The sequence below is a fragment of the Ranitomeya variabilis genome, chromosome 5, assembly GCF_051348905.1.
Source record: "Ranitomeya variabilis isolate aRanVar5 chromosome 5, aRanVar5.hap1, whole genome shotgun sequence".
Taxonomy (NCBI): domain Eukaryota; kingdom Metazoa; phylum Chordata; class Amphibia; order Anura; family Dendrobatidae; genus Ranitomeya; species Ranitomeya variabilis.
Genome location: NC_135236.1, coordinates 632,446,755 through 632,518,843, shown reverse-complemented (window position 1 = coordinate 632,518,843; position 72,089 = coordinate 632,446,755). Strand labels below are relative to the sequence as shown.

The 72,089-nt window shown below is 42.5% G+C and overlaps 1 protein-coding gene across 1 annotated transcript; it reads right to left on the bottom strand.

The window, feature by feature from the left end:
* Window positions 1–34,329: 34,329 nt before the first annotated feature.
* LOC143776647 (proteinase-activated receptor 4-like) lies at window positions 34,330–54,115 on the bottom strand. The gene is made up of 2 exons (XM_077266272.1): window positions 53,958–54,115; window positions 34,330–36,218 (listed from the first exon to the last, which is right to left on the bottom strand). The coding sequence occupies exons 1-2, from the start codon at window positions 54,031–54,033 to the stop codon at window positions 35,191–35,193; spliced, it is 1,104 nt and encodes a 367-aa protein (XP_077122387.1). The 5' UTR covers window positions 54,034–54,115; the 3' UTR covers window positions 34,330–35,190.
* Between the last annotated feature and the right edge of the window lie 17,974 nt (window positions 54,116–72,089).

Here is a 72,089-nt window from a genome sequence, read left to right as displayed (position 1 = left end):
ATATCTACTTGAAGCATCTCAGGTCTGATGTCATCTGATGTCATCTGGTCTTCATTTTGATGTCTTCTTCTTGGTTCTTTTTAAATAATCTTTATTATAATTCTTATGAAATAGATGATGGCATGTAGATATTGTAGAGACTGTGTGTCATGTGTCAATCAAAGTCCATAAATTCAAATGTTGATAAGAGAACAAAGTTCATAGATGTGATGTAGCTTTAATATCTGTGCAATGTCACCTTTAGAAACCTGGACTTACATTGGCTCGCCTTGGATATTTCTGGAATCTCCATATCATCCGTAGTGGTCTTGGAACAGGTGTTTTTGGTCAGCACGGCAAGGGTTAAATTGACTTTTCCTTGCTAAATATAGCCCCATAACCAGTATTTAGTGCACTGGACACATGTCAGGGTTGTAGCATCCTGACAATCACCTGAATTGTTCACCAGCTTTCATGGAAGTCTTATAGGTGATAGGAAACCACTGGAACATAATAACAGAGTTCATCTTAGCATCATAGGATCATCGTCCTCTCCGTGGTTGACAGGTAGGATATTGTACTCATACTTGTCAGTGATGGATGCTGTAGTTGTGAGTGGTGACATGAATTGTATTTGACACAGTCTATTATTACTCAGAAATCATAGCATTGTTACCTTGTGGAACTCTGGATAACGTCTTTTTCTTCTTGCAACGTTTAATTGAATTTAAAAATATGAAAAGTCTTTATTAACATAACTTTAATATCTTGATTGAAGTCTTCATTCCCTATTCTATACCAAATCTGGTAATTTTCCTAACCTATAATATCATAGCTTACCATAGCAATCAATAATATCCATATAATTATTAAATTATATTAATATGGAATTCATATTTGGAAAAATAAAATAATAATAATGAAAAATGATAATATATTATTAACCATATTCTTCATGTAAAAGGACATTTTTATGTCATGGGTGTAATTTCTTTATAAACCCATAGATGTCAGTGTGTCTTTTATGTAACAAGTGTTTATATTACTAAAACTTTATTAATAACCTATAACCAATAATATGTAAGAATGTGTAGCCATGAACCAAAATAAGAATATATATATGAATGAATGAGTGAAAGAATTGTTGTATTTAACTCAGAATTGAAACATTTCTTATATAATGAAACCATATGATCATTATATTTGATAAAGCAATATACTTGTATTAGACATTACTTTATTAAATATTGATTTTTCTTTTTGAGATAAAAAATGAAAAATTGAGAAGAAAAAATGAAGAAAAAATGAAAAATGAAAAATAAAAATGATAAACAAATAAAAATAAGAAATAGTGAAAAATGAAAAATGAGAATAAAATAAAAATAAAAATAAGGCCTTTATATATTGATGATAAATGCAAAGGTTATGTCTCAATAACACATTCCCTTTAATATTTCCATTATCTAGATGTTGTCATAACCTTGGATTACCAAAATATTGAAATTATGCAGCTTTGCATATAATAACCTTCATTAGAGGAAAAAAAATGACTTTTATAATACTTATTGTATTGTACCCAATAATACCTTATTAATATTTATTTTTTATTAAAATGTGTGAAAAAGAGGTATTGATGAAATGTGATGATGTAATCTGGATCAAAAACACATTTCCCCCTTAATATCCAAAAAATATTATTTTATGAAAAAAATAAATTTGTAAAAACCAAAATTAAAAATAATTATTTAGAACTGTCAGATCAGCTTGTGCCATATATTTGTTTGAAAATGGGTATCCATTTATGTAATTAAAAAAACACTGAATATAAAAAAATTATAATTTAACCATATTGATGTGTAATTGCACTTATTTACTATTACTAAATCAAGAAATAATAATTAAAGAAATATAGAAATATGTTGAATAAATAATATTTCAATATATCTTAACATTTGCAATTTAACTGAATCTTATTTTCATACACACAAGTTTTTTGTTATTTTCTTTCTCTCCACATACCATAAATCATGAGGCCTCTTACATACTGCACGTACCACGCTCCACGCTCCTTACGTTACACTTCATTCTTGCGTTAAATGCACTTAGCAGCTGCTCATCTGTCATATGTCACTCAAACTATGACTCACATATAAGTTGACACTACATATATTTCACATATAAACAACATGTATTTTAACCCAAAATATTGTGTCCTAATTATCAATCAATGCACATTGTAATCTATTAAATTTAGTATTCTAATATTTATTTAAATATTCCCCAAATATTCTCTAACACTATCTAACTTAACACTATGTTCTAACCTATAGATAGGACTCTTCCATATGAAATGTGTGCATTTGTTGTACAGTTATATTTAGTACAGGTCTGCAACTGAATCCGTTTGAATGCAAAAGCTGAGGAGCTTCTAATTCTCCTTACACTAAAACAAGGATATATGATATTTTAACTTACAGCTTTAAGTTGAAACAAGAGAGTGAACTGTCACACCATGCAATGAAGGAAAAAAACTACATTATTTCCATGCAAAGGAAAAAAAACAAGTTTTTAGTTTATTAGTTATGTATTATTTTTTTTAAGTGTTAAATATATACAATCATGCAGTTATTATAGCTTCCTGTGTAAATAAAACATAAATTCATGTAAAAAGGTTTTTTTGTTCAATTCCTGTTTTTGAAATGAAAGCTCTAAGGAAAAATAAAAGATAAAGGTTAATTTCATATTTATTCAGAAACAAAATAATTTAAATATGTTATACATATGCATATATTTAATATATGTAATTAATGTAATTCTAAGTATTACTGGAATAAATTCTAATTATTTCACTATACATACAAAAATACAGTTAATATAGTCTGTACTTATATATATATTAATATAGTATACAGTAAGTACTGTAGCATATTTGTATAACTGCAGAAATATATTGTATAAAATAATTACATATAAAATAAATAATACATTGTATAACTCCCCTACACCTCATATAATTGATTACATTTTTAGCCAATTCCTAACCCAAAATTTACCTCTCTGTTGATAATTTGTTGGACAGCACTATTTAATAAAATCATCTTTAAACTTATGAACTGAGATAATGGAGTGTTCAGTTGAACAGGCCCGGGGATACTCACCACTTGTTTCTGTCTGTCAATTTCCGCCATTTTTACAGACAGATCTGACCCTGCAGCTTTTAACCCTTTCAGTGCAGCTTCAGTGGAAGACTTATAGGGTTTGTAGCAGATATGTAATTTTCTTCGTTCTTCATAGATGTGATTCTGGGTCAGTTTTGGAGATTTTGATTTTAGCTTCTGATGAGATATAATTCTGCTTGGTTTAAAAACCTTAGTATGATTTGTTTTCCTTTCAAGATTCTCATGTTTTCTAAAGAATTCAATGGACTGTGCACATTCATATAATGAACCTTTTTGTGAAGCAATATCACGAGATACAGGATTTAGGAATCGAAATTTGTTCACAAAACAATTTATCATTGATTTTTTACTGGAATTAGTACTGATCATCCTGTAAACCCTTTCAAAAATGGACATGAATGTAAAAGTACATTCTTTCCGGCCAATCCTCAATTTTAGAAGAATATCAAGATCTGGATAATTTTCTTTTAGTCCACAAAATATCAAAATTTTTAATCTTTCTACATCAGTTATTTCTTCATGGAATTCTTCATTCTGCATTTTTAGTGAGAATTTCCTGGAGAAACTTGCTGGTAGCCAAATTTTAAATAATTTATTTTTCTCCTGATTAGTCAGATCATACTTATCGGCAAAACTTTCAAAAATCTCTGAATTTCTGCACACATCGATTTTGTCATCATATGCAGGAATGATTTTACATAATTTTAACAAGGTCTTCCTAGATTTAGTTTGGAGTTGGGCCTCTAAGCCGTCTTCTATTTTTAGTGGCCCTCCCACATCTGTTTCTTGTATATCATCTTTGTCAGTAGTCAGGTCTCCTAAGTGTCCTCCATCTTGTTTTTCATCATGAGGCACAAAGTCAAGAGTGGCTGCCATTACAGACATGTGCGTCACATCTTCCTCTTCCTCACTCTTTACTTTACACTGGACATCATTAATTTCCTTTTCCTTAGAAATTCTTTCTACACAATCTTTTTTGGACTTCTCTGTAACAAACTCATGAAACACATTAACCATATGTAATATATTTTTCAGTTGCTCTTTTTCTTTTTTCCTAGATACTAGCTTAGAATCTAACTTCAAATTCGCTATTCTACATTCCGCATATAAAGAAAACCAAAATATTTCTACACTAGATCTATACAAACTTACAAATTCTATCTGACTTGATTTAGCATATAAATCAATCAAATACATTTGTCTTACCTTGAAATCTCAGCTTGTAGTTCTTTTGCTGGGCTCCAAACTTCACTTGACCACGGCTATTTTTAGCACGTCTATTTTCAACACGTCTGGCACTTGTAGTACTCCTACTACTTGTCAATTCAACTAACACCCGTTAAAGTCTCCGTAATTCGTAGGTTCTTCTTGTGAGATCTTTGTGACTTGAAGTTTTGAAGTGAAATTTCTGAATACTTGCACAAAATCTTGCAAACTCTTCTGTCTTCCCCCCGTGTGCAAAAATGAAGGAAATTCACGAAAAAAATAGCACAAAAATCAAAACTGGCTGGCTTCGGCAATGTTAAATATGCTTATTCTGCACATTCATTTAAATCAGGACTTAACCAGGTGCGTTATTCTTAAAAGAAAAATGTCGTCATATTCACATAAAAAGTATAGTGGTTTATTGAATTGTCCACAGAAAAATCACCTTGCAGCAAAAACATAAAACAGATGAAAATAGTTACGAACGGATTGTCCATGTGTAGAGAACAGCATTAGTTACCCCTCTTTCCCAAGTCCTGAATGGAAACCATCGGTCTGTGTGTCTGAAGTTTGAAGATCATCATGGCTGCAGCTATCAGCTGTTGCTTCCTCGTCAGACATCCATGGAGAGAATGAGGTGGAGATGGGAGGTGACAGTCCCACGTGACAAAAGACCCCCACACCCTCCTAAGAGACACTTATATCTCTTCTCTACAGATCACGTGTTGCCCTGTATATGGAGTGGACTTATGCTCTGAGCTCCTATATACATAAATAGCTTTTGTAACGTCAGCATGAAACAATGTGTTCTATACTGCATCAAGACCAAGAATAAGTCAATTAATTAATATTTAACAACCGGACAACTCCTTTAATATCTATGGGCCAGACATAAATCTTGAGAATCTGCCTCCAGAAATTATTTTAAATGAAAGAGGGCGTTACCAGTGTGAGACATGTAATAACTGAGAGAGTCTGTGCTCCTGACCTCACTGAAGAGGCTCCTTTAGTTTAAAATAAGTTCTGAAGGCAGATTCCTAGGGAGATCTATCTCGGACCCATAGATCTCAACAGCTCCTTTATATATTAAGAAAAATATGAATTTCTTTTGAATAAGACTTTGGATATCAAAGTACCATCTTATTCCACTCTCTATTACTTCCACTTTTATATAGACAGTTTAGGAGTGTTGATGCTACAGACAGATTCCCTTTAAAGAGAGACCCCTGTGATCTCTATTACACAAAGGTTAAATAACAAAGAAGCCATTTTTGTTTATCCACCCTTATGTAGAGATGTGGACTGTCTTCCCCTGTTCCTACCCCTGAAGGCAATAGATGTGCCATGTGAATACTGTTTTGCAGTTTTGTATGTAAAGGCAATGTGTCTAATGAAATGTATAATGGTGATGTACAGTATGTAAAGTGTTAATGCATAATGCGAGTATAGTATAAGATATAGAATAAGGATAATAATAGGTAATATATGTATACTAGATAGGATATGGTTAAGGATAGAACTAGCCCAGTGCGTAAGCACTAATAGTGAAAAAAGTGAAGTACATAGTGACGGTCAAGTTCAGGTGCAGTGGGTTGCTAGAGGCAGCATGCGCCAACCGTTTGAGGCAGTCGGAGGTCTAATAATGGACATTCCTGCAACTTCTGGAGCCTAGGACTTGGGCCAGGTACCAAGGAGTTGATCTGGTTTTCTGATATCACGAGATTGGGGTTGGAGAACTAAACTACTAAACACTTATGGTTGGCTAACTAAACCTCTACACATGAGAAGGTGGATAACTAAACTACTAGACAACAAGGATTGAATAACTAAACTACTAAACATCTTGGGTTGGATAACCATACCACTACACCCCAGAAGATGGAGAACTAAACTACTAGACAACAGGGTTTGGAGAAGTAAACTACCAAACACCTAAGGTTGGAGAACTAAACCACTACACTCCAGGGGATGGAGAACTAAACAACTACACATCAAGGAAAGGTAAACTAAACCACTAAACACCAAGCTGTCACTAGACACCAAGTCTTGGAGTCCCCAAAGGTTACAGAACAAACCTCTGCATCTCACACTTCCTCCACTGCTTCTGCCTCCTCCACCTCCTCTAGGGGCTCCACCTGCACCCTCAACTTCTCCCATAACCAGACAGTATTTACATGAATATGCCTTGGAGATCGCTGTCACACAGCTTAAGAGTTGTGGATAGCTATCCAGGCCAAGTTTGAGCAAAGGCTGTCTCCACAGAACCTGGACGCAGGGAAGGGCGTGTACGATAACATTGAAAATATATTGCCTGCCCTACACTGGGGCAAACACACACGTGCCTTGCATGGCTCACATTCTCAACCTGGTGGTACAGCAATTTCTCCACCACTATCCTGCCCTGAATGTACTGCTGCGGAAAGCATGGTCACTGTGTGTTCACTTCTGATGTTTGCACCCCGCAGATCATTGACTTGCATCGCTGCAGAGGTCTTTCAGCCTATCGGTTAACCGTTGGATATGCGATGTGCCGACATGGTGGAATTCCACTCTTCACATGTTGCAGTGACTGTGGCAGCAGTGATGAGCCCTAGTACAATATGTTCTTCTGCATAGCCTGGGCCAACGTAGTATGGAAATGGTGCAAATCACCCTTGGAGTGAACCTCTGCACCCTTCTGCACAGTTTCAAAATGGCTAGTAAGATGGATAGCATTGACGAAGCCATCATCAGCATCACTATTCCAGTAATCTACATGCTAGAGTACACTTTGAGTAGTCTGCAGGAGGAGGTGGTTACTACTAGGCACTGCTCCTAATAGCCAGTTTCCTACTCCACACTGATGAGGGGCAAATACCCCGAAACAGCTGTCTGTGGATAGATACCATGTTTTGGCATAGGTGGTTTTCCTTTATTGGATGCTGCCCTTCCCGTGGTTGTTCCTTCCCGGTGAAAGACCTGGCTATTCATTGCTTGTGTTGAGAAACACGTGATGGTGTCTCCGCAGCTTTTCTACATGCATTTGCCTATGGCAACATGTCTTGGATACGGAATTTCTTGATTTCCCGCTGTGATCCGGAGGATATCATTTGTTTTCCATTTGTCAGTACATTGAACATTAAAGAGACTTTGTTTTTCATCTTTCCTGTGGTCACTGTCTGTCTGTCTGTCACACTGCACCAACCCCTCTGCACTGCAGTTTTTGAAGAGTTGTGACACGGTAGAAACAAGGGTAATTCTGGTACCAACTCTGAGGACTGTAGTTTGTGTGATATTAACATTGGAGGAAGAGGAGGAGAGGCCACTTGATGCAGCGCTTGCCATCCACTGGAGCACATGCTCTTTCTTGCTCTCATCTACAAGGTGTAATGCTGTTCGGCTGCCAAAGAAAGAGAGTTGAATAGCCAGTTCAGTGACTCAAGTTGTCAGTTGTCTTTAGATAGGACAAGCCGGTGTTTGTTCAATAGATCTTTCGGAAACATTACCACCTACCCCACGTACACCTCGAACACCAAACCTATTCTTTTTCACACTCATGCTGGATGTACCCTTCCCCGGGGTTAGCCCAAACAATTTGGATTAGAAAATGGGACCTGGTGCCTGCACCTCAATATTTTCCCCATCGATTTTGATTAGTAAATCTGATCTCTGGAGTCCTGACTGCAATGCAGTGTTAGGCCAAATTATTTTAAGTAAGAAATGTGGACTACGGATTGCACAACACTATTAGCCCTAATGATCTGGATTAGCAAATGGGGCCTCCTGGCTGCACTCCAATATTAGCTCTAACAATTTTGATTAGCAAATAGGGCCTCATAAGTCCAGACTGCAACACAGTATTAGCACTAACGATTTTGCATAGAAAATGTAGACACCTGCCTGCACAACACTATTAGCACAAATTAGTTAGATGATGGAAGGTTGATTTCACACAGGTCAGGATCCTATCTAACTATATGATAAGTTAGCTTACAGCAACAGCAGGAGTAACCTACCTGTGCTGTTACACTGAGAAAATGGTGCCAGCAAAACAACGTGTCCGCTTTGGCGAGGGACATGTGACTTTGGCAGCCAATGACAGAAGCCCTTGCGTCATGAAGTTGTGGATCGTTTCAGTGCTCTGGTTGGCTGCCGGAATGTGCACAAATTAAGTTATTAAAAAAATTACACCCTGATGCTCCTGTGTCTTATAAACACCCCTACCCTCATAAAACAAGTCCCCTAACCTCATCATACAGCACCAGTGTTCTAGCTAAAGTCATAACACAAGCATGGTAACACAAAACCCATTTAATAATAAATAAATACACAAAAACACCATGTATTGTGTAATAACATGGCCGTGGATAATCCATGTAAAGTCCATGAATTAAAGTTAATCTTTACCAACATATCCAAATCCACCCAGAAAAACTGGCGATTTTCCCAACTGCCATGCCTTATAAAGACATGGCACACCCAAAATGCCAAGACCAATTTTCTATAATGGCTTGAAGATCCAAATTAAAGAGATCCAAGCCAATATTGAACAAGTGTACCTAATCCATGGTATACATCCCAGGGATAATATCTTCAAAATCAAAGTGCCTAAAATAAAACCTATGAATTAATGGCATAATTTTTTCCATATTCCTATTAGTCCTCTTCCTAATTTTTTCCAAAAATAACATCTTACGTTTTGACCATAAAAGCCTCGGAACAATTTCAGAAAAGACAAAAATTGAATTGAAATATTCTACCTTCAAAATGGAGATCTTCCTTCTCATAAATGCTAACAGATCAAGAGTGCTAACTTTTCCCAGGTAATTTCCTCCTAAATGTAAAATTACTAAATCTGGATTAGGCCTTTTTTTGCTAAATTCTGCATCTCAGAAATTAAGTTTTTCCATAGCATTCCACGATTCCACGGTTCCAAAAAATGTGAACTGAGGAGGTGTTAAAAGAAAGATTTTCAGTATAAAACCTCACGATAGCCCTCTTCTCAGCCCAAAATATATAGGAATGTCTGATGATCCACACAGTAATCGGACCTATAAAAATAAAGATAAGTTAATATTTATACAACTCTGGGCGTATATACAATTTAAATTTCTTTGAATCACATCTTCCAATTCTTTTAATACTCTCTTCCTTCAATCCAAGCCTAGAGGCCTATGTTGCGGTTCCAATACGGAAGGAGTGTGATGAAATTTTAAAACCATCTAAGCCTAATTTCTTCAAACATTTTTTAAGAAAGGCATTAAATTTAAAAACTGTAGCTGGTTCATCGTTATTATGAATGAAAAATGGACCATCTTTTTTTGGTCTAATTCAATACCATCTTTTTGCGTTTGCTACTGGACAGATGATAGGATCAGAAATGGAGTTCAGCCTCAAAGCTGAGCCTCTGCCTAACTGGTTTGTTTTAGATTTCCTAATAAATAATAGAATATGAGAATCAAATAAATTAATATCCTCTAAAAACAATTTCACCAACCCATAACGCCGCAAAAAATGCTAAAGAAGAAGCAGACGAAAAAAGCCAAGATTCCTTATAGTCATTACAAACTGAAAAAAGAGTCAAACAAATGTCCTTAAGCATCTCAAAAGATATCAGACGACGGCCATCAGGCTTAAAATTCTGCTTCTTGAAACCTTTCAAATATTGTTTAACAGGAAATAAATTAGTCAACGGGTCTACCTTGAAACTTAAGAAAAAATGAAATCCCAGCAAAATTTTTAGGTAATGCTGAATAAGATAGGCCCTTTAAGACCAAATGCTCAGCAAACTTTAAAGCAGGCTCAGGATGCGATTCATTATGAGGGTAATTATATTTTAAACAAAAATTTACCCACTGGCTCCAAGCAACCGAATAATCGGTCCAAGTTTTATCAGCCAGAGATTTTTCTATAAAGTTTGGGATTAAACCTGTACTACTTCTGTTTCTGGTACTTGCTTCCGGAACTGTGACCACTGACGGTGACAAATAAATTTTGCATTACAATTATTCAGATTGGGAAAAAATTAAGCTTTCAACCAAATATTAAATTCCAGACAAAGAAGGATCATAGACCTAATAATCTGAGCAGCCCATCTGTTTTAGAAGATAACGTATTGATAATGAAAACTAATCCTTGGTTGTTGGAACGAAATATGATTCACTTATTCCTGATAAGTGGGCCCCAAAGATGAATAGCCAAGAAAATCGAAAATGGATCCAATACTGCTGCATTTTTTGTAATTTGCTATGAACCTATGCTGCTGGCCACTTTTCTGATATCCATTGAGAAGAAAATGATAGCCCAAGGCCCTCATGTCCGTCTGTAAAATATGACAAATATAAAGTGTCCGCTAGAACAAAGGGGCTCTGCTAGACAGACTTCCCATTGAAGTTAGGCAAAAAAATTCAACCATGTTTTTAAATCTTCTTTTGTTTCCTTATTTAACCTTTTATGAGAATTAGGGGAAGAATGACCCGAAGTAGCTTCGTAAAGGTGCCTCGAAAAAACGCGACAGATTGGAATAATTCTCAAAGCAAAATTTAATAGCACTAGCAGTGATTGCAATTCTTTCAACGTGCCTTTTTCTTTTTTTAAGAAAAGATTGGTAATGTAGCAAAGTTTAGAATGTTTTTCAAGGGGAAGAGAACAAGTCATGTTTTCTGAATCAATTAAAATCCCTAAAAACTCAAGAGAAGTACAAGGGGAGACGGTTTTTTCATCTGCGATAGGGACACCGAATTGATTACAAACCTTAAGAAATTTGTTTAATAATAAAAAAAACAAAAATCTTGAATCCCGAGGGCCAATAAACAAAAAATCATCAAGGTAATGCAAAACTCCCCTGCCCAATGAATCAAATTCAACAACCCAATGTAAAAGAGAAGAGAACGTCTCAAAATAAAAACAAGACAACGAAAAACCCATTGGAAGGCATTTATCAAAAAAAGAACTTATCATTAAACATAAAATCCAATGAACTGAAGCCTTCCGGGTTGACAGGTAAAAGCCTAAATGCTGACTTGATGTCAGATTTAGCCATAAGGGAATTGCGGCCAAATTTTTGCAGCAACTCTATAGCCAAATCAAAGGATGCATGTTTAACAGAGCATGTGTTCCTATTAACCTCATCGTTGCGTGAAAAAGCCCGGGGGGTAGGACAAGTGATGGATTAGCCTAAATGATCCTTGTTCTTTTTTAGGTACCAACCCAAGGGGTGAAATCCTAAAATTATCAAAAGGAGGAAAATCAAAAGGTCCGGCGACCCTATCCAACCCTAATTCTTTTTTAATCTTCTCCTCAGCAAAATGCAGAAATTCAAGCACTGAAGGAAGATTATTAACTAATGTGCATCCAACACCTTTAAAGGGGGGCACATAAAATCCAATGTCAAACCTTAATAGAGAAGGGAGCTGCTCTCCCGATCTGGATACATTTCTAGCCATGGGGCCATTTTTTCCAGTCTCAATGGAGTCAAGGCTTTTTGAAAATGACATCTTAGTATGACCTTGCTGCCCATTTTGAATTTGCTTTTTAAAACATTTAGACATGGGGTGAGCGCCCCCACAAAAAGAGCATTCATGTAGAAAGCGGCAATTATGAGACCATTTGCAAACCGTCTCATTAAATGTAAAACAGACTCCTCTTTTCTTAGGGGCGCTCAAACCTTGCCTGGTTATAGGAAATTTCTGGGGCAACATTAAATTAATCCATAGAGCCACATCTTTAGTTCCCCAAGTCAAATTAGGGTACAAGGCCAATTTTTGCCTAAATGACTGGTCATAATTCAACCAAGCCATGCCCCCAAAGTTATGGTATGCTTCTAAAATTGTGTCCAAATGTTGAAAAAGGCCAGAGCAAAGGTTAGGATACTTTTCACCTAAAACAGCAGAATAGATGGAGAAAGCCTGAAGCCAGCTATTAAAAGATTTAACAACGCTGCTTCTTTTTTTATCATCCGCTTCATCCTTTCTGTCGTATCTGTTATGCTGATCCTTGGCAGACGGTAAAAGGGAAAATAAATCTACATAATCCCTATTCCAAATCTGTTCTTTAATAGAAGAGCTCAAATGAAATCCTAAAGGGGATAACTCACAAGTAAGTGACTCCTTTAAGTGAATTTCTGGCAGCCCGGGTTTCAAAACAAAATTACAGCTGTCAGAGTTGAAATTAGCACTAGAGGATTTGGGCAGTGCAGAAGAATCAACACTGCCCACATACTCATTAAAAATTTCCCTAATTAAAGATTTTAAATTTAAAGAGGGGACAGACAGGGGCACATTTAGAATCTCACCCCTTTGCTGTGGTGGATGGTCCTGTTCCATGGCACTGTCAGCACTCAAGCCTATCATGAGAGGCGAGCGCGGTTGTAGTGGAGTCAGCTGTTCTTCTTCTTGGTCCGAAGGAGGAGATGCTGTCCTTCAAGAGAATGTAGCAGCGAGATCAGAGCGGGTTTCAGCTACTGCATCGATGCGGGGTTGATGAGCAGCTGCTGTAGCTGGTCCCTGGGTCACCGCAACGCTTTTAAGGCTGCGGCGGATAGAAGTATAATAAGAATCCCCTCTGGGCGCCAGCACCTAGGGAGCTTCTCCTCTGTGCAGCAATGCCGCGCCGCCGCCGGCATCTGATGATGTCAGCTGGACAAACTCCTGACCCAATGGAGATCTTGTGGTGGACTGCAGGACTTCCGCTGCGACAACCTCTGGCTTCTGCCATGCACATCCTGTGTGCGATCCACAATCCTGACCTATGATGGCGGCGGGGAATACGTGGTCTTGGCACGGCAATTCCTTTTGGAGCTGCGGCTTGACCTCGTTGGGAAGCACAATGTTGGGAGAGGACAAGGAGAAAGCAGCAATCATGGAGCAGAAGCTGTTAAAACCTCTGTGGCAGAGGTAGGTTTTATAGCAGGTTTCATAGGTAAACAGCTCCACAGCCATTCAGCACCGCCTTGTCCTCGGCTCTCACGACCAGCTGCTGTAGAAGCGGCTCCATCAGCTCTTCCCAGGGTCTTCAATCTACTTGTGACAACTGATGCTAACTGCTCAAAACAGCTGGTATTTATATTTAACTAGATGGTGGCCCGATTCTAAAGCATCGGTTATTCTAGAATATGCATGTCCACGTAGTATATAGCACAGCCACGTAGTATATTGCCCAGCCGCACAGTATATTGCCCAGCCACGTAGTATATTGCCCAGCCACGTAGTATATTTCCCAGCCACGTAGTATATTGCCTAGCCACGTAGTATATTGCCAGCCACGTAGTATATTGCCCAGCCACATAGTATATTGCCCAGTCACGTAGTATATTGCCCAGTCACGTAGTATATTGCCTAGACACGTAGTATATTGCCCAGCCACGTAGTATATTGCCCAGCCACGTAGTATATTACCCAGCCACGTAGTATACTGCCCAGCCACGTAGTATATTGCCCAGTCACGTAGTATATTGCCCAGCCCATGTAGTATATTGCCCAGCCCACATAGTATATAGCAATGTGGGCATCATATCCCTGTTAAAAAAAGAATTAAAATAAAAAATAGTTATATACTCACCGTCCGTTGGCCCCTCGGATCCACGACAGGCTTTTCTCGCTTGCGACGCTCTGGTAACCGGTCCATGCTGCGGTCTCGCGAGATGATGACGCTGCGGTCTCGCGAGATGATGACGTAGTGTTCTCGCGAGACCGCCACGTCATCATCTTGCGAGATCGCAGCATGGACCGGTTACCGGAGCGTCGCGAGTGGGAAAGGCCTGTTGTGGATCCGAGGGGCCGGCAGATGGTGAGTATGTAACTATTTTTTATTTTTATTATTTTTTTTAACATTAGATCTTTTTACTATTCATGCTGCATAGGCAGCATGAATAGTAAACAAATGGTCACACAGGGTTAATAGCAGCATTAACCGAGTGCGTTACACCGCGGTCAACGCTGCCATTAACCCTGTGTGAGCGCTGACCGGAGGGGAGTATGCGTGCGCCGGGCACTGACTGCGGGGAGTAAGGAGCGGCCATTTTCTTCCGGACTGTGCGCGTCGCTGATTGGTCGTGGCTGTTTTGCCACAACCAATCAGCGACTTGGATTTCCATGACAGACAGAGGCGGCGACCAATGAATATCCGTGACAGACAGAAAGACAGACAGACAGACAGAAGGACAGACAGAAAGACGTAAGTGACCCTTAGACAATTATATAGTAGATTTCTATCCGCACTTTCATTCAACAGCCAATCAAATTCAAATAAAAGAGGCGCCAAACCAGCCAGTTTGAACCAGATAAAACCTGCTTGTGCATAGCACAGCTTACCTTAGGTTTAATTAACCCTTTCAGAACCCGCTTTAACAATGAGAAACATCACATACATAACCTTTCATTATGGGGTCTGTGTTCTCATGAGACCCACCTTGTATTTTCAAGGGGAGGGCTTCCATTAGTGGAAACGCGATCATTTACCAATCAGTGACTGAATTTAGCCGACTTTCAGAAAAAATGCTTCGGAAACCGAACACAAATCCGAGTATGCAACATTCATGCCGAATTTGAGATTGGCGAATGTTTTCCGAACAAGTTCGCTAATCTCTATTTGTGATAAGGGGCGTCATTCAGCCAGTATATCCTGCAACCGGATCATAAACAGATAGCCCCGGAACTCAACGGTATGCAATACTGATTGGTGGAGCACAATTAGAGATTAATTCCAAATTGCTTGTTTATTGTAATGGCTGCACAGGTTTGCATTAACAGTAAGTAACTTATTTATAATTAATTTCTATTGATTCAGCAGAAAGATGCTTGGGTTTTATGAAATGGCTCCTTGGCAGCCGCACATTGGATGTGCATTACACCTGCATAATGGTCCATAAGACCCCAGACTAAGGATGGGCCACTACTCCTTGACCAGTGCTTTGTGATTGCCTCCCCCACAGGCTAAAATCTGCTAGCCAGCCCCAGTTGCTGGATGCTGGGCCTCCACATATTTGATATTGATGATCTATTCTGACGATAGGTCATCAATATCAAAGTAGTGGACAAACCTTTAAAGATTTGTGTACAGAAAAATAGCAGATGTAGGTTACCTCTATTATGTTGTTCTTGCCTGCATGCAGCAAAACTAAAATCTAAACATAAGTAGGAGATATTCAGATATTGTTATTTTTCCAGACCACAAGCTATTATAAAAAATCAATACAAAGGAAGTCACAAGGCCAGAAATCATAACACGTTGTCCTGCACGTCAAAGAGATGGAGACGACATGTAAAGGAAGTACGATGAGGCTTCTGCAAAGTGTGGACTATGTTATTTATAATAAAAAGGAAAACTGTTTTGAAGATTATAGAAAATGTCATTTTTGGTGATATCGTATGGTGGGCAAAAATGGGAACTGCAATGGTCCAAATATTTAAATTCCCCTTTCAGTTTTATGAATACTACCTTATACAGTCTTTTGTATGAAATCCGGTGAGCTAAGTGATAAAAAAGCAATATGGCCACAATTACATCTTCTTCATGCGATCACATGTAATACACGATGGGAGACACGATGGATGGCACGTGGAAAAAAATGTTCTTCTAAGATTTGGTGGTCATGTTGTATTTGCCTCTGCTAGGCCCATGCATTAATGGAAACATTAGAACCTCATGGATTAGGGCAGGAAATATAATGCAGCATAATAGAGCCATAGAGTATCATATTCAGTAGCCAGATACATGCATATTGCCACACAGCCCAGAGAGTCAAGAGCAGTGATCTAATAAGGATACTGACTGGTTCTCAGTGAGTCATTATTGATCTTTGGCTCTCGAACTTAAAGGGAATCTGTCACCCCCTTAGCCGTACCTAAGTTATTAATATGGCCATACAGGTGCTAGAATACTTAAAATAGTCATACCTGTATGCCTCATATCTGCTGTCTTGGTCTTCAGAAATTGTCTTTTAATCCTTTAATCCACTGTTATGTGCGGTTCCTTGGAAGGAACCTCAGCCCCCGATCTTAATTTGCATGCCCGTTGCCTTCCATCAGTGTCACAGGACTCTGACATCTAGTGGTTGCCCGCGCCTGCGCCCTGCAATTGCGATATTTCGCCCTTTTATGGCTGCTTGTTTCTTCTGCGCAGGTGCCTGCCAACACCTGTGACGCTGATGGGAGGCGACGGGCATGCAAATGAAGACCGGAGGCCGACTTTCCTTCCAGGGACTGCACGCCCCAGAGCCTGGAAGACCGGATTAACATGAAGGATTAAAAGAGGATTTCTGAAGAACAGGACCGCAGATATGAGGAATACAGGTTTGACCATTTTAAGTATTCCAGTACCTGTATGCCCATTATAATAACTTAGGTACATCCAAGGAGGTGACAGATTCCTTTTAAGTGGAAATCATCATCTAAGTGTCTATTTCCACATGCCGGTTTTATAATATATTTTGCCATAAATTGGACAAAGTCTTGACAATGAAATAAAACAAAACTGGCACATTTTTAGCCCATCCCCATTTTAGCAGGTCATGACTTGTTCCATGACCCTGAATGTGACTCTGGGTGTGGATGCTTTGTGTCATGGCAAAGAAAACATTAGACAAGTACTGCTTTCCAAGAAGTCCTGGGGACATCTATACAGTAGGTCCTTGAACTTTTACAAACCCTTCCGGGAATCCCGAAAGTTCCTGGATTGAAAAGTTGGCCAATATAATTTAAGGTATATCCATTGAATATGGGATAGATGTTTGATTTGTGTAGGTTCAACAACTGCGACCTCCATCCAATCTCTCACATCAGCATGTGTCCAGTCAAGCATGGGCTAGGTATTAAAAGTACTTCAATGCCATTTTAAGTAAGCTATGGAAAAAGACCATATTTCCATCCTAAGTAGCATAGGAAATATCGCTTTATGTTGTCCTCTAACATGTAATGAGAATCCTGTACATCAAAAGAAGTGACAATATAATTTGTTAATTTGTCAGTACCTAAAATTTTATGTAACAAAAGCTCTCAACTTTGGCCTAGTCTTCTTCCCACTAGGCTAGAAGGGAGAGCTCCACCTTATGAACCTACAGTATATAAATAAGACATACCAAAGAGAAGCTTAAAGTGGAAACACCATTAACAAGATATCTACATGAAGAACATAACCAACTTATGTCTGCTTGTCGCCCACAGTCATGAGACATGCACAAGATACTGTTTATTACACGCAGGAAATGATTAAGCATTTTCTCAAAACAAAAATAAAATAAAATTAAGCTTAGTTCACAAAATGTTTATTGTATGTATGTATATTCAAAAGAGGAAGTAACGACTAGACTTTCTTATCTGCAACTTATGGATCTCCAGCTGTTGTAAAGCTAGACATAAAAGCATGCCCTGAAATACACTGCTCAAACAAATAAAGGGAACACTTAAACAACAGAATATAACTCCAAGTAAATCAAACTTCTGTGAAATCAAACTGTCCACTTAGGAAGCAACACTGATTGACAATCAATTTCACATGCTGTTGTGCAAATGGAAATGGGCTCATGCAGTATATGGGGAGGCTGTGTGGGGCTCATGCAGTATATAGGGAGGCTGTGCGGGGCTCATGTAGTATATGGGGAGGCTGTGTGGGGCTCATGCTGTATATGGGGAGGCTGTGTGGGGCTCATGCTGTATATGGGGAGGCTGTGTGGGGCTCATGCTGTATATGGGGAGGCTGTGTGGGGCTCACGCAGTATATGGGGAGGCTGTGCGGGGCTCATGTAGTATATGGGGAGGCTGTGTGGGGCTCATGCTGTATATGGTGAGGCTGTGTGGGGCTCATGTAGTATATGGGGAGGCTGTGTGGGGCTCATGCAGTATATAGGGAAGCTGTGTGGGGCTCATGCAGTATATGGGGAGGCTGTGTGGGGCTCATGCAGTATATGGGGAGGCTGTGTGGGGCTTATGCAGTATATGGGGAGGCTGTGTGGGGCTCATGCTGTATATGAGGAGGCTGTGTGGGGCTCATGCAGTATATAGGGAGGATGTGTGGGGCTCATGCTGTATAAGGGGAGGCTGTGTGGGGCTCATGCAGTATATGGGGAGGCTGTGTGGGGTTCATGCAGTATATATAGGGAGGCTGTGTGGGGCTCATGGAGTATATAGGGAGGCTGTGTGGGGCTCATGCAGTATATGGGGAGGCTGTGTGGGGCTCATGCAGTATATGGGGAGGCTGTGTGGGGCTCATGCAGTATATGGGGAGGCTGTGTGGGGCTCATGCAGTATATGGGGAGGCTGTGTGGGGTTCATGCAGTATATATAGGGAGGCTGTGTGGGGCTCATGGAGTATATAGGGAGGCTGTGTGGGGCTCATGCAGTATATGGGGAGGCTGTGTGGGGCTCATGCAGTATATGGGGAGGCTGTGTGGGGCTCATGCAGTATATAGGGAGGCTGTGTGGGGCTCATGTAGTATATAGGGAGGCTGTGCGGGGCTCATGTAGTATATGGGGAGGCTGTGTGGGGCTCATGCTGTATATGGGGAGGCTGTGTGGGGCTCATGCTGTATATGGGGAGGCTGTGTGGGGCTCATGCTGTATATAGGGAGGCTGTGTGGGGCTCACGCAGTATATGGGGAGGCTGTGCGGGGCTCATGTAGTATATGGGGAGGCTGTGTGGGGCTCATGCTGTATATGGTGAGGCTGTGTGGGGCTCATGTAGTATATGGGGAGGCTGTGTGGGGCTCATGCAGTATATAGGGAAGCTGTGTGGGGCTCATGCAGTATATGGGGAGGCTGTGTGGGGCTCATGCAGTATATGGGGAGGCTGTGTGGGGCTTATGCAGTATATGGGGAGGCTGTGTGGGGCTCATGCTGTATATGAGGAGGCTGTGTGGGGCTCATGCAGTATATAGGGAGGATGTGTGGGGCTCATGCTGTATAAGGGGAGGCTGTGTGGGGCTCATGCAGTATATGGGGAGGCTGTGTGGGGTTCATGCAGTATATATAGGGAGGCTGTGTGGGGCTCATGGAGTATATAGGGAGGCTGTGTGGGGCTCATGCAGTATATGGGGAGGCTGTGTGGGGCTCATGCAGTATATGGGGAGGCTGTGTGGGGCTCATGCAGTATATGGGGAGGCTGTGTGGGGCTCATGCAGTATATGGGGAGGCTGTGTGGGGTTCATGCAGTATATATAGGGAGGCTGTGTTGGGCTCATGGAGTATATAGGGAGGCTGTGTGGGGCTCATGCAGTATATGGGGAGGCTGTGTGGGGCTCATGCAGTATATGGGGAGGCTGTGTGGGGCTCATGCAATATATATAAGGAGGTTGTGTGGGGCTCATGCAGTATATATAGGGAGGCTGTGTGGGGCTCATGCAGTATATATGGGGAGGCTGTGTGGGGCTCATGCAGTATATATAGGGAGGCTGTGTGGGGCTCATGCAGTATATAGGGAGGCTGTGTGGGGCTCATACAGTGTATATGGGAAGGCTGTGTGGGGCTCATGCAGTGTATATGGGGAAGCTGTGTGGGGCTCATGCAGTATATAGGGAAACTGTGTGGGGCTCATGCAGTATATATAGGGAGGCTGTGTGGGGCTCATGCAGTGCATAAAGGGAGGCTGTGTGGGGCTCATGCAGTATATATAGGGAGGCTGTGTGGGGCTCATGCTGTATATCGGGAGGCAGTATGAGGCTCATGCAGTATATGGGGAGGCTGTGGGGCTCATGCTGTATATAGGGAGGTTGTGTGGGGCTCATGCTGTTTATAGGGAGGTTGTGTGGGGCTCATGCTGTATATAGGGAGGCTGTGTGGGACTCATGCAGTATATGGGGAGGCTGTATGGGGCTCATGCAGTATATAGGGAGGCTGTGTGAGGCTCATGCAATATATAGGGAGGCTGTGGGGCTCATGCTGTATATAGGGAGGTTGTGTGGGACTCATGCAGTGTATATAGGGAGGCTGTGTGGGGCTCATGCAGTGTATATGAGGAGGCTGTGTGGCGCTCATGCCACATATGGGGGAGGCTGTGTGGCGCTCATGCCGCATATGGGGGAGGCTGTGTGGGGCTCATGCTGTATATGGGGGAGGCTGTGCTGGGCTCATACCGCATATAAGGGGCTATTGAGGGCTCATACGATAAACAGAAGGGGCTGTGCTCGGGTTCAAATCATATATAGTGGGATGTCAGCATACTTAATTCTACTCAATATAAAATTCTGATACAATTAATACTAATAAAATTATCAATAATATAATAATTATAAAATATCAATATTAATATTTAGCAGAATTAATTTCGGCATATTGGTTCGGCCCTCCACAACAGTCACTGTCTCTCATGTGGCCCCTCGGGAAAATTAATTGCCCACCCCTTCCATAGAGTAATTAATAAAAAGAGAAAGGTCATGCTTTCAAAGATGATTCGGTAACTTGGCCAGGATGTTTTACTGCCCCAGGGACTTATAACAGTTTTTCACACAGCCATAGGCACATTTTTTATTTTATAACTATGCCACAGCAACCAATTGTATAGCTTAGTTAGAAACAACATTACAAGTGCTTCTCATTAAATTAGAATATCATCAAAAGGTTAATTTATTTCAGTTCTTCAATACAAAAAGTGAATCTCATATATTTTATAGAGTCATTACAAATGGAGTGATCTATTCCAAGTGTTTGTTTCTGTTAATGTTGATGACTATGGCTTACAGCCAATGAAAAAAGTCATCATCTCGGTCTTAGTTTGTGTCAGTTGGCTCCACAATCATGGGCAAGACTGCTGACTTGACAGATGTCCAGAAGGCAGTCATTGACACACTCAACAAGGAGGGTAAGCCACAACAAGGCATTGCTAAAGAAGCCGGCTATTCACATAGCGTTATATCCAAGCATAGTAATGGAAAGTTGAGTGGAAGGAAAAAGTGTGGTAAAAAAAGGTGCAAAAGCCACCAGAATAACCGCAGTCTTGAAAGGATTGTTAAGAAAAGGCCATTCAAAAATTTTGTGGAGATTCACAAGGAGTGGACTGCATCATCTGATGGAAAAAATTAATTTCAAATCAGAGAATATATCAGTTGCAGTACAACGTTCAACGTGGTGTATTATGCAGTTTGTCCATGCAATTTGATATACGTTGGTCTAACATCCCGTGAATTGCGTGTTCGTACACTGGAACACGTTAGGGACATAATTGCATCACGTGACATGGAAGATGTGGCGAGTCTTAAACCCATTCCCAAACATTTCAGGGCATATCATAACTGCAACCCAACAGGTTTAACGATCTGGGGTATTGATAGAATTCGTGCAGGGATTAGAGGGGGGATTTAAAACAGAAATTGGCACAGAGAGAATGCCGCTGGATCACTATATTGAATACTATTACTCCAGCAGGTCTAAATGAACAAGTCAGTTTCAGTTCCTTTTTGTAAAGAAATGTCTTCAATTTGTCGTGTGTGTGTTTTTAATTATATGTTTTCTTGTTTTTAATTTAGTAATGTTTATATAGTACATTTGATGACGCCAGACAAGCTGGTTTGAAACAACACAGTGGTGGGATATTTGGGGAAGGCTCTCCGCTATATGGCCCAGAATGATGAATCCAAGATGTACTTTCGTAATGAACGTGTGTTGAAGCCCATAAGCAGCGGCACTTTAATGAATGCATTTTATTTTTATTAGTTATATGTTATTTGTATGGTATTTACCTGTCTTCGGTGTGTAATTAATATTATTATGTGGTATGTCACTATTTGTTTAACTGTTATTGAATTATGTAATAATTTCTCTAAGTATTGAGCTCAAAATTAGTATTTTATGTATACACATGTGTATATATATGTCTTATTATCATCTGCACTTTTTCACGGCACCTGGCACTTTTTTCTATTTAGCACTCTTATTTAGTGCCTGTAAGTAGTTAGATAGCAATCACTTACGCTCCAATACAGTGCTTCTCCACAACATAGGAAAGAATTACTCCATGGAACCGCAGTGCGCATGTCTGCTGTGGCTTGCGTTCCGGGGCATTGTGGACGGCGCCCAGAAATGACGTATGCGCTCCAGTGACATCACCACGACGTCCCTGTGAGCACTTCGTCATTGTGGACGCCTGATGCAATGCAGCTCCCGGCGCGGTCAGCGGCGCACATGCGCTACAACCTGTGGCTCCTTAATGGGTAATTAGGGACCCTATAAGATCTCCCTGCACACACATCACAGTACCGCCCCCTGACGAAGCCGATGCGAAACGCACGTTGGGGCTGTACTTTGTGATCTCTCCACATCTGCTACATGGGCAAGAAGAAACAAAACCTTGGGCTTATTATTTGAAGGATATTTTTGTTAATGAGATACCCTTGATTAAGGACAAATGATATGAGATACTTCTAGGGGGTTCTGTTTCCTAAGCTATCTGTATTTAAGAACACAGCACTTTATTATATACGTTTAGCAGTAGGTGGTAGGTCACACAGGTCTGGTACCGATTGTGTTCCCTTGCTGAGCATGTTATGAACTTCAGAATATTTGATAGATCAAGTTATGGATTGATATATTGTACAAATAAAATTGATTATATATTTATACTATTTCGGACTTGAACTTCTTTTTTTCTGAGTAAAATGCATTGTCTATGGAGTGTCCTAAATTGCTGGTGTGATTCCTCTATTAACAGCTCCTCCACATGGAGATGAGCTGATGTATGAGGATTATTGGTTTCATTATGGGATATAATTATCTCATTACAAACAGAGTGATCTATTTCAAGTGTTTGTTTCTGTTAATTTTGATGTCTATGGCTTACAGCCAATGAAAAAAGTCATTGTCTCAGTCTTAGTCTGTGTCAATAGGCTCCACAATCATGGGCAAGACTGCTGACTTGATAGATGTCCAGAAGCCAAAAAGAAAAAAAGTTGGCTGACAGCACTCACTTACTGGGGCGCCCGTTCACAGTCCAGGGAACCTTCCAAGACAATCAGGTAACTCACTGATGGCAGAATAAAATTACCTCTTTTTAACCATTATACCTGGATGGAGCGCTGTGACCGTTTGTTTGAAAGATGTCCAGAAGCCAGTCATTGACACACTCCACAAGGAGGGTAAGCCACAACAGGTCATTGCTAAAGAAGCCGGCTGTTCACAGAGTGCTGTATCCAAGCATATTAATGGAAAGTTGAGTGGAAAGAAAAAGTGTGGTAAAAAAAGGTGCACAAGCAACCAGAATAACCACAGTCTTGAAAGGATTATTAAGAAAAGGCCATTCAAAAATTTGGGGGAGATTCACAAGGAGTGGATTGTTGCTGGAATCATTGTTTCAAGAGCCACCACACACAGACATATCCAGGACATAGGCTACAAGTGTCAAGTTCATTGTGTCAAGCCACCCATGACCAATAGACAACGCCAGAAGCGTCTTACCTGGGCCAAGGAGAAAAAGAACTAGACTGTGTTGCACAGTGGTCCAAGATGTTGTTTTCCGATGAAAGAAAAATGTGCATTTAATTTGGAAATCAAGGTCCCAGAGTCTGGAGGAAGAGTCGAGAGGCCACAATCCAAGCTGCTTGAGGTCTAGTGTGAAGTTTCCACAATGAGTGATGGTTTGGGGAGCCATGTCATCTGCTGGTGTAGGTCCACTGTTTATCAAAGTCAGTGCAGCCGTCCACCAGGAAATTTTAGAGCAATTCATGCTTCCCTCTGCCGACATGCTTTTTGGAAATGGAAATTTCATTCTCCAGCAGGACTTGGCACCTGTCCACACTGCCAAAAGTACCAAAACTTGGTTTAAACACAACAGTATCACTGTGCTTGATTGGCCAGCAAACTCGCCTGACCTTAACCCCATAGAGAATCTATGGGTATTGTTAAGAGGAAGATGATAGACACCAGACCCAACAATGCAGACGAGCTGAAGGCTGCTATCAAAGCAACCTGGGCTTCCATAACACCTTAGCAGTGCCACCGGCTGATCACCTTCATGCCACGCCACATTGATGCGGTAATTGATGCAAAAGGAGCCCCAAGTAATGAGTGCATTTACTGAACATACGTTTCATTAGGCCAACATTTCAGATTTTAAAATCATTTATAAAGTATTCTAATTTACTGAGATAATGACTTTTGGATTTTCATTGGCTGAAAGTCATAATCATCAACAATAACAGAAACAAACACTTGAAATAGATCACTCTGTTTGTAATGACACTATAATATGAGTTTCACTTTTTGTATTGAAGAACTGAAATAAATTAATTTTTGATGATATTCTAATTTAGTGAGAAGCACTTGTATCATCATTACCATCCAATTTCCTGCATGGGCATAAGGCTAGATTAATAGGTAATTAGGAATATCAGGTTACCTTTAAGACTGACATATGGTAATTACAGAAGCATATAGCAGGAAATCCTCCAAGTCCTATGCAAAGGTGGATCTAAATACTTATTTACACAGGACGGTCTTATATGAAAAAACATTGGAACTTAAAATGTCTATTAAGGTCTTTGAAGAATCTGACAAAGGGGGAATTTGGTCATTGGTGTAGCCCCCTGGTGTAGCCCCTTGCTATAGAGAGATTATGTTAAGTATATTACATACTACCCTCCTGTCTATGACAATATCCCGGGGTAATGGAATTCTTTATTCCAAGCAGAAGTGTCTTAAATTTGACAATGTATTGCATGAAAATACTTGCTGGAAAATATTGTACTGTATGGCACTTAACAGGCACAGAGGCAGAAGAGTTACCACTTAGCAAGCAGGGAGTTCTAGAGATGGGGAGAAGTTTAATGATATAGAGGGGCATTTTAGCTCACAGTTCCAGTGAAGAATGTGCAGTTATGTAAGAGACACCAACAGTAAATGCAAGAGGTAAGCAACTGAAAATAGATTGTCAGACTTTACGGAACAAAGATTGGAGCTTCATAGAAACTATTGACAGAATGAGAAGTGGAACTAGACACCAAGTGTTGGCTGAGTATGGAGAGTTGCAGTAAAGATACAGTATTCTGAGCTTATATTAGTATTCTTGAAGTGTTGGCCAAATAAGACACATACTGTTATGGACTGACCTGTGTTGGAGTAGTGGTATTTCAACCACTAGGGGCAGTGTAAGACGAGGGACCGGACCGGAGATGCCTCTCTTGCGCTGGGTCCGGAACTGTCAAGGCTGTCTCCTTTGTTGTCCGAGGGAAAGCTTAAAAACCCGGACCGACCTTTGCACTTGACAGCAGGTGGCGTGACTAAGCTAAGTAGGCCAGAGCGCGCACAGAAGCAGTCAGTCCTGGCGGGAACAAGCAGCGCACAGCAGGGAACAGTTAGTGCTCCGTCCTCTGAGCACCGTGTCAGGCCCGACCGATAGACTCTCTGCGACCAGATACAGAGATTGTGACAAGAAACGTGCCCTCCAGATGAAGGTGCCATAAGTACCGGGCCAGTAAGGTCTGTGCACGTGTCACCTAAGAAGGATTGGGTGACTCACCAGAAACTGTGCCTGAACTCACCAGCTTATATCTGTCGAGCTACGTTAAGCTCCGATGGAGTTGGAGATTGTACTTCTCACCGCACAATGAACTATGGACCCAGGACCCCTTCCAAGACGACAAAGTCTCACTATCACCGCCAGAAACCAGATCATCAACGCCTTCATGACGACACCGGACTCATCACGCGCTAACTGCGTTGGTGTCACCGTTTGAACCAAAGACTCAGCAGTCAGGAAGCCACCAGACCAATAAGTTAACCCTCAAAGAACTGCTGTATTATTCATTGTTGTTGTTTAACCCACCCTGCACATAATTTGTGTTTATGTCACCTGCTATAATCCTATTTACCCTTTCCTCTCTCTGCGTGGAGTAACCCTCTGTTCAAGTAAAATATTGATAACCCTTCCTCCTGTCCGTTACTATGTCCTGCAACCTTTTCACACCAGCACCAGCAGGGAGCATAGTCAGGAATATCCAGAGGTCGGTACACGGTAGCAGCAGTGTTGTTGAAGGATCATCAGGTTGCATAGTCAGTAATAGCCAAGGATCGGTACATGGTAGTAGCAGTGTAGTTGAAAGATCACCAGGTTGCGTAGTCAGTAATAGCCGGGGATCGGTACACGGTAGCAGCAGTGTAGTTGAAAGATCACCAGGTTGCGTAGTCAGTAATAGCCAGGGATCGGTACACGTTAGCAGCAGTGTAGTTGATAGATCACCAGGTTGCGTAGTCAGTAATAGCCGGCGATTGGTACACGGGAGCAGCAGTGCAGTTGAAGGATCATCAGGTTGTGTAGTCAGTAATAGCCGGGGATCGGTACACGGGAGCAGCAGTGTAGTTGAAGGATCATCAGGTTGTGTAGTCAGTGATAGCCGGGGATCGGTACACGGGAGCAGCAGTGTAGTTGAAGGATCATCAGGTTGCGTAGTCAGAAATAGCCGGGGATCGGTACACGGGAGCAGCAGTGTAGTTGAAGGATCATCAGGTTGCGTAGTCAGTAATAGCCGGTGATCGGTACACAGGAGCAGCAGTGTAGTTGAAGGATCATCAAGTTGTGTTGTCAGTAATAGCTGGGGATCGGTACACGGGAGCAGCAGCGTAGTTGAAGGATCATCAGGTTGCGTAGTCAGTAGTGTTGAGCATTCCGATACCGCAAGTATCGGGTATCGGCCGATATTTGCTGTATCGGAATTCCGATACCGAGATCCGATACTTTTGTGGTATCGAAACAACATTAATGTGTAAAATAAAGAATTAAAATAAAAAATATTGCTATACTCACCTCTCCGACGCAGCCTGGACTTCAGCGAGGGAACCGGCAGCGTTGTTTGCTTAAAATTCGCGCTTTAACTTCCTTACTTGAAGTCCTGGCTTGTGATTGGTCGCGTCGCCATGTTGGCCGCGATGCAACCAATCACAGAAAGCCGTGATGTAATTTCAGGTCCTTCAGGATTTTAAAATTACGTTCCGGCGTTGTGATTGGTCGCGTCGCGGTCACATGGGCGACGCGACCAATCACAAGCCGTGACGTCACGGGAGGCAGGACACGCGCGCATTTTAAATGCGCGCGTGTCCTGCCTCCCGTGACGTCACGGCTTGTGATTGGTCGCGTCGCCCATGTGACCGCGACGCGACCAATCACAACGCCGGAACGTAATTTTAAAATCCTGAAGGACCTGAAATTACATCACGGCTTTCTGTGATTGGTTGCATCGCGGCCAACATGGCGACGCGACCAATCACAAGCCGTGACGTCACGGGAGGCTGGACACGCGCACATTTTAAAATGCGCGCGTCTCCTGCCTCCCGTGACGTCACGGCTTGTGATTGGTCGCGTCGCCCATGTGACCGCGACTCGACCAATCACAACGCCGGAACGTAATTTTAAAATCCTGAAGGACCTAAAATTACGTCACGGCTTGCTGTGATTGGTCGCGTCGCGGTCACATGGGCGGCGCGCGACCAATCACAAGCCGGGACTTCAAGTAAGGAAGTTAAAGCGCGAATTTTAAGCAAACAACGCTGCCGGTTCCCTCGCTGAAGTCCAGGCTGCGTCGGAGAGGTGAGTATAGCAATATTTTTTATTTTAATTCTTTCTTTTACACATTAATATGGTTCCCAGGGCCTGAAGGAGAGTTTCCTCTCCTTCAGACCCTGGGAACCATCAGGAATACTGTCCGATACATGAGTCCCATTGACTTGTATTGGTATCGGGTATCGGTATCGGATTAGATCCGATACTTTGCCGGTATCGGCCGATACTTTCCGATACCGATACTTTCAAGTATCGGACGGTATCGCTCAACACTAGTAGTCAGTAATAGCCGGGGATCAGTACATGGTAGCCGCAGTATAGTTGAAGGATAAGCAGGTTGCGTAGTCAGGAATTGCCAAAGGTTGTTACATGGTAGCAGCAGGAAAGTCTTGGATGAAGCAGCAGGTGAAAGGAGAGCTTGACTAAAGTATTGGAGCTCAATAATCTCACAATGAAGGAAGTGGAATGCCAGGTTTAAATAGGGTGTTCAATCACAAGATTTACAAAGTAGAGCCAATCTGGAATTACACAGGTTCTAGTATCTGGGTAATCAAGGAACAGTCTAGCGAGCAGAAATAATTCAAAGGGAAGAGCTTGCACCTGGTGCACCAGAGCTGCTGGGTTCGAGTCCTGATAAATAAATGATATCTGCCAACAGTGCATGTTTCTTGACAGGTACCTGCTAATAGGATGTCATATGTCGTGTCCCTGTTTTTGATGCGGGCTCACATGCTGAGCCCACATCTTTCGCCCCACATGACAGCTGATTTAATCAGCCATCATGTGTATCAAACAGCCGGGATCGGAGCGGTGCTTCTTCTGCGGCTGTTAACCTGTTAAATCTCGCTGTCAATCTCCTGCCAAGAGGGGCACAAATTATTTCACGCTCCCGATGGCGCGCTCGTGACATGATTGCTTGGCACCGATGGTTTGTCATGACAGCCAGGAGTCTGCTGTTGACGCATATGTTATTACTATCCTCCTGTCCTCCTGTGAATGCCTGCCCATGGCTGGCGTTTATAGGAAATCATAGTTTCTGCTATGCATAATTGTGCAGATTTACTGCCATGTATTGCACAAGCGATCAGACAATCGCAGCTTCAAGTCTGCAAAGGGGACTAACAAATGCAGTAAAACAGTAAACAAATTAGAAGGTTTTTAAAAATATGAAAAAAAACAACAAAAGTTCAAATCACCCCTCTTTTACCCCATCGAAAATAACAAAAAAACAACTCATATTTGGTATTGCTGAGTTCAGAAATGTCCGATTTATCAAAATATAAAATAATTTGATCCAATTGGCAAATGGTGTAACAGAAAAAAAACAAAAACAAAACAGAATTACGTTTTTTTTTGGCTGCCACAGGAAAGCCCTGCTATGTGTAGCAGAAATGCTCATCTGCTATGAACGGGGCGGCTCTCATAGCAAATCAGCAATGACAACCATGGGGGTCTCCTGCAGACCCTGGGTTGTCAACCTATCGGTGCTCTGTGATCATGTGACAGGGGTGCTGATGGACGAAGCTAGTGATGCGCTTTCGGCGCAATCATGTTTAATACCACTGTCAGATATTGACAGCAATATTTAGCATGTTAACAACCACGGGTAGATTGTGATTCTACCACAGCTGATCAATTTAAGTGTACTAAACTGTACCTAACAGCACTTTTGTGCACAGCCTAAAAACATGGACACCACTGTATCAGAGGCCAAACGACATCCAAAGTGCCTCCATCTGCCTCATTATAGGGAATCTTCCAACGTGGGGTTTCCGCCTGGATCACGTATTTCAGAGATTTACATGGAAACCCCGGTATAAGTGCTCAGCATAGAGTGCAGGATAAATGTGAGCCGAGCCTTAGGGCTTGCTCCCACTTGTGATTAAATTGGATGAATGCAATCCGATTAAAAATTCGGATTGCATTCGTACCAATTTAATCCTATGAAAAAGGAGGTCCTCCAGCGGCAAATATTTACTATATAAATTGATAATCCGGTTGGAATAAAAAATAGCCTTTTATTATCTAAACATAACAAATATAAAAACTGGCCACCTAGGAGGATGGCATGTTTAGACACCGACGCGTTTCAGTGAAGTGCCTTAATCATGGTGTTATTAAAGAGTAAGACACTTAAAGGGGTATTCCCATCTCCAAGATCCTATACCAATATGTAGTAGGTCTAATAATAATAATATTAGCAAATGCATCCAATTAGAAATTTAGTATAGTTCTCCTGATTGGCTAATTCACTTACTTCATGTGCAGGGTATTGCAGTAGCTTAGGAATCACTATCTGAGTAGTCATAACCTTGGATACCTAAGCTACTAAAAATGTCCTATACATGGGATAAGTGACACAGTGAATCAGGAGAACTATACTACATTTCTAATTGGAGACATTTGCTAATATTATTATTGTTACACCTACTATATGTTTGGATAGTATATTGGATATGGGAATACCCCTTTAAGGAAATTGTCAGTTTTGCAATTTTTGGCTCTTTCCACAGCTAGTTAGCAACTACCTCGCTTGTGTGAGAAATTTTCCAGATGCCTCTGGGGCTTTTTTTGCTGGAATTTTCTGAATGTTTTTTACTGCAAGTGCAGTGCCCCAGAGTCCTGGTCGTTGCAGTAATGTCGCTCTTCCACCAGGGGGAGTGATGTTACGTCTGATGGTACTAAAGGAGTTCACCTGACCAGGTATCACAGTCACACACTACACTTCACACTCCAGTCCACCAGGGGGAGCAAAGGTTCTATCTACTAGGCCACTCCTCACACACGGGTAAATCTGGTGGGTTGGATAGGAAGTTAGTCAGAAGCTGCCTGGGTTAGACCCAGAGAAGACCTGTCAGGCAGACAGGGGGAGAATGAGGAACATCTGAGCTGCAGACAGAGGGTCCCTGTCAGGGGTGGGATCCTGACAGAGGCCAAGCACGAGATAGAACGTTACGGAGCTGCGCCTGCACCCATTGCGGCAGCATCCTAAGAAAGGACACAAAACGAAGTATATTGTGGAGAGTGAGAAACGAAGTCAAAGCACAAGGAGATAATACGGGAAGAAGTCCTGCCCCAAGATCGGCAGCCTCCTTCTGAGGCGCGTAGCCGGTGGCCGGAACACCGAGGGAGTAATAGGCTCTACGCATTACTTCAGAGACCGGCAGGACAGTTGATTCCAAGTTGGCAGCCCGACCTTAATACCTAAGAAGACACGGAGGCAAATTGTGGGAGAGGGGCGTCACTAGGGTCCCTATAAATAAGCTCCAGGCCTACCCCGTCATACGGGTTGTCCTATCCATACCATCTGGGGGACGGAGAGAGAGAACATCAGAAACATCCACGAAAGTTGTGAGGACTATCCCGTGGTGCTCAGCAGGGGGGTACTACTGATTTCCACCTGGATAAGGGAACTCTGGATTTGCCTTCGGACCGGCCGGACTCTGCTTGCCCTGTGAACGGTACTTTGGACTGTGGACCCTGAAGTCTTCAGAAAAAGGTAAAGAGACTGCAACCTTTGTGACCTCGTTATTCATTGCGCCTTACGACATCCATCATCACCACCTACACATCTGGGAAGCCCTGGGGATACACTTCACCTGTGGGAAGGTATACCATCTAGCTGCCATTCCATCACCCCAGCGGACCCCTAGCAGCGTCGGTCACCCTGACTGTATACCACAGGTGGCGTCATGAACAGCAGACAAATTTCACCTTTAATTGGACGCCCCTCAGAAGGGCCACAGACCGGGTCGGGCCACCGTGACATCTCCAGAACCGAGAGAGATAGACCCGGTACCGGGTACCCCATTGCGGTACACGTGGGGGCGCTCCACAAGCAGGTGAACAATTGATTTCACTGGACAACCCCTTTACTGTATTGATAGCTGTAATCAGGATAAGGTTTATAATAATGTGTTGGGTTTTACAAATTTGCAGAAGATAATATAAATTATTAGTATAGGGGTTTCAAAAAACCTACGCATATATCTGTATGACTGAGATTCTTGGCAGCATGTCAGTATTAGGGCTCACTCACATTTCACCTCTGACCAGGGACAGACTGGGACTAAAATTCAGCCCTGGCATTTGAAAGCACACAGGCCTTTGCTGTACTCACCTCCTGCATCAGACTGGGATCTCTAAAACTTATAGTACCCTGCCCGCAAGAAATTAAGATTCACTACTACCTATAAATAAGATTTAATAATATTGCAATATAACAGAAAAATAGCACCAGATATACAGTGGCGATAATAATGCCATACTGATCATTAATCAAAAACCCGGTACTAGGATTGATATTACAATTCATGAATCATTCATGATACAATGACTATATATTGGAAATATTAGTTTGCCCCCAGTGCTCTACAGAGTAGAGTGTGTGCACTATATATATCACTAGTGATTTTCTCGCTTATTGTTGTCACTCATTTTCTTTTTTCATTTTATTCTGCCAAGACCTCCATTACCTCTTCTTTCATCCATAATTTGTTAATGCAAAATGTAACACAAAAACATCCTTGACTTACTGCTTTTCTGGTCTCCTTTGCACATTCCCCCCACCTCTACACAAACCATCTTATGCTATAACCATGGCCCTAAACAGTAATATTGCCCCTCTGTGTCCTGTACAGTAATAGTGCCCTCCTTTAATGTTCCCTCTGTGCTCCCCTATGCCTACTTACAGTTATGCAGCACCCTATAGTAATAATCTCCCCCCCGTGCCCCCCTATAATAGTTGCCCTTTGTCCCTTGCAAAAATCACCCCACAACTACTTATGGTACAAACAGCCCCTTACATTTATATAATAATGCCTCTTGTGCTCTCCCCATAATGATAATGATTCTCCAGTGTGCCTCCATATAATAATGCCCCCCCCCCCGTGTACATAAAAATACAAGAACCCTTTGCAAAAGTCCTATTATGGCACATAGGCTCAGTCACAGAAGTTTAAACTTCCCAACTTTAAGACATGGAGTGCAATGCCCCCCAAAATACCCCAACAGAGAATTACGCATCCACATTCTTCTGCCTATACACTATGATGACCCTACACAATAAAATGGTCACCCTAGCCTACCCAGTCAGTTTGATGGACATCCCCCTACACACACAGTATGATGATCACCACAGCCTCCCTATACCGTATGATGGCCACCACAGCCTCTCCACACAGTATAATGTCCACTACTCCTCACACAGTATGATGGTCCCCACACACATTTTAATGGTTAACACAGCCTCAATCACAGTATGATGGTCACAACACACAGTATTTTCGTACCTCCCACAGCACTCCATAGAGTAGGATGGTCCCTCCACAGCCCCCTACAAAGTGTGATTGCCCCCACACAATATAAGGGTTCCCACATAGCCCTCCATATGGTATGATGGTCCCCCTCATTCCTAATATAGTTTGATGGTCCCCCACACAGTAATGGTCCCCCTCACAGTATGATGGTCCCCCACAGCCACAATATAGTATGATGGCTCCCCACAGCCCCCTATGTAGTATTATGGTACCCACTCAGGCCTGCTCCTGTATAGTATTATGGTACCCTCATAGGCCCCTATATAGTCATATGGTCTCTTCCACATGCCGCTATATATTATGATGGTCCCCCACAGCTTTCCCTGTAATATGGCGGTCCCTCAACAGGACACTATATAGTATGTTGATTCCCCACAGCTTTCTATATAGTATGATTGTCCCCCCACAAGATCCTATATAGTATGATAGCCTCCCACACAGTATTATTTGCATCACAACCCACAAAATACACTTTGAATACTCACCTAATACAGCCCTTGTGTCTACCGCAGCCGCTGTCTAATCTTCAATCCTGTCTTGCAGTGGATGCTGCCACACGATGCATTGATGTCACCGTGCAGCACAACGTCACCTGCATGGTGTCGGCCTCATGCAGGGTGCAGTTCATAAGTATCCTGTGGCCTTTTGGAGTTAGTGACGGAGTATGGAGCCAACAGCTCCGTGTTCCAACACAGCTGATAACAGTAGTGGAGATGAAGATGCCGATACTGTTAACAGAGTCGCAACTGCTTGAATTGACAGATGGCCAGTCTGGCCCTGCCTGTGACCATCTATGGGACTGTTCACGTGTCTGTGAATTTTTGCAGACTGGGTCGTCCATGAAAAATCGCAAAGACATGAATGTCTGATATTGATCCGAGTGTCAGATTAAACTCGCCAATGAAAGTCTACAGTATGGGTAAGTGAAAAAAATTGGACAGAACTCGGATGTCATCCATGTGCCATACGTTTTTCACTAACTGGTAGATCGCAGAAGATAAAGAAACATTTTCTTTTATTCTCTTCAGTAAAAAAATAAATAAATGAAACTCCAGCCAAACTCTAATGAAACTTTACCTCCCTCCGTTTTATTTTTTCATCAAAAAGACTGACGCCTGAATGAGATCTTATGGCTTTCATAGAACAGATCTCTAATCCTCTCTGAAATACATAGTGTAAAGCTGAAAAAAAAAAGATTCACTAAAAATATTTTATTATTGCAACAAGACAATAGGAAATTGGATGACATTAGTTATACCACTGTGTAAAAGAGGATTTGACCAAACATGGCTGATACACACAAGTCAATCTAGGTTATGCATTATACATCATATAAATACATAATATGTACATCAATAGGTTTAATTATAACATATACAAATATCATCACCTTTACATCATTAGTGCAGATTCATTAAGGGACCAGCCAGTCTAGTCGAAATTGAAAATATAACTGCACATTGTAAATGTATAGTCATCATACCTGGGGGGTAAAGTATTTTGAAAAGATTGCAGTTGCAATCTGTGGCTTCTAAATGAGAAGGTTGCACCTTGAGGTGTCATCCGCGCTGGTCCATCAGAAGGTGGTGAAGGGGGCAGGTCTGCGACTGGTAAGAACGTTCTACAAGACTAGACTCTGCTTCAATTGTTCGGAGTGCGGCTTTTATACACAATCCCTAAATTGGAAACAAGGTCGGCTTTAGAGTATGTGACCTTTACAGTCATGACACAGCCACATGGTCCTTTCCGAGTTTATTGACGGGGCAGTGTTACTTGGGCACTGTGTGGCAATTTGGGCCATATATAGTAAACCATAAGAAGAGGAATTGTCAATAGAAGCTACTAATATCTCGGCCAGAAGTGGACCTGCTGAATCTGTCAGTCAAAAATTCATTAGTTGTTTTTTTGTTCCGATTTAGCTACAATGTCGCTACCTTTTGATAGTGCTAAGCATTGTGAACTCAAATACAAAGGTTTCAGCCCAGAGAACGGCCTCCTCCTTTTTTTACGACACACTATTAGTATACTGTCAAACACAAATTCTGGAAGTTACCATGCTATGCCTCCGAGCGTAACATCTCTTTTTCTGAAGATGATGTAAGCTTAGATTTCTTAGTGCTTTCCGATGACATACTATTTCCTTTACGATTACTACAAAGTGTATCTTTTACCAGTATCCAAAAATCATTAGAAACGTAATAATAAATGAAAGGGTCAATACAGCTGTTCAGTGACGTTAGAGACAGCGCCAGCACATACCACAAGTACAGTTGGTTATGAAACTCCCAATTTTTCGCCAAGTAATGAAGCACAAGTAAGATATTGCTGGGTGTAAAGCAGAAAATGAACATGATAAGCACCAGTAATATTAGTCCAATCGCACGTCTGTAGGATTCTTTCTTCTTTACCAATGTTACCAATACCAGCAGATAGCACAATAGAGTGACAACCGATGGAATGGCAAACCCTACAGCGAATAGTCCAAGAAAATAAAGCCCGTACCATTCATAGCCTGAACAGCTTGCCCAGATGTCATTGCAGGTAATTCTGTGTGGATTGTCGAAACATTTTGTCTGAGGTACAATCGCGAATACAGATGCAGCAGCAATTGCCACAACCCAGAGCCCAATAGAAGCGCACGTGGAGCATCTCCAATCACGTAGGCTTTTGGCACGGAATGGATGGACTAGACCAATGTAGCGGTCAATACTGATGGCCATGAGAAATAACACTGAGCAATACATATTTCCATAAAATATGGCAGTGACTATCCGACAGAGAGATTCTCCAAAAATCCAGTTGTTTTCCATGAAATAGTAACTTATCTTGAATGGCAAAGCCATCATGAACAACAAGTCTGCGACAGCCAGGTTGATTAGTAGCATAGTAGAAGGCATCTTCTTAGCCCTGAAAGTGAGCACCCACAGAGCAATACCATTTGCTGGAAGACCAAAGAAGAATACCACAGTATAGATAGTGGGCACAACCCTGGTAGTGATGATGGAGTCCAGATGCTCCTGAATTTCATTGTCTAAAATTGATGACGTGCAATTTCTGTTAATGAAGGATCTGGTTCTTGCAGGAACTGTAGGGAAAAAAAAGAGAATACAATGTCATTAATATTTGTCTTGTAGACTTGTAAAAAAACATTTTCATAAACTCTATTAGAAAATTCTGAGTAAATTAAGGAAGGTTTTTGGTTCCGTACCCTCATCTCTTGGCTAAAGTGGTTTTGAAGAATGACGTGGTGGAAGTGTCTCTCCCTTTGATAAACCTGTTCTGTGCAATTATTGCTTAGGCGAGCCGTAGACTCAAAAAGGGCAGATTGTAATGTTTCATATCCCCTGTGGTGGTTATTCAGGGATTTTGAGCACTGCTAGTTATCCCCTAAGATTATAGCGGATCCATGTGGGTCTAAGCAAGGGGACATTTTGTGATCAACTTGATGTCAACTATCACTTCCAATATACCGTAATCAGAGATTATTCAAAACAGACAGCCCACGCCATCCTTATAACAAAAGGAAACAACTTGGATTATTGTAGATCCATCCTTATTAGAATTATCTGTTCTAGAAGGAAAAGGTCTCATTCACACGTCAGTTTTGCTATCCCTGTTTTTCACAGAGACATGATGATCTACGCATAGGGTCAAAATCGACAATGCAAGTCTATGGGTTTGAGAAAAAATCGGACAACATTTGCTGTCTGATATTCACATACTATTAGATAGGAGAAGACAGAGAACCTTTTTTTACGTATAAGAAATACTGATGAAAAAATGGATCACTAATGAAACACTGATGAACATTACTGATGAAACCTGGCCTGTTTTTCTCATACATGGAAAAATTAAAAGACTATGGAGCTGATTGATCAAAGCTTTTTTACCAGAAAACTGGTGTAAAAGCTTTGAAAAGTCACAACATTTTTGAGCAATGGAGAGTTGTGTAAAAAGTTTGCAACATGTGATGTTTTCCTTCTATTTGGAGTCACGTAAAATTTGGACAACCCGTGTAAAAGACATTGTGTGCACATTGAATTCTGCAGGGTGGGCCATTTATATGGATACACCTAAATAAAATGGGAATGATTGTTTTTATCAACTTCCTGTTTGTGGCACTTTAGTACTTGGGAGGGGGGAAACTTTTCAAGATGGGTGGTGACCATGGCGGTCATTTTGAAGTCGGCCATTTTGGATCCAACTTTATTTTTTTCAATGGGAAGAGGGTCATGTGACACATCAAACTTATTGAGAATTTCACAAGAAAAACAATGGTGTGTTTGGTTTTAACGTGACTTTATTCTTTCATGAGTTATACAAGTTTATTTGACCACTTATAAAATGTGTTCAAAGTGCTGCCCATTGTGTTGGATTGTGAATGCAACCCTCTTCTCCCACTGATAGCAACACCGCAGAAGAAATGCTAGCACAGGCTTCCAGTATCCGTTGTTTCAGATGCTGCACATCTCGTATCTTCACAGCATAGACAAGTACACCACCACATTATGGGTGTCAGGTCCGAGCATTCCTACATGAACAGTTTCCTGGAAAGAGGATTGGTCATCGTGGGCAAGTTGAATGGCCACCAAGGTCTACCGATCTGACCCCCATAGACTTTTATCTTTGGGGTCATCTGAAGGCAATTGTTTATGCTGTGAAGATATGAGATGTGCAGCATCTGAAACAATGGATACTAGAAGCCTGTGCTAGCATTTCTTCTGCGGTGTTGCTATCAGTGTGTCAAGAGTTGGAGAAGAGGGTTGCATTGACAATCCAACACAATGGGCTGCACTTTGAACACATTTCATAAGTGGTCAGAAACTTGTAAATAACTCATGAAAGAATAAAGTTACATTAAAACCAAGCAAGCCATTGTTTTTCTTGTGAAATTCTCAATAAGTTTGAAGTTTCACATGACCCTCTTCCCATTGAAAAAAATAAAGTTGGATCCAAAATGGCCGCCATGGTCACCACTCATCTTGAAAAGTTTATCCCCTTCCCATATACTAATGTGCCACAAACAGGAAGTTCCCATCTTATTTAGGTGTATCCTAAAGTGTAAAAACTTTCACTCTTAATTACTACACAAATTGCTTAACAAATCTTCTTCATACAGTTCTGTGATTTCATTACTTCATATGTGAGGACATTTGTAGGATGACAGAGTACTGACTAATGAAGCAACTTAAGACCATCTGCAGACCATGTGAGCAACAGATTATATCCTCTGACAAGATGTGGGCTGCACTGCACACAATACATGTAAAAACAGCGATGACAGAAGGAAATACACAGATCACGCAATCAGGGATTTATTAGTAGAAGTCTGGAAGACTCTCCTGAGTGCAGGCAGATGTCTCAAAAGTGGTTATGAAGACTGGTTTGATCCCTAACATCAGCCTTGGATAGATCTTGATAGTAACATCGGTGGGGGTCTGACACTTAACACCCCTACAGATCACCTGTTGTCTCCTCCTGTGGTGGCCAATGGAGGTGATTAGGCGCTGTTTTGCAGTACCAGGTAACAGCCGAGAACAGTGTGACAGAGCTGCGGTGTTTGGCACACACTTTTTACATCCGGCCACTGCATTGCGTGAGAACTGGTAATCCATAGAGGTTTTAAATGCTGACCCCCCACAGATCTGATAATGACGACCTATCCTAGGTACAGGTTAGCAATGTAAAAGTACTTGAAAACCCTGTTAATATCAAAGATATTGGCTTCTCACAGCTGAAGGACAGGTGAAAGATCTGTCAATCACTTGGGCAGCATTGGACTAGCCTTGTCTCTGCCTACGTTCCTTGATTTTTAAATTATGTTTTTTTCTGAAAATGCTGAATGATTTCAGAGAAAAACATAACTGGCCACAATTGTTCAGCCAAGCTCGGATTCACGTTGGCTAACATGAATTGTCTGACAGGCTCTCTTTAAGACCTCTTCCACATATAGGTCAACTTCTGAGTCACAGAGCCATATTACGGCCTCCATAGTTTGCTATGGGACACTGCAGTATCTACATAGATCTCAAATGTAGATACAGGGTCAAACAAACAGATGTTTTTCTGTTCTAACGTGGTCTATATTACATGTCACATGTACAGAAGTATTGCTTCATGGGGAAGCTACCGAACACATCACATACACATCAAATAAGACACAAATGGAAAGATGAATTTGGTGCACACAAAAAAGGCGCAAAACGCACACAACTCTGCCATATTCAGAAAGGCTTAGAGGGGTATTCCCATCTCCAAGATCCTATCCCAATATGTAGTAGGTATAATAATATTAGCAAATACCTCCAATTATAAATGTAACATAGTTCTTCTGATTCGCTGTGTTGCTTACCCCATGTGGAGGGCATTGCAGTAGCTTGCAGGTACATATGTTATGACCTGGTGGGTACGGAGCGGTACGGAGATGACCTGGTGGGTAAAACAAAAATAGGACTAGCTCTGAGGAGGTGGTAACTTTACTGACCGCAATCCCTACTCCTAACACCAACACTAGAAATAGCCGTGGAGCGTACCTAACTCTGCCTAGATGCCTCTGCACAGCCTAAGAACTAGCTACCCTTAAAGATGGAAACGGAAAGCTATCTCGCCTCAGAGAAACCCCCAAAGGAAGATAGCCCCCCACAAATATTGACGGTGAGTGGAGAGGAAAATGACAAACTCAGAAATGAAACTAGATTTTTTAGCAAAGGAGGCCACTACTATCTAAATAGACAGAGATAGGATAGGTTGCTGTGCGGTCAGTATAAAAACTAAAAGTCCACACAGAGTTTACAAAAATAACCACCACACCAACTCACGGTGTGGAGGGGCAAATCTGCGACCCCAGAGCTTCCAACTAGCCGGAATATTTCATAATGACAAGCTGGACAAAGAGACATAAATTGAACTAAACAGAAGGTCATAAGCAGGGAAACACCCAAAAAGTAGCAGACTTATCTTAAGCTGAAAATGGACTGGCCAACAGAGAACTTCCAGGAAAGGACTGAATCCACAGGAAATACATTGACAGCTGGCATCCACTAAAGCCAAAAGCACAGTTAAATAACAAGGCCAGGAAACCGATTAGTGAACGCAGCTGCTAAGTTCCACTTGAAACCACCAGAAGGAGCCCAAGAGCAGAACTCCCAAAAATACCATTCGCAACCACAGGATGGAGCCCAAGAACAGAATTCACAACAGTACCCCCCCCCTTGAGGAGGGGTCACCGAACCCTCACCAGAGCCCCCAGGCCGATCGGGACGAGCCAAATGAAAAGCACGTACCAAATCGGCAGCATGGACATCGGAGGCAAAAACCCAAGAGTTATCCTCCTGGCCATAACCCTTCCACTTGACCAAATACTGAAGGGTCCGCCTAGAAAGACGAGAATCCAAAATCTTCTCCACCACATATTCCAGCTCCCCCTCAACCAACACCGGAGCAGGAGGGTCAACGGAGGGAACCATGGGCACCACATATCTCCGCAACAAAGATCTATGGAACACATTATGAATGGAAAACGAAGCTGGAAGGGCCAAACGAAAAGACACCGGATTGATAATTTCCGAAATCCTATAAGAACCAATAAAACGAGGTTTGAACTTAGGGGAAGAGACCTTCATAGGAACATGACGAGAAGACAACCAGACCAAATCCCCAACCCGAAGCCGGGGACCAACGCACCGACGGCGGTTAGCAAAACGTTGAGCCTTTTCCTGAGACAATGTTAAATTGTCCACCACATGAGTCCAAATCCGCTGCAACCTGTCCACCACAGAATCCACCCCAGGACAGTCCGAAGGCTCAACCTGCCCTGAAGAAAAACGAGGATGAAAACCGAAATTGCAATAAAAAGGCGAAACCAAAGTAGCCGAACTAGCCCGATTATTAAGGGCAAACTCGGCCAACGGCAAGAAGGTAACCCAATCATCCTGATCAGCAGACACAAGGCATCTCAAGTAGGTTTCCAAGGTCTGATTGGTTCGCTCCGTCTGTCCATTTGTCTGAGGGTGAAATGCCGAAGAAAAAGACAAATTAATGCCCATTCTAGCACAAAAGGACCGCCAAAACCTAGAAACAAACTGGGTACCTCTGTCAGACACAATATTCTCCGGAATACCATGCAAACGAACCACATGCTGGAAAAACAAAGGAACCAAATCAGAGGAGGAAGGCAACTTAGGAAAAGGTACCAAATGGACCATTTTAGAAAACCGGTCACAAAACACCCAGATGACAGACATCTTCTGAGACACAGGAAGATCGGAAATAAAATCCATGGAAATATGCGTCCAGGGCCTCTCAGGGATAGGCAAGGGCAAAAGCAACCCACTAGCACGAGAACAGCAGGGCTTAGCCCGAGCACAAATCCCACAGGACTGCACGAAGGAACGCACATCCCATGACAAAGAAGGCCACCAAAAGGACCTGGCAACCAAATCTCTGGTTCCAAAGATCCCAGGATGACCAGCCAACACCGAACAATGGATCTCAGAAATCACCTTATTAGTCCATCTATCAGGAACAAACAATTTCCCCACAGGACAGCGGTCGGGTCTATCAGCCTGAAACTCCTGAAGCACCCGCCGCAAATCAGGGGAGATAGCAGAAAGAATCACCCCCTCCTTGAGAATACCAGCCGGCTCACGGACTCCAGGAGAATCAGGCAAAAAACTCCTACACAAGGCATCAGCTTTCACATTCTTAGATCCCGGAAGATACGAGACCACAAAATCAAAACGGGAGAAAAACAAAGACCACCGAGCCTGTCTAGGATTCAAGCGCTTGGCCGACTCAAGGTAAATCAGATTCTTATGGTCGGTCAAGACCACAACACGATGCTTGGCTCCCTCAAGCCAATGTCGCCACTCCTCGAATGCCCACTTCATAGCCAACAACTCCCGATTGCCAACATCATAATTACGCTCAGCAGGCGAAAACTTTCTGGAGAAGAAAGCACATGGCTTCAACACAGAGCGATCAGAGCTTCTCTGAGACAGAACAGCTCCTGCCCCAATCTCAGAAGCGTCAACCTCAACCTGAAAAGGGAGAGAAATATCTGGCTGACGCAACACAGGGGCAGAAGTAAAACGACGCTTAAGCTCCTGAAAGGCCTCCACAGCCGCAGAGGACCAATTCACCACATCTGCACCTTTCTTGGTCAAATCGGTCAGAGGTTTAACCACAGTAGAAAAATTAGCAATGAAGCGGCGATAAAAATTAGCAAAGCCCAAAAATTTCTGAAGGCTCTACAGATGTGGGCTGAGTCCAATCATAAATAGCCTGGACCTTAACAGGGTCCATTTCAATAGCCGAGGGAGAAAAAATGAACCCCAGAAAAGAAACCTTCTGAACTCCAAAAAGGCACTTAGACCCCTTCACAAACAGTGTATTAGCACGAAGAATCTGAAATACCATCCTGACCTGCTTCACATGAGTCTCCCAATCATCGGAAAAAAACAAAATATCGTCCAAATATACAATCATAAATTTATCCAAATACTCCCGGAAAATATCATGCATAAAGGACTGAAACACAGAAGGAGCATTAGAGAGCCCGAAAGGCATCACAAGATATTCAAAATGGCCTTCGAGCGTATTAAATGCTGTTTTCCATTCATCACCCTGTTTGATGCGAACCAGATTATACGCCCCTCGAAGGTCAATCTTGGTAAACCAGCTAGCCCCTTTAATCCGAGCAAACAAATCAGAAAGCAAAGGCAAAGGGTACTGGAATTTGACCGTGATCTTATTGAGAAGGCGATAATCTATACAAGGCCTCAAGGAGCCATCCTTCTTGGCAACAAAAAAGAACCCCGCTCCCAACGGTGACGAAGACGGGTGAATATGCCCCTTCTCCAAGGACTCTGTTACATAAGTCCGCATAGCGGTATGCTCTGGCACAGACAGATTGAAAAGTCGACCCTTAGGGAACTTACAGCCAGGAATCAAATTAATAGCGCAATCACAGTCCCTATGAGGAGGCAGAGGACTGGATTTAGGCTCCTCAAATATATCCTGGAAATCTGACAAAAACTCAGGAATCTCAGAAGAAGGGGACGAGGAAATTGACATCAGAGGAATGTCACTATGTATCCCCTGACAACCCCAACTAGTCACGGACATGGATTTCCAATCCAGCACTGGATTATGTACCTGTAACCATGGAAACCCCAGCACAACCACATCATGCAAATTATGCAACACCAAAAAGCGAATATTTTCCTGATGTGCTGGAGCCATGTTCATGGCTAACTGTGTCCAGTACTGCGGTTTATTCTTGGCCAATGGCGTAGCATCAATCCCCCTCAAGGGAATAGGACTCTGCAACGGCTCCAAGGAAAAACCACAGCGCTTGGCAAATTCCAGGTCCATTAAGTTCAGGGCAGCGCCAGAATCCACAAATGCCATTACAGAAAAGGACGACAATGAGCAAATCAGGGTAACAGACAAGAGAAATTTAGGCTGTAAAGTACTGATGGTAACCGACCTAGCAACCCTCTTAGTTCGCTTCGGGCAGTCAGAGATAGCATGAGTAGCGTCACCACAGTAAAAACACAGCCCATTCTGACGTCTGAACTCCTGCCGTTCTGCTCTCGTCAAAACTCTATCGCATTGCATAGGCTCAGAACTCTGCCCAGAGGACACCACCATATGGTGCACCTCCTTACGTTCACGTAAGCGCCGATCAATCTGAATGGCCAGAGACATTGATTCGTTCAAACCAGCAGGCGTGGGAAACCCTACCATAACATCTTTAAGAGCTTCAGAAAGACCCTTTCTGAAAATGGCCGCCAGGGCATCCTCATTCCATTTTGTAAGCACAGACCACTTTCTAAATTTCTGACAATATATCTCTACTGCTTTCTGACCCTGACACAGAGCCAGCAAAATTTTTTCTGCCTGATCCACAGAATTGGGTTCGTCATAAAGCAGTCCAAGTGCTTGATAAAACGAATCTATATTGAGCAATGCAGGATTCCCTGGCTCAAGGGAGAATGCCCAGTCCTGCGGGTCGCCACGCAACAGAGAAATAACAATCTTCACCTGCTGAATGGGGTCACCAGAGGAACGGGGTCTCAGAGCAAAAAATAATCTGCAATTATTTTTAAAATTCAAAAACCTAGATCTATCCCCAGAAAACAAATCAGGAATAGGAATTCTAGGCTCAGAAACAGGAGTTTGAACAACATAGTCTTGGATACCCTGTACCCTTGCAGCGAGATGATCAACACGCGCAGACAGACCCTGAACCTCCATATCAGCATCAAGCTCCTGCACCATCCAAAAATCAAGGGGAAAAAAGGACAAAACAAGCAACAAAAAAAAAAAAAAAAAAAAGACTCAGAACTTTCTCTTCCCTCTTTTGAGATGCATTTAACACATTGTGGGCCAGCTGTACTGTTATGACCTGGTGGGTACGGAGCGGTACTGAGATGACCTGGTGGGTAAAACAAAAATAGGACTAGCTCTGAGGAGGTGGTAACTTTACTGACCGCAATCCCTACTCCTAACACCAACACTAGAAATAGCTGTGGAGCGTACCTAACTCTGCCTAGACGCCTCTGCACAGCCTTAGAACTAGCTACCCCTAAAGATGGAAACGGAAAGCTATCTCGCCTCAGAGAAACCCCCAAAGGAAGATAGCCCCCACAAATATTGACAGTGAGTGGAGAGGAAAATGACAAACTCAGAAATGAAACTAGATTTTTTAGCAAAGGAGGCCACTACTATCTAAATAGACAGAGATAGGATAGGTTGCTGTGCGGTCAGTATAAAAACTAAAAGTCCACGCAGAGTTTACAAAAATAACCACCACACCGACTCACGGTGTGGAGGGGCAAATCTGCGACCCCAGAGCTTCCAACTAGCCGGAATATTTCATAATGACAAGCTGGACAAAGAGACATAAATTGAACTGAACAGAAGGTCATAAGCAGGGAAACACCCAAAAAGTAGCAGACTTATCTTAAGCTGAAAATGGACTGGCCAACAGAGAACTTCCAGGAAAGGACTGAATCCACAGGAAATACATTGACAGCTGGCATCCACTAAAGCCAAAAGCCCAGTTAAATAACAAGGCCAGGAAACCGATTAGTGAACGCAGCTGCTAAGTTCCACTTGAAACCACCAGAGGGAACCCAAGAGCAGAACTCCCAAAAATACCATTCACAACCACAGGATGGAGCCCAAGAACGGAATTCACAACATACATAGTTACAACCACTAACTGTCACTCAATGAGTGGCTGTAACCATGGATACCTAAGCAACTGCAATGCCCTGAACATGGGGTAAGCAACATAGCAAATCACAAGAACTATTCTGCATTTATAATTGAAAGTATTTGCCAATATTATCATTATGCCTACTACATATTGGGACATGATCTTGGAGATGGGACTACCCCTTTAAGACACAGAAGCAGAACTTAATTGCAGGTCTTATGTATAGCTTTAATATCTTTGTACAGGGGTAAGGGGTAATTTCAGGGATGTCGGCACTGGCTCTCCTGGAGTTCATGTGACATGTCACGTGATCCCTGCAGCCAATCAGCGGTGTCTTCACTTTCTTCTACTTCACACAAATTAAACAACAAGGGGAAGTGAGAGCAGCTATGTAAATTATGTCTGAAGGAGAGGAGAGTGAAATGGTTGCTGATTGGCTGCAGGGATTGCGTGACATAACAACGTTATGCAAACTCTGAGAGAGCTAGTGCCGCAATGCCTCCAGAGTTGAATATAAGCTGTTATTTTACTTAGGGGAAACATAGTGAATGAGAGTGCTGAACAACCCCTTTAATCTGTTTAAATATGATTATATTATAGTGTAAGTGTAGTAATATACTCATATACTAATCCATCATCGTCTTGCCCAAGTTAAGTGCCACTCCAGTTTCTCCTGAGTCAGATGATATCTATTCCTCCTATTCTATTTGGTTATTTTGACTTACTAGACTCGCCATTACTGAGAAATCAGCATTTGAATTGATAGGCAAATAAGACTGAAGAGTTGCAGAATTGAAGCCTCTGTCACTCCAGCTCTATACCCCGCCCAGCCCCACCTGCCACTACTTGACTGAGAGCTCCAATGTCTGAATTCACACAGCACAGAATCTGTCAGTCAAGAAGGAAGAGGCGGTGTTGGAGGAGGAATAGAGTAATAGAGCTGGAGTGACAGAGGCTTCAGATCTAAATTCTCATTTGCATATCAATTCAAAATCTGATTTCTCAGTGACTAGCTAGGTAAAGGTATTGCTTAACCTGTCTTTGAAAGAGTAACATGCACATATAGTTTAAATAGATTCCCTTTAAAGTGGAATTTCACGATTTTTACAAAATGTGATGAGCAGAAATGTGTTTAAATAAATAAAGTATACTATACTCATATTTACTTTATTTATCCATGTATTCAACGGGACACGGTTGAAAAAATGGTTTAACTGAGGCGGAATGTTCTTTGCAAACACTGTCGCCTTATGAATAGTTAATGATTTGATCTCTGTTCACACCACAATTATGGCCAATGTGAGATGTATAATGTAAAGCAGAATTCTGTAGTGAGATGTAGTCAAAATTGTGACTGCACTTATCTCTGTTATGGACAAGACTGAAGAGCACTGTATTTCTATTCCTCTTCTTAGAAACATCCCAAAAAAATAAGTTTGGGACAGTATGGAAAGAATTTAAAAAAAATCCCAGTAGCTCCTAGTTATATCTTCTGCAGGTTATTGAGAGTTCACTTTCCTCTTCGGTAATTTATTGCCACAAGTAGGATATATATTCAATTGTACCTCTAAATATTTCCGATGGCAGAAGAACTATAGTTAGACCCAGAACATCAACAAGACGCTGTGAATATATACAGATGTGCAGGGCCACGACTGGTAACGGCTCATCCATGCTCCACATAGTTCCCTTCCATTAAAGGCCAGACATCTACAGTCTATATGTCCTCATAGGGGAAAGCTTTCTACTCAGGACCCTCTAATACTACAAAGTCAGAAAGAGAGTCTCCAGCCCTGGCGGACTTAGATCATCCATGTGTGACATTGTCAGCGTGTAACACTATATTTTATCCATCAGTCAGCGATTCTTCATGGGCATGATAATTGATTGCTGGAGGGTTCAGGAACTAAACTTGTGAAATCAGTGGTTTCTTTAAAGAAGGGGTTTGTTCTACAATCCCTTTAAGGTAGACCTATAAATATTTTTTTCTTTATCAATTGAAAGATTGGTGTATGTCATCCTATATCATTAGCTATAAGTGTATGTATTTGTATATCACCAGCTATAAGTGTATGTATTCCTATATCACCATATATAAGTGTCTGTATTCCTATATTGTAACACCCCAGGTAACTGGTTGTTACAGTGATGCTGCCTTCCCTTCAGAGAGGGTAATTGTGGCACCCCAGGAGTTCGAGTGCCACAGTATTGCTGCCTTCCTCTCGGGGAGGGTAGTGCCATGCCTGGAGACAAGAGGAATCCCTTTGGCAGGTAAACTGTACATGCAACACATTCTAACTCCAGGCCAGAAGGGGGAGCTCTAAACCCGGTTCAAGGGGAACTTCCCTAATATACATCCTGGTCTGGAGGAGGAATTAGATAGTCTGGAGCAGACAGTGAAGGGAGAGGAATGATTAGGAGCTATGAGGAGGCTGCAATTTGGCCTCCTTACAGTTAAAGCGCAGAAACCGGGCACCGGGAGCCCGAGGCTGTGTGGAACTGTAAGTCCCACAGCAGAACCAGAGGGCATAGGACTATACGTAAATTGCCCACACCACACCTGAGGTACAGCAGCATTCTAGAGCCTGGAGTCACCATGTCAGAGACCGCAAGCGAACAGCTCAAGTTGCCTACCGTGCAGGTAATGTCCCAGGACAGGGGAGAAATGGTACCTTGTCAGCCGACCACAGGTAGCAAGGGACCAGAAGCTAGCGCTAAGTGGAAGGCTCCCAACCTGACCTGCCAAGAGGGTTTCCACTTCTCTTCAGGCTGCCTGGACTCCATCTACACCTGTTGCCGGTATCCTGGACTGTGGCCTGCTACCATTAGTAAACCAGGTAAAGACTGCAACCCTGTGTCCTTCGTTTATTTACCGGCAACCCACCATCTTTGCTCACTCCACTGGGAGCCCTGGGGACCCCGCTTCACCTGTGGGAAGCATCACCGTCTATGCTGCAGTAACATCACTCCAGAGGACCCCTTACTGACCGAGAACCACAGGTGGCATCACGAATACAAACCACGAATACAAACTTTATTACAAAGCCTCTTAAAAGACTTTTCCTTTTCAGTTGAGTCCCAGGGCCAGGTACCGGGTCGCAGCCACCATGACATCCCCTTTAAACCCTTCATGACTGTGGGATTTTCCATTTTTCCATGTTCGTTTTTCGCTCCCCTCCTTCCCAGAGCCATAACTTTTTCATTTTTCCGTCAATATGGCCATACGAGGGCTTATGTTTTCTGCGGAACAAGTTTTACTTTTGAGCGACATCATTGGTTTTACCATGTCATGTACTAGAAAACGGAAAAAAAATTCCAAGTGTTGTGAAATTGCAAAAAAGTGCAATCCCACACTTGTTTTTTGTTTGGCTTTTTTGCTAGGTTCACTAAATGCTAAAACTGACCTGCCAGTTTGATTCTCCATGTCATTACCAGTTTATAGACACCAAACATGTCTAGGTTATTTTTTATCTAAGTGGTGAAAAAAAATTCCAAACTTTGCTTAAAAAAAAAATAAATTGCGCCATTTTCCAATACCCGTAGCGTCTCCATTTTTTGTGTTCTGGGGTCAAGTGAGGGCTTATTTTTTGCGTGCCGAGCTGACATGTTTAATAATATAATTTTGGTGCACATACTTTCTTTTGATCGCCCGTTATTGCATTTTAATGCAATGTCGTGGCGACCAAAAAAACAACGTAATTCGGGCCTTTCTAATTTTTTTCTCACTATGCCATTTAGCGATCAGGTTAATCCTTTTTTTATTGATAGATTGGGCAATTCTGAACGCAGCGATACTAAATATGTGTAGGTTTGATTTTTATTATTGTTTTATTTTGAATGGGGCAAAAGGGGAGTAATTTAAACTTTTATATTTTTTTTATTTTTTTTCATATTTTTTTAAACATTTTTAAATTTTTCAATAGCCTCCATGGGAGGCTAGAAGCTGGCACAACTGGATCGGCTCAGCTGCATAGCAGCGATCATCAGATTGCTCCTATGTAGCTGAATTACAGGCTTGCTATGAGCGCTGACCACAGGGTGGCGCTCACAGCAAGCCGGCATCAGCAACCATAGAGGTCTCAAGAAGATCTCTGGTTACTATGCCGACGCATCGCTGACCCCCGATCATGTGAAGGGGGTCGGCGATGCGCTCATTTCCGGCCCGATGGCCGGAAGCGGTAGTTAAATGCCGCTGTCAACGTTTGACAGAGGCATTTAACTAGTTAATAGCGGTGGGGGGATCACAATTCCACCCATCGCTATTGCGGGCACATGTCAGCTGTTCAAAACAGCTGACATGTCCCAGCTTTGATGCGGGCTCACCGCCGGAGCCCGCATCAAAGCAGGAGATCTGACCTCAGACATACTCTCCCGTCCGAGGTCAGAAAGAGGTTAAGCACAACCAGACCTGGTACCGAGTATCCCCATAGCACTGGTGGGCGACTCATAATGTCATGCTTGGAGGCAAGGAGGATTCCCTTTAAAAGGTAAGCACCTACATCCAACACATTCTGAATCCAGGCCTGAAGGGGGAGCTCTGAACCCAGATTCAGGGGAGCTTGCCCATATCTATATATATAATTGTCTAAGGGTTTTTCCGTCTGTCTGTCTGTCTGTCTGTCTGTCTGTCTGTCTGTCTGTCTTTCTGTCTGTCTGTCTGTCTGTCTGTCTGTCTGTCTGTCCTGGAAATCACTCCATATAAGGTATGGTCTACAAACAGGATACCTTATATGGAGTGGTCGGCGGTTTGTAGACCATACCTTATATGGAGTGGTCGGCGGTTTGTAGACCATACCTTATATGGAGTGGTCGGCGGTTTGTAGACCATACCTTATATGGAGTGGTCGGCGGTTTGTAGACCATACCTTATATGGAGTGGTCGACGGTTTGTCGGGCGGCCTCGACCAATCAGAGATGGGCACAGCATGGCGACGATGATGTCATAATGGTTGCCATGGCGACGATGATGTCATAATGGAAATCCCACGTCTCTGATTGGTCGAGGCCGCCAGGCCTCGACCAATCAGCGACGGGCACAGTATCGACGTAGATGTCATAATGGTTGCCATGGCGACGATGATGTCATAAAGGTTGCCTCGACCAATCAGCGACGGGCACAGTCTGCCGCGAATTCTGGAATCATCATTGTCCATATACTACGGGGACATGCATATTCTAGAATACCCGATGCGTTAGAATCGGGCCACAGTCTAGTATATATATATATATATATATATATATATATATATACTTTTTTTTTTGATGGACAGTTGTTCAGAGACAGTGGAAGAGTGAGGAGTGAGAGCAGAGTGGAGCTGTGCAGCCAGGAGTGTGATGCAGCTCCAGGAAAGGAAGATAAACTGAAGGGTTGGAATGTTAGTGAGCATCCAAGGAGAGGAGCACAGGAGAAGGAAGGAGCTTAGAGGGGCACCCGCTGAGCTGGAGTGCAGGAATTGGGCACCGGGAGCCCGAGGTTGTGTTGAACTCTAGGTCGCACAGCAGAATCGGAGAACAAAAGACTTTAAGTAATTTGTCAGCACCCACACCTGGAGGTGAAGCAGTATACGAAGAGCCCAGGTCATGATAGAGACCCTATAAAAAGGCTTGCACTGCCCACCATACGGGTAACTGTCCCAGGACAGGAGAGAGAGGACTTTGTCAGGGAGCAACAGGCAGCAAGGACCTCGCATACGAGCGCGAGCAGGAATGCTTACTGACCTCACCTGGGAGAGGGATCCACCTTTGCCTCCAGGCTGGCAGGACCATATCACCACCTGTTACTGGTACCCAGGAATGTGACCTGCTACCGCCAGTAAACTGTCACCATCTTTGCTGCGGTAACATCACCCCAGAGGACTCCTTTATGCAGCATTGGTCACCTCTGACCAAGAACTACAGGTGGCGTCACAAACTTTCATTACTTTACCAATCCTTTTAAAGACTTCCCCATTTACTTGGGCGCCCAGGGCCATGGACCGGGTCGCTGCCACCGCGACCTCCCCTTTAATAAAGACCGGACCCGTTACCGAGTACTGCTTGGCCCTGGCGGGCGTCTCAATATCACCAGCTATAAGTGTACGCATTCCTATATCACCAGCTATAAGTGTATATATTCCTACATCACCAGCTATAAGTGTATGTATTCCTATATCACCAGCTATAAGTGTATGTATTCCTATATCACCAGCTATAAGTGTATGTATTCCTACATCACCAGCTATAAGTGTATGTATTCCTATATCACCAGCTATAAGTGTATATATTCCTACATCACCAGCTATAAGTGTATGTATTCCTATATTACCAGATATAAGTGTATGTATTCCTATATCACCGGCTATAAGTGTATGTATTCCTACATCACCAGCTATAAGTGCATGTATTCCTACATCACCAGCTATAAGTGTATGTATTCCTATATCACCGGCTATAAGTGTATGTATTCCTACATCACCAGCTATAAGTGCATGTATTCCTACATCACCAGCTATAAGTGTATGTATTCCTACATCACCGGCTATAAGTGTATGTATTCCTACATCACCAGCTATAAGTGCATGTATTCCTACATCACCAGCTATAAGTGTATGTATTCCTACATCACCAGCTATAAGTGTATGTATTCCTACATCACCAGCTATAAGTGTATGTATTCCTACATCACCGGCTATAAGTGTATGTATTCCTACATCACCAGCTATAAGTGCATGTATTCCTACATCACCAGCTATAAGTGTATGTATTCCTATATCACCGGCTATAAGTGTATGTATTCCTACATCACCAGCTATAAGTGTATGTATTCCTACATCACCAGCTATAAGTGTATGTATTCCTACATCACCAGCTATAAGTGTATGTATTCCTACATCACCAGCTATAAGTGTATGTATTCCTACATCACCAGCTATAAGTGTATGTATTCCTACATCACCAGCTATAAGTGTATGTATTCCTACATCACCAGCTATAAGTGTATGTATTCCTACATCACCGGCTATAAGTGTATGTATTCCTACATCACCAGCTATAAGTGCATGTATTCCTATATCATCATATATAAGTGTATGTATTCCTATATCACCATCTACAAGTGTATGTATTCCTATATCACCAGCTATAAGTGCATGTATTCCTATATCACCATCTATAAGTGTATGTATTCCTATATCAGCAGCTATAAGTGTATGTATTCCTATATCAGCAGATATAAGTGTATGTATTCCTATATCACCATCTACAAGTGTATGTATTCCTACATCACCAGCTATAAGTGCATGTATTCCTATATCACCATCTATAAGTGTATGTATTCCTACATCACCAGCTATAAGTGCATGTATTCCTACATCACCAGCTATAAGTGCATGTATTCCTACATCACCAGCTATAAGTGTATGTATTCCTACATCACCAGCTATAAGTGCATGTATTCCTACATCACCAGCTATAAGTGTATGTATTCCTATATCACCGGCTATAAGTGCATGTATTCCTACATCACCAGCTATAAATGTATGTATTCCTATATCACCATCTATAAGTGTATATATTCCTACATCACCAGCTATAAGTGTATATATTCCTATATCATCATATATAAGTGTATGTATTCCTATATCACCATCTACAAGTGTATGTATTCCTATATCAGCAGCTATAAGTGTATGTATTCCTATATCACCATCTATAAGTGTATGTATTCCTATATCACCATCTATAAGTGTATGTATTCCTATATCACCAGATATAAGTGTATGTATTACTATATCACCATCTATAAGTGTATGTATTCCTATATCACCATCTATAAGTGTATGTATTCCTATATTACCAGATATAAGTGTATGTATTCCTATATCACCAGCTATAAGTGTATGTATTCCAATATCACTTGTTGGAAATTCCATTTTTAAATAAAAGAGCTGTACAAATAGTCAAAATTGGTGATGAAAAAATTAAAAGTGGCTTTTTGCTTCTTTCTTTGGACTTTTTTTCTTTCTTTACAAATAGAAGCAGCACTCGAAACAGTGAATATAATTATTATTGGGCAAATGAGGACATTGATGTAGGACCATATAAACATTTATATTCACCATTTGTTCTATGTGTATTTATTAGGACCCCGTATCAAGAAGAACGTCAAACTGCTGCTTGCCATTTGAAGTAATGTCTATTTATCATCTATCTCACATCTATCAATACCTGTCTATCGATCTATCTATCACCTATTATCTATCTATCTATCTATCTATCTATCTATCTATCTATCTATCTATCTATCTATCTATCTATCTATTTATCACCTATTATCTATCTATCTATCGATCTATCCATCACCTATTATCTATCTATCTATCTATCTATCATCTATCTATCTATCTATCTATCTATCTATCTATCTATCTATCTATCTATCTATTTATCACCTATTATCTATCTATCATCTATTATCTATCTATCTATCTATCTATCTATCTATCATCTATCTATCTAGAAACAAGAAAGCACAGCAGCACAATGTATAAACAAACAAATGATAAGAAACAGCCATAGATAGTTCTGTTTAGCTGTGTACGCTGAAAGTATTTGATTTACCTTTTGGGCAGGATGCATGGACAATGCTCAGGAAGTAAAGAAAAATCAGAGCGATGTACTGAAGCCGCGCAGACATTGTGCAGCGCTGAGCACCAGAGCCGCTGACAGTCACAGGATGGCTTGCAGTGAACAGATAACAGTGAGCACCAACCAGAGTCTGCAGAAAAGCCGTCCATCCTCTGATTGTGTAAACACCACATGCTTCTCCAGAAACTTTTTTTTTAGTGATGACGTCTACAGCTGAATTGTCTTCAGTAGCTTTATTCCTTTTTCTCCTGTTAAAAGGGTTTTTCCTTGAATAAAGTACATTTTAATCAACAGATCTTGGAATAATAATAATTTCCATAATTGGATGTGTTTATATAAAATGTTCCTGTGCTGAGATAATCTTATAAATGTGCCTCTGCTTTGTACTGTTTAATGGCCGTGTCTGACCATGCAGTAACATGGTCTGATAATACCACAGCTCCTGGGCACTGGGGGAAACAAAAGAGTATACAGACAGGACAGTATGGGATCAAAGCTGATTTTTTCTGTGAGGTAAAACATTTCCCTGCCTGTTTTTAAACAATGTTTTACCTCACAGAAATAATCAGCTGTGATCTCATGCTGTCTTGTCTGTATACTCTTTTGCTTCCTCCCCTGCTGTCCTGTGTGTATACTCTTTTGCTTCCTCCCCTGCTGTCCTGTGTGTATACTCTTTTGCTTCCTCCCCTGCTGTCCTGTCTGTATACTCTTTTGCTTCCTCCCATGCTGTCCTGTCTGTATACTCTTTTGCTTCCTCCCCTGCTGTCCTGTCTGTATACTCTTTTGCTTCCTCCCATGCTGTCCTGTCTGTATACTCTTTTGCTTCCTCCCCTGCTGTCCTGTCTGTATACTCTTTTGCTTCCTCCCTTGCCCAGGAGCTGTGGTATGATAGACCATGTCCCCGCACGGTCAGACACAACCATTACACAGTACACAGCAGGGGCACATTTATAGGATTATCTCAGCACAGGGACATTTTTTTAAACACCCAATTGTGGAAATTATTATTTTTCCAAGATGTATTGATAAAAAGGAACTTTGTTTGAAGGACAACCACTTTAAATAACAAATGTATTACCTTAATCATAATAGTGAAATATTGGATCTAGTTGGGTGAAACACGCAAGGTGGACTGAGCTGCTGGAGTAAATCAATTCTTCAACAATGATGAATGGTAGAAAGGTCTTTTTATTCAGAACGTATTTCAAAAGTGTACCGGCATCTTTGTCAAGTGAAAAAAACAAATAATGAAACATCATGTTATGTCTTATGTAAAGAAAGTGGATATACCGTGCACATAGTTTGATGAGGAAAAGTTACAAACCTGCTAAGGCTGGGCTCACATAGCGGTTGTGTGCAGCTAGTATAAACCGGACGCAGGCAATGACAGAGTTGTGGACCAGTGCCCACAGTCAAACAGGAAATTGGAACGTGCAACATTTTCTATTTGACTCCTAGACCAGTCTGATCTAACCAGTGATGAATCAGATGCAAAAATTAATCTCATTGAAAACATTAATATCAATTTCTCCCTGACATTTTGTTTCAGCAAAGTTTAATATGTTTCTCAAATCAGCGGGGCTTTATGACAGTCCCCCCTATCAGAAGTCAAGTAAAATCAACCCCCCCCAAACTGTAATCATGGGCCTGCAGGCCATCAACACCGTTTGATCTTCTATCCTGAGTTATTAAGTGCTCTGGGCATGACAGAGCACTTCCCGAGCAACTGCCTCTTGAGGGTTTTCCATGCCCGCCACCAGCTTCTTTAGCTTGTATGATAACTCCACTGTCTGATTTCCTCTCCTGATACCTGAGGTCACATAGACACTGAGCTATCAATCAAGATAAAGAAGCTGGTGCTAAGGAGGCAGTGACACCTTAAGTGCTCTGTCACGCCCAGAGCACTTAATGCCTCATTTGCTTTTGAGTGAAAAACTTATTTTCTCAGGTATGCAGAAGCAGATAGAAGATGTAAAGGTGTTGACAAATTTACATTTGAAAAACCTCCATACATATGGTTTTTGCAGGGGGTTGAATCTTACTGACAGATACCATTTAAAAGATTTTTCCTATCACCTATCCATAGATGATACAGTGGTATCCCAGTACCTGGTCTACTGCTGCTGAAGAAAACAGTTGTCATGCGGCAGTAGATTTGTTCCAGTGTCCCAGAACTAATGTGAGTTAGGAGGACTCATTGTGCATTGTACTGTGCTGCCATCTACTGGTCAATGTATGCATATGACAGGTGATTACTCAAGCTGCCATATAAATGGCTGGGAGGAGCCTCCCAGCTCAGCGCACACACTTCCTGTGAGCTGGTACAAACTAGTGATGGACAGTCCGGCTCTTTTTGGTGATCTGGCTCTCATGGCTCCTACTAAATATGGGTTTTCAATAGGTGAATACATATTTAAGCTGAGTTTAATGAGGCCGAATCCCCGCCCATCCACTGCAGAAACTCCGCCTACTTGCTGTTAATTTAAATGGATGAGTGGGCGGAGTTTGGTTCTGGGGGTGGGGTTACGTCTGGAATTTTATGCCCACTGAGAGCCATTCAGAGAATGTAGTGGCTCTCATTGCAGTTCCCACTGTTCACAGCAGGGAGCCGGTTCTTTGTACCGGATCCACCGCCAGTGGAACAACAAGTCCCAGCCGGCCCCTTCTGCAACATCTGGCACCTTCCTCTTGGCTCACCACAATACAGTGACTCTCTCCATCCAATCTCACAAATACTTGCTACTATGTGTTGTTATAGCAAATAAAATCACAATAAAATACATTTAAGGCCGTGGGTGTAACATGAAAGAACGTGTAAAAGTTCACAGGGCATCAGTACTTTTTCAAGGCACTGTAACTTGCTGATCATTGTGAATCCAACTGCTGAGACCAGAAGCAATCCTAAAAACAGTATCTGCAGAGCCCGATCTCACTATAGCAGTGGCCAAGTGAATATTGCGCCATTCATTCCCTATGAGACTTCTGGGAAAAGCTCAGCATTTTACTTAGCTATCTCTTGGCAGCTCCATGAAGAATGAATGGAGCAGGAGTGCACATGTCCAGTGTTTGCTACCTTCAGAGGAGGTATCTCATTGCCATGCTACCAAGATCAGAGGTGGTCTCCAGTGGTCAGACCCCTACCGATCAGCAAGTTATCAATTATTCTGTGGATGAGATTGTGTTAGAGCCATTTCTGCGGTTCAAGCCATACTTGAAAAGGCCAAAGAAATAGTTCTTGATGACAAGGTCATACTTTACACTCATGATATTCATGGTATCCTCAGTCAGGTACGGCCTAGACACATTTCAATGGCCCGGCAACTTCACCTTCAGTGTGCTCTTCTCATTCCACTAGATGTAGAAGTCAAACGATGTACAGTTTTTAATCCAGCGACAGTTCTGCCAGTGGGTGGAAAATATGAGTAAAATTACTTATTCTTACATTCTCTGACAGATGATGAAATAGCCGACATCAGGGTCGGACTGGCCTGGCGGGGTATCGGGGAAATCCCCGGTGGGCCCTTGTCTCTGGGGACAGGAGAGGAGAAGAAGGAAAAAAAAAAGTCTGCGGTTTTTAGGGGCACAGGCCCTTTAAAAGCGCAGACAGAGAAAATGAAGAGGCGCGCACTTGCAGCGTTCATTACCTGAACCGCGGCGTCACGCGTCCCGATATTAGCTGTCAAGTGTGCGCCCGTCGTCACCGGCACATATGATGTCAGCAGGGTCTGACTGGGGTGTCTGGGGCCCACCAGGGGAATGGACTCTAGGGGCCCACCCTACAGCTATATGCAAACATCTGTCATTCGTAATCTCCATTACAGTGGAGCATTGGCTGTAAAACACAGGCGGCTCCTGCCCATCTACTGTGCGCCCCCATAACTGGGATGTATAATTACTGTAGTTTACATTAATGGGGTTCTTTGGTTAAACAAGTTATCACCGATCCATGGGTTCCACAGGATAGGTGATCACTCAGGTCCGACCATTAGAAACTGCACTGATTGGAAGAATGAGGACGTTTTATCCCTGATAGGACACTTATCCCCATTTTAAAATAGAGCGGCAGTGGAATATCTGACTGCAGCTCCATTCATTCTCTTTGGGGCTTCTATAAAAAAACAAGTGCAGCCGCTGAGGAAATGAATGGATCAGTGATCAAGTCGGACATGTGACTTCAGTCTAATGGGGATAAAAATTTCCACATTCTGCCAATTGGGTCCAAGTAGTCAGACCCCACCAGTCAATACGTTATCGCTTATTTTGTGAATAGGTGATTACTTTTTTCCACAGGATACCCCTGTAAGTGCATCTCTGCTGCTGTGTACAAAGTATTCAATCTCTAATGGAAATAAAGAATCTTCTCCTAATTAATATCAGAGAGAACAACTGACCACCATACAAAACACAATCCTCTATACCAAGACCAATATTACTCCATACAGAGAAGAAATACCACCACACCAAGACCAGACCACATAGTGACCGAATAATAATACATACAAGGGACAAATAATGCCACACCATGACCAGACCACATATTACCACCACATAGTCACCGAATAATATAACATATTACCAGCATATAGGGGCCAAATAATACCACATACAAGTAGAAATACTGCCACACCATGACCAAACCACAAATTACCACAACATAGTCATTGAATATTACAATTTTTATTATGAATACAAACCACAATACTAACAACACAGTTATTACCACCAGTGACATTATACACAGTACCTCCATATATAGTGTGAGTGTACAGGTAATACAGTGATCACCAGAGACATTATACACAGGAGTTCTGTATATAGTGTCTGTGTACAGGTAATACAGTGATCACAGGTAACATTATACACAGGAGCTCTGTATATAGTGTAAGTGTACAGGTAATACAGTGATGACCAGTGACATTATACACAGGAGCTCTGTATATAGTGTCTGTGTACAGGTAATACAGGGATTACCAGTGACATTATATACAGGAGCTCTGTATATAGTGTCAGGGTACAGGTAATACAGTGATCACCAGTGTCATTATACACAGGAGTTCTGTATATCTGTATATAGTGTCTGTGTACAAGTAATACAGTGATCACCAGCGACATTATATACAGGTGCTCTGTATGTAGTGTCAGTGTACAGGTAATACAGTGATCACAGGCAACATTATACACAGGAGCTCTGTAGTGTCAGTGTACAGGTAATACAGTGATGACCAGTGACATTATACACAGGAGCTCTGTATATAGTGTCCGTGTACAGGTAATACAGGGATTACCAGTGACATTATATATAGGAGCTCTGTATATAGTGTCAGTGTACAGGTAATACAGTGATGACCAGTGACATTATACACAGGAGCTCTGTATATAGTGTCCGTGTACAGGTAATACAAGGATTACCAGTGACATTATACACAGGAGATCTGTATATAGTGTCAGGGTACAGATAATACAGGGATCACCAGTGACATTATGCACAGGAGCTCTGTATATAGTGTACAGATAATAATGTAATCACCAGTGATATACACAGAAGCTCTGTATATAGTGTCAGTGTACAGGTAATACAATGACCACCAGTGACATTATACACAGGAGCTCTGGATATAGTGTATAGTGTACATGTAATACAAGGATCACCAGTGACATTATACACAGGAGCTCTGTGTATAGTGTTAATGTACAGATAATACAGTGATCACTAGTGACATTATGCACAGGAGCTCTGTACACAGTATACAGTATATAGTGTAAGTGTGCAAGTAATACACTGACTCACTGGTGATGTTTGTAGTTGAAATCTTTCATTTTCATCCAGTGCAGATCGTCATCACTTCTTCCAGCAAGAACTTATCTCTGCAGAAAATAACACCGTTATCTATAGCTGATCGCTTACAGAGAACATTCCCCACTATTTTCTTTGACTTCTACACTATGTCAGATGAAGAAAAAAAAAGACATAGTGCCGCCCTGCACAGTAGTAGGACCCCTTTTTGTTCTCCCTCGTGGAAGACAGTAACCTGAAAAAATTGTGAATTGCAGCAGTAATAATGTCCCCTGATTGGCCCCTACATTAATTATGTCCCCACTTGCCACCATAAACCAATAGTGTATGTTCCTTATTCTGACCTCCATACAGTAATTATGTAACCCCTTTATTTAATGTCCCCATCCTGGATCCCAATGTCCACTTTAATACGTAAGGTCTCTATCCTGGGCCCCTTCCAGTAATAATGTCCTCATCCTGGGGCCCTGTGTCCACTTTAATCACGTCCCCTCCCTGGGCCCCTATGTCCACCCCTATGGCTACTACCTTGCCCAATCACAGAGGGGGGGATTCTTCTCACCTTCTTGCGCTCCCCAGCGTCCTCTTGTGGCTTCATATTCAGCATGGGCATTATAATGACTGCTGACTGCCCCTGTGACAGGGCGTTCTGCTCTGACAGGCAGCGTGCTGACGTCACATAGCAGTAATATTGAAAGGTCCCCGGCCTATCAAAGGCTGCAGGAGTCATTTAACAAAACTGCTATGTGACGTCGACACATGGCCTGTCACAGAGCCGAGCGCCCTGTCACAGCAGCAGCTGGTATTCATCTTGATGAGCTTTGTCACCAGGGTCAACTTCAGGTTTTCATGGGCCTCGGGTGACAGCATATCAATGGGCCCCTTTAACACATGCCACGATTCCTGATGCACAGATAAAAAATACAGGTATAGTACAATATATGGGCACCACATAGTCCGTCATACAGTATTATGGGCATCACATAGTCCTCCATAGAGTATTATGGACACCACATAGTCCTCCATACAGTATTATGGGCAACACATAGTCCGCCATACAGTATTATGGGCAACTCATAGTCCGCCATACAGCATTATGGGCACCACATAGTCCACCATACAGTATTATGGGCAACCAAATAGTCCACCATACAGTATTATGGGCACCTCATAATCCGCCATACAATATTATGGGCACCACATAGTCCTTCACACAGTATTATGGGCACCTCATAGGCCACCATGCAATATTATGGGCACCTCATAGTCTGCCATACAGTATTATGGGCACCTCATAGTCCTCCATACAGTATTATGGGCAACCAAATAGTCCGCCATACAGTATTATGGGCACCTCATAGTCCGCCATACAGTATTATGGGCCCCATATAATGCTCCTCCATACAGTATTATGGGCCCCCTGCTCCTCCATGCAGCAAATTATGGGCCCCCCTGCTCCTCCAAACAGCACATTATGGGCCCCCCTGCTCCTCCATGCAGCATATTATGAGCCCCCCTGCTCCTCCATGCAGCACATTATGGGGCTCATGTAATGCTGCATGCATAAAGAAAAAAAATCAAGTACTCACCTTTCCAATTCCACCGCAGGTCCCATAAACTCAGCATCTCTCCCGACTCTGCAACGCTCAGGACAGAGAGGCTGAGCATGCAGTGATGACGTCATCGCACCCTCTGCCCTGAGACGTCGCAGAGTGAGAAGGCGCTGAAGACACTGCAGCTGCCAGAACGAGAAGAGGTGAGTATTAGAAGGGGGGCCCCGATGCCAGCGCTGATACCGGGCTCCCCTGACTCACGGACCCCATGCTGTGCCCCCCCGTTCGAACAGGGCCCCCAGCGCATACCTGGGTTCGCCGGGTGGTGCCGTTGGCCCTTGTCCTGGCGGTGGGTCAGGACTGCTTGCATGCGCCAGCGTGCCCCTCTGTCTCCTTTCGTTTTAAAGGACCCGCGTCCCTAAATTTCCAGGATGGATAAAAGGAGGGTAGCAGGATGGATATATGGGGGGCAGGAAAAAAGGACCAGGAAGTCTATAAGGGGGGCGGCAGAATGGATATACGGGGGCAGGAAAAAAGGACCAGGATGGGTATAAGAGGGGTGGCAGGATGGATATATGGGGGGCAGGAATTTTAAAAGGACTGGGATAGATTCATATGAGGGTCTAGGATGGATACGTATGGGGGGCAGGAAAAAAGGACCAGGATGGATATAAGGAGGGTGGCAGGATGGATATATGGGGGCAGGAAAAATGGACCAGGATGGATATAAGGGGGGGTGGCAGGATGGATATATGGATGCAGGAAAAAAGGACAAGGATGGATATAAGGGGGCTAGCAGGATGGATATATGCAGAGTAGGAAAAAAGGACCAGGATGGACGTAAGGGAGTGGCAGGATGGATATATGGGGGCAGGAAAAAAGGACCAGTATGTATATAAGGGGGCGGCAGGACAAAGGACTAGGAGGGATACATATGAGGGGCCAGGATGGATACATATGGGAAGGCCAGGATATATATGGGAGGCAGGACAAAGGACCAGGATGCATATATATGGGGGGGGGGGCAGGATGCAGATACAGTATATGGGTTACCAGGATGGATATATGGTAGAGGCAGGATGCATATACAGTATATGGGGGCCAGGATCGATATATGGGGGACCAGGATGGATTTATGGGAGGGGGCAGGACAAGGGAACAGTATGCATATATATGGGGGACCAGGATGCAGATATATGGGGAAGCCAGTATGCATATAAATGGGGAGCCAGGATGGATGTATGGTAGAGCCAGGATGCATATACAGTATATGGGGGCCAGGTGTCATGATCTCAATGGCAAGAGATCATAGCATAAGCATATATAGGAACTAGCTCTTGGAAGATGGGAACTGAGCTGACCATGAACTAAACCTAACACACAACTAGCAGTGGCCGGGTAGCATGCCTACGTTGATTCTAGATGCCCAGCACCAGCCGGAGGACTAAATAATGCTAGCAGAGGAAAATATTAGTCCTAGCTCACCTCTAGAGAAATACCCCAAAAGGAGACAGAGGCCCCCCACATGTATTGGCGGTGAATTAAGATGAAATAACAAACGTAGGATGAAAATAGGTTTAGCAAATTTGAGGTCCACTTACTACATAGCAGAAGACAGAAAGGACACTTTCATGGTCAGCTGAAAACCCTAATCAAAAACACCATCCAGAAATTACTTTAAAACTCTGGCATTAACTCATAACACCAGAGTGGCAATTCCTGTTCACAAGAGCTTTCCAGACACAGTAACGAAACTACAGCTGTGAACTGGAACCAAAATGCAAAAACAAACATGGACAAAAGTCCAACTTATCTAGTAGTTGTCTAGGAGCAGGAACAAGCACAGAGAGGCTTCTGATAACATTGATGACCGGCAAGCAACTAACAGAGCAGCAAGGTTATATAGCGACTCCCACATCTTGATGGGAACAGGTGAACAGAGAAGATGAAGACACCAGTTCAATTCCACCAGTAGCCACCGGGGGAGCCCAGAATCCAAATTCACAACAGTACCCCCCCCTCAAGGAGGGGGCACCGAACCCTCACCAGAACCACCAGGGCGATCAGGATGGGCCCTATGAAAGGCACGAACCAGATCAGAGGCATGAACATCAGATGCATTCACCCAAGAATTATCCTCCTGGCCGTATCCCTTCCACTTGACCAGATACTGGAGTCTCCGTCTGGAAACACGAGAGTCTAAGATTTTCTCCACAACGTACTCCAACTCACCCTCAACCAACACCGGAGCAGGAGGCTCAACGGAAGGCACAACCGGTACCTCATACCTGCGCAACAATGACCGATGAAAAACGTTATGAATAGAAAAGGATGCAGGGAGGTCCAAACGGAAGGAAACAGGGTTAAGAATCTCCAATATCTTATACGGGCCAATGAACCGAGGCTTAAACTTAGGAGAAGAGACCCTCATAGGGACAAAACGAGAAGACAACCACACCAAATCCCCAACACAAAGCCGAGGACCAACACGACGGTGGCGGTTGGCAAAAAGCTGAGTCTTCTCCTGGGACAACCTCAAATTGTCCAACACCTGCCCCCAGATCTGATGCAATCTCTCCACCACAGCATCCACTCCAGGACAATCCGAAGATTCCACCTGACCAGAGGAAAATCGAGGATGAAACCCCGAATTACAGAAAAACGGGGACACCAAAGTGGCAGAGCTGGCCCGATTATTGAGAGCGAACTCCGCCAATGGCAAAAAAGCAACCCAATCATCCTGGTCAGCAGACACAAAACACCTCAGATATGTCTCCAGGGTCTGATTAATCCGCTCGGTCTGGCCATTCGTCTGAGGATGGAAAGCGGACGAAAAAGATAAATCTATGCCCATCCTAGCACAGAATGCCCGCCAAAATCTAGACACGAATTGGGTCCCTCTGTCAGAAACGATATTCTCAGGAATACCATGCAAACGAACAACATTTTGAAAAAACAGAGGAACCAACTCGGAAGAAGAAGGCAACTTGGGCAGAGGAACCAAATGGACCATCTTAGAGAAACGGTCACACACCACCCAGATGACAGACATCTTCTGAGAAACAGGCAGATCTGAAATAAAATCCATCGAGATGTGCGTCCAAGGCCTCTTAGGAATAGGCAAGGGCAACAACAATCCACTAGCCCGAGAACAACAAGGCTTGGCCCGAGCACAAACGTCACAAGACTGCACAAAGCCTCGCACATCTCGTGACAGGGAAGGCCACCAGAAGGACCTTGCCACCAAATCCCTGGTACCAAAAATGCCAGGATGACCTGCCAACGCAGAAGAATGAACCTCAGAGATGACTCTACTGGTCCAATCATCAGGAACAAACAGTTTATCAGGTGGGCAACGATCAGGTCTATCCGCCTGAAACTCCTGCAAGGCCCGCCGCAGGTCTGGAGAAACGGCTGACAATACCACTCCATCCTTAAGGATACCTGTGGGCTCAGAGTTACCAGGTGAGTCAGGCTCAAAACTCCTAGAAAGGGCATCCGCCTTAACATTCTTAGAACCCGGTAGGTATGACACCACAAAATTAAACCGAGAGAAAAATAATGACCAGCGCGCCTGTCTAGGATTCAGGCGCCTGGCGGTCTCAAGATAAATCAAATTTTTGTGGTCAGTCAATACCACCACCTGATGTCTGGCCCCCTCAAGCCAATGGCGCCACTCCTCAAAAGCCCACTTCATGGCCAAAAGCTCCCGATTCCCAACATCATAATTCCGCTCAGTGGGCGAAAATTTACGGGAAAAGAAGGCACAAGGCCTCATCACGGAGCAGTCAGAACTTTTCTGCGACAACACTGCCCCAGCTCCGATCTCAGAAGCGTCGACCTCAACCTGAAAAGGTAGAGCAACATCAGGCTGACGCAACACAGGGGCAGAGGAAAAACGGCGCTTAAGCTCCCGAAAGGCCTCCACAGCATCAGGGGACCAATCAGCAACATCAGCACCCTTCTTAGTCAAATCGGTCAATGGTTTAGCAATATCCGAAAAACCAGCAATAAATCGACGATAAAAGTTAGCAAAGCCCAAAAATTTCTGAAGACTCTTAAGAGAAGAGGGCTGCGTCCAATCACAAATAGCTTGAACCTTGACAGGATCCATTTCAATGGAAGAGGGGGAAAAAATATATCCCAAAAAGGAAATCCTCTGTACCCCAAAAACACACTTAGAACCCTTCACACACAAAGAATTAGACCGCAAAACCTGAAAAACCCTCCTGACTTGCTGGACATGAGAGTCCCAGTCATCCGAAAAAATCAGAATATCATCCAGATACACAATCATAAATTTATCCAAATAATCGCGAAAAATATCATGCATAAAGGACTGGAAAACCGACGGAGCATTAGAAAGACCAAAAGGCATCACTAAATACTCAAAGTGGCCCTCGGGCGTATTAAATGCGGTTTTCCACTCATCCCCCTGCCTGATTCGCACCAGATTATACGCCCCACGAAGGTCAATCTTAGAGAACCACTTGGCCCCCTTTATGCGAGCAAACAAATCAGTCAGCAACGGCAATGGGTATTGATATTTAACAGTGATTTTATTCAAAAGCCGATAATCAATACATGGTCTCAAAGAGCCGTCTTTTTTTGACACAAAGAAAAAACCGGCTCCTAAGGGAGATGACGATGGACGAATATGTCCCTTTTCCAAGGACTCCTTTATATATTCTCGCATAGCAGCATGTTCAGGCACAGACAGATTAAATAAACGACCCTTTGGGTATTTACTACCCGGGATTAAATCTATGGCACAATCGCACTCTCGGTGCGGAGGTAACGAACCAAGCTTGGATTCTTCAAAGACGTCACGATAGTCAGACAGGAACTCAGGAATTTCAGAGGGAATAGATGATGAAATGGAAACCACAGGTACATCCCCATGAGCCCCCTTACATCCCCAGCTCAACACAGACATAGCTCTCCAGTCGAGGACTGGGTTGTGAGATTGCAGCCAAGGCAATCCTAGCACCAAATCATCATGTAGATTATACAGCACCAGAAAGCGAATAATCTCCTGGTGATCCGGATTAATACGCATAGTTACTTGTGTCCAGTATTGTGGATTATTATTAGCCAATGGGGTGGAGTCAATCCCCTTCAGAGGAATAGGAGTCTCCAAAGGCTCTAAATCATACCCACAGCGATTGGCAAAGGACCAATCCATAAGACTCAAAGCGGCGCCAGAGTCGACATAGGCGTCCGTGGTAATAGATGACAAAGAGCAAATCAGGGTCACAGATAGAATAAACTTAGACGGTAAGGTGCAAATGGAAACAGATTTACCAAGTTTTTTAGTGCGCTTAGAGCATGCTGATATAACATGAGTAGAATCACCACAATAGAAACACAACCCATTTTTCCGTCTAAAATTCTGCCGCTCGCTTCGGGACAGAATTCTATCACACTGCATACTCTCTGGCGATTTCTCAGTGGACACCGCCAGATGGTGCACTGGTTTGCGCTCCCGCAAACGCCTATCGATCTGAATAGCCATTGTCATGGACTCATTCAGACCCGCAGGCACAGGGAACCCCACCATAACATCCTTAATGGCATCAGAGAGACCCTCTCTGAAAGTCGCCGCCAGGGCGCACTCATTCCACTGAGTAAGCACAGACCATTTACGGAATCTTTGGCAGTAAATTTCCGCTTCATCTTGCCCCTGAGATAGGGACATCAAAGTTTTTTCTGCCTGAAGCTCCAAATGAGGTTCGTCATAAAGCAACCCCAAGGCCAGAAAAAACGCATCCACATTGAGCAACGCAGGATCCCCTGGTGTCAATGAAAAAGCCCAGTCTTGAGGGTCGCCCCGGAGCAAGGAAATCACAATCCTGACCTGCTGTGCAGGGTCTCCGGCAGAGCGAGATTTCAGGGACAAAAATAATTTGCAATTATTTCGAAAATTCTGAAACCCAGATCTATTCCCCGAGAAAAATTCCGGCAAAGGAATTCTCGGCTCAGATACAGGTGCATGACAAACAAAATCTTGCAAATTTTGTACCTTCGTGGCGAGATTATTCAAACCTGCAGTTACACTCTGAAGATCCATTACAAACAGGTGGACACAGAGCCATTCAAAGGAGAGAAAAAAAAAAAAAAAAATTTCAGCAGACTACTTATTTCTCTCCTTTCTCAGCCAAGGATTTTAACCCTTTAAGGGTCCGGTCAAACTGTCATGATCTCAATGGCAAGAGATCATAGCATAAGCATATATAGGAACTAGCTCTTGGAAGATGGGAACTGAGCTGACCATGAACTAAACCTAACACACAACTAGCAGTGGCCGGGTAGCATGCCTACGTTGATTCTAGATGCCCAGCACCAGCCGGAGGACTAAATAATGCTAGCAGAGGAAAATATTAGTCCTAGCTCACCTCTAGAGAAATACCCCAAAAGGAGACAGAGGCCCCCCACATGTATTGGCGGTGAATTAAGATGAAATAACAAACGTAGGATGAAAATAGGTTTAGCAAATTTGAGGTCCACTTACTACATAGCAGAAGACAGAAAGGACACTTTCATGGTCAGCTGAAAACCCTAATCAAAAACACCATCCAGAAATTACTTTAAAACTCTGGCATTAACTCATAACACCAGAGTGGCAATTCCTGTTCACAAGAGCTTTCCAGACACAGTAACGAAACTACAGCTGTGAACTGGAACCAAAATGCAAAAACAAACATGGACAAAAGTCCAACTTATCTAGTAGTTGTCTAGGAGCAGGAACAAGCACAGAGAGGCTTCTGATAACATTGATGACCGGCAAGCAACTAACAGAGCAGCAAGGTTATATAGCGACTCCCACATCTTGATGGGAACAGGTGAACAGAGAAGATGAAGACACCAGTTCAATTCCACCAGTAGCCACCGGGGGAGCCCAGAATCCAAATTCACAACAGCCAGGATCGATATATGGGGGGCCAGGGTGGATTTATGGGGGGGCAGGACAAGAGAACATATATGGGGGGCCGGAATGGATATATATGGGGGGCCAGGAGTATATATATGAGGGGCAGGACAAGAGAACAGTATGCATATATATGGGGGGGGCAGGACAAGGATGGATATACATGGTGGAGCCAGGATGGATATATGGTAGAGCCAAGATGCATATACATGGTAGGCAGGATGGATTTATGGGGGGGCAGGACAAGGGACCATGATGCATATATATGAGGGGCAGGATGCATATACTGTATATGGGGGTCCAGGATGCATATATGGGGGGGCCAGGATGGATACATATGGGGAGCCAGGATGGATATATATTGGAGAGCCAGGATAGATATATATGGGGGGCCAGGATGCATATATACTGTGCTAAGACAAGGAAAATGTGCAATATATGAAATGTGAATAGCATAATGGCTAGGGAAATTTATGAAAAAACACATGAGATTCTTAGCACAAGATTTGGCCAAACGTTGTGAGCCCATCCACCAAACATCAAGGTAATCTCAGATCGGATGGGTAACTGAGCTGACTGCCTAGTGTGAACACTTACCTATGGCTAATAACATGGTAAAGCCTGCTTTTATAGGAAGCTCAGAACCAACTGTGTATGAATGTAATTAAAATCACAGCATGGTGAAGGGCGAGGCGTTCAAGCCAGAAAAATAGTATATACTAAATATAAGAAAACTGACTGAACAACAATATAATATGAACTGGTACATAGCCAAAAAAAAGTCATATAGCAAATAGATCAATGGCTGCACTCAAAATTTACTGTGCTAAGACAAGGAAAATGTGCAATATATGAAATGTGAGTAGCATAATGGCTAGGGAAATTTATGAAAAAACACATGAGATTCTTAGCACAAGATTTGGCCAAACGTTGTGAGCCCATCCACCAAACGTCACAACGTCACGGGAGCTGCACGGAAATTACAACCTTTACTGCAAAAAGATGCCCGATTACAATCCATTTTTCCAGACCCCCCACTACTCTGTTTTAGACAGCCCCCAAATCTAAGAAGCATCATTGTCAAGAGCTCCCTGTCCTCTCCAACAGCTGCAGGTACCTTTCCCTGCAATCAGAAAAAAATGTAAAACCTGTCCATTTATAATGACCACGGACAAGATAAAGATCACAACTCACATCAGGACTACAAGATACCAGGTACATTCAGCTGCGTCACTTCTAATGTGGTGTACCTAATTATTTGTACTAAATGTCCAACTGGGGGTCTGTATGTAGGGGAGACGGGGCAGAAACTGAGAACAAGGATGAACTCTCATCGCCATACAATAAGAGAAAAAAGAATGGATCTACCCGTGGCAATACATTTCTGTCTCCCAAATCATAACATTATGGACATGAAATTACTTGTATTAAAGGGTAACTTCAAATCGCAGAAAGACAGGAGAGTCTGGGAATATAAACTGATGACGACCTTTGACACTCTAAATGCAGGAATGAATGTGTCACACGGATTTATGTCTTTTTACATCAACTAACTACAACTAAGGAACTTGCCCATCAGACCATGTGGGGTCATCACAACAGAGACCCTAATCACAGGACAATAAAACAATCCTTATCTAAGAATTGGCCCAATATTTATGGACGTAACTGTTTATCACCCATGGTAATTCTGCTTCATGTCACCTGGCTTATCCATGGTTTTTTTTCCCCTCTCCCCCTTTTTTTTTTTTTTTTCTTTCTATACTATGTTGTGCATAAATATGTGATTCTTCAGAATTTGTTTTAGTCTTTGCCTGATGAAGAGACGTATGCAGTCTCGAAAGCTTGCAATTTGTTACCATCTTTTTAGTTAGCCATTAAAAGGTATCAACCACTGAGGACTCTCAATTCTAAGTCCTTGTATAGTTAGTTAGCTATTTTCAGTAACAGCCTGATCATCTCCTGAGGTTTCACTATACCAACTGTTAGGTGGTGCCACCGCAGTTGTAATCAGGGTTACCTGGTTGGGGCCTACTCAGATGTTTCACCTCCTTTAACTGAACCCCTAGCTACACCTCTGCCGAGAGCTATCTAATATATATACAGTATATAATGATATTTATTATGTTTATTATTATTACAAAAGTGGCCTGATTTTTAAGGGGTTTAGCAATGAATTTCCCAACATGTTGAATGTGTAGAGATGAGAAATGTTGAGTGTTTTGTACTCTTCTTAGACATTTACCAGAATCCTATTATTACTGAAATGAGGAAGTCTTTGTCTTGTTACAGATTCCAAGAAAGTGCTCTGTCAGTTTTACTGCAATCTATACTATTTAGACCATACAGCAATCCTGCCTCAAGAAAATACATTTGTAAAAAGTTCTTGTTGTCCTCCTAGAGGTGCCCATACAAATAGACTTTTCTGCTGACAGTTGTCGCTGCCAACTCCCCCCATTAACGTGAGTGTTTTACTTGGATGTGTGTTGTAGATGTGTTTTCAATGGGAAGAGGGGAAATAGCCGTTACCAGACATCTTACTGTATATTTAAGGCCAGGATGGGAAGACATTATATTATACGGAGGGACTTTATTAATATAACAATTTTATGATATATAATTTATAATTATAATTATTAAAATTAAATAATAGATGTCTGTGTGTTTCAGTCTGCAAAGATGAGTCATGGCTTGGAGAAGTCATATTAGTCTGCACTAAATGTAGATGAAAATTAAAGGTGAATTTCTTCAATTGGTGATGTCATTGGTGAACAATGTATTACCTATATGCTATATAGTATATACTATATACAGAGCTCCTGTTTATAATGTAACTGTTTTTGCCAGTGCACTTATTATTTAGTTTATCAATTAGGTGTAAAAGTAATTTGCACAAGTAATAGTGTTTACAGAGCTCCTGTGCATGTGTCACCAGTGATCACTGTATTACCTGTACACTGACACTGTATACAGAGCTCCTGTGTATAATGTCACCGGGAATTACTGTATTACCGGTACACTGACACTATATATCCCCTTTACCCCCAAGGGTGGTTTGCACGTTAATGACCAGGCCAATTTTTACAATTCTGACCACTGTCCCTTTATGAGATTATAACTCTGGAATGCTTCAACGGATCCTGATGATTCTGACAATGTTTTCTCGTGACATATTGTACTTCATGATAGTAGTAAAATTTCTTTGATATTACCCGTGTTTATTTGTGAAAAAAACGGAAATTTGGGAAAATTTTGAAAATGTCTCAATTTTCCAAATTTGAATTTTTATGCCCTTAAATCACAGAGATATGTCACACAAAATACTTAATAAGTAATATTTCCCACATATCTACTTTACATCAGCACCATTTTGGAACCAAATTTTTTTTGTTAGGGAGTTATAAGGGTTAAAAGTTGACCAGCAATTTCTCATTTTTACAACACCATTTTTTTAGGGACCACATTACATTTGAAGTCACTTTGAGGGGTCTATATGATAGAAAATACCCACGTTTGACACCATTCTAAAAACTGCACATCTCCCGGTGCTCAAAACCACATTCAAGAAGTTTATTAACCCTTCTGGTGCTTCACAGGAATTTTTGGAATGTTTAAAAAAAATGAACATTTAACTTTTTTTCACACAAAAATTATTTCAGCTCCAATTTGTTTTATTTTACCAAAGGTAACAGGAGAAATTGGACCCCAAAAGTTGTTGTAAAACTTGTCCTGAGTACGCTGACACCCCATATGTGGGGCTAAACCACTGTTTGGGCGCATGGCAGAGCTCGGAAGGGATGGAGCGCCGTTTGACTTTTCAATGCAAAATT

Bases quoted from the DNA above. Each gene is read 5' to 3' on its own strand.
- LOC143776647 (XM_077266272.1), bottom strand. From the start codon at position 54,033: ATGTCTGCGCGGCTTCAGTACATCGCTCTGATTTTTCTTTACTTCCTG. The intron at 36,219-53,957 runs GTAAATCAAATA...TTTTCCCTACAG, and splicing joins CCATGCATCCTGCCCAAAAG to TTCCTGCAAGAACCAGATCC.